Source organism: Pezoporus flaviventris, unplaced genomic scaffold (assembly GCF_033815535.1).
Source record: "Pezoporus flaviventris isolate CSIRO_AGI_PZ_B2104156 unplaced genomic scaffold, CSIRO_AGI_Pfla_v1 ptg000036l, whole genome shotgun sequence".
Taxonomy (NCBI): Eukaryota; Metazoa; Chordata; class Aves; order Psittaciformes; family Psittacidae; genus Pezoporus; species Pezoporus flaviventris.
The window spans coordinates 39,345,792-39,417,880 of record NW_026892584.1 but is presented as its reverse complement, the minus strand read 5'-3'; the positions used below and the strand labels follow the sequence as shown (position 1 = coordinate 39,417,880).

At 40.0% G+C, this 72,089-nt stretch overlaps 1 protein-coding gene across 1 annotated transcript; it reads right to left on the bottom strand.

The window, feature by feature from the left end:
- Positions 1-57,324: 57,324 nt before the first annotated feature.
- DLK1 (delta like non-canonical Notch ligand 1) lies at positions 57,325-69,558 on the bottom strand. Its single transcript, XM_061464019.1, has 5 exons — positions 69,284-69,558; positions 68,377-68,440; positions 67,803-67,933; positions 62,774-62,915; positions 57,325-58,808 (listed from the first exon to the last, which is right to left on the bottom strand). Exons 1-5 carry the CDS (start codon positions 69,354-69,356, stop codon positions 58,070-58,072), a joined length of 1,149 nt encoding a protein of 382 aa, XP_061320003.1. The 5' UTR covers positions 69,357-69,558; the 3' UTR covers positions 57,325-58,069.
- Between the last annotated feature and the right edge of the window lie 2,531 nt (positions 69,559-72,089).

Sequence of the window (72,089 nt, the reverse complement as noted above, 5' to 3'; positions counted from 1 at the left end):
AAACCACTCAAAGGGCATCGGGCAAATGGAATAACGAAGCAAATGCAACAATTAGCAACAGATTTACAGACGTTACATAAATGGACATAAATGCCACAAAAAAACCAAAATCTCCAATAAGTGCAGGACATTTAAAGTGTTGGAAACATTTTCCTGGAAAGATGACAAATGGTTGTTGCAGGCCTTGTTGTTGGTGGGCATACCCTACTTGTGTTGATCATGAGATTCAGGAGTAATTTTCTTATGGCTCTGTGTTTGTGCTGCTTGCTGGCCCAGTGTTAACTCTCCACTGTATCACTAACTACACCTGTCAGGGGATCATGGGGGTTTGTCATCCCTGAGCTTTACATCCTAGCCTATCTAAATTTTGTTTCATTTTCAGTTTCCTTGTATCAGCAGTCCCTCAAATAAAGAAAGTAAAATAGTGTCAGTGCCATTAAAGTAGTTGTAATAGTTATCATTGGGTCTTTGTTAGCTTCATCTAACACCAGTGACAACAGGAAGAAAATCTTCGGGACAGCACAGATAGTTTTAGAGATTCACAAAGGTGGAAAATGAGACATATGTAAGATATGAAAATGAAGTAAGATATGAAATGAAAATTAAGGTGAATGTAGATCTGGTTAACAGAATCCCCCCAGTTTTTCAGTGATCTATATTAGAGCATGTGATAAAATACAGAAGCAAACTAGGGATAGCATGGAACATCCTTCCTTGTGAATTTTTAAGAACAGCTTAGACAAATAGCTGAGAAATAACCAGGTATAACAAACTGGTCTTGCTTCAGTACTGTAGAAATGACCTCATTGTCCTGGGACAGACCATCCTCCCTTGCATGCTAGCACGAAATATAACATCTAACCAGTACAGTACTACAAGATTCAAAACATTTGGAATAATCACCTAAATTAGCAATCCTAAACTTTTGGTATTTTCCATCATTAATTTTTGGTTTTCTTCAGTTCCAGAGCCTCCCAGTTTCTTACCATGAATCAAAGGATCTCCTCTAAGGCAAAATTGCTCAACTATGACTCATTCTAATGAGATTGCACACTAATAAAACCTCCACACATTTTTGGTCTTTTCTCTTTAACTAATATCTACTCTTTCGTGCTCTCACCTCATGTACAAATTTGATATTGTTGCTCTTCACTTTCTTAACATTCTCCACTTTCTCTAATTTTCCTTATAAAGAGGTTTTTCTCTGTAACAGATTTATGCAACTTTTAAGAGCTATTGCCTGTTTCAGTTGTGATTCCCAGGATAAAAGAAAATCTAAAGGACTTGACATTTTGCTTTACTCTTTTCGTTAAAAAACACTCATATGTTTGAAAACAATGTCAAAGATGAGTAATTGTTTCAAATGATGTGGTATGGACAAGGGCTGTTTGCCAACCATGCTTCTTTTAAGTCTCTCCATGGACCTTAATGGGTGATGGTTTATTCACTACCCCATTTTTATCAAATAAAGCAAAGTTGCACCTGTCTTATCAAAACCAGAAAAGGCTTCAAGAAGAACATTCAGATGTCTGAAGGTGAGATGGTATATTGATATTTGCAAGCAGATCTACATTAGCACAACAAGAGGAGGCTTTTCAAGAGCTCATTATCTTTCCAGCTGTAGTTGGTGCTTCCCAGTTGAGTTTGGCTCTGTTTAGCATCTTGGTCGGTGACATGGTCAGTGGGAATAAGTACACCCTCAGGAAGACTGCTGATGACACCGAGCTAGTGATGTGGTTGACACACTGAAGGGAAGGGGTGCCATCCAGAGGAACTTGGATATGCTTGAGAGGTGCACTCATGCAAACCTCTTGAAGTTCAACAAGGCCAAGGGCAAGGTCCTGGACATGAGTCAGGGCAATCCCAAGCACAGATAGAGACTGGTCAGAGAATGGATTGAAAGGAGCCCTGAGAAGACAGACTTGAGGATGTTGATTGATGAGAAGCTCAACATGACCTGGCAATGTGCGCTTGCAGCTGAGAAAGACAGCTGTATCCTGGACTGCATCAAAAGCAGCATGACCAGAAAGTCAAGGGAGATGATTTTCTCCCTCTACTACATTCTCCTGAGACCCCACCTGGGGTACTGCATAGAGCTCTGGAGCCTCCAACATAAGAAGGATGTGAACCTGCTAGAGTGAATCCAGAGGAGGGCCACAAAGGTGATCAGAGGGCTGAAGCACCTCTTCTGTGATGACAGACTGAGAGATTTGGAATTGTTCAGCCTGGAGAAGGCTCCAGGGAGACTTTCTAGCAGCCATCCAGTACCTAAAAGGGGCCTACAAGAATGGTACTTTTTACAAGAGCATGTAGGGATAGAACAAGGGGTAATTGCTTTAAACTGGAAGAAGCTAGATCTATATTGGACATTAGAAAGGAGTTCTTTACAGTAGAGAATTTCTGTCACAGTGAAGAACTGTGGTGTTGAGATACTGGAACAGGTTGCCCAGGGAAGCTGTGGATGCCCCATTCCTGAAAACATTCAAAGTCGGGTTAGATGGAGCTTTGAGGGTCTAGTGGGTCTATTGGAAGGTGTCTCTGCCCGTGGCATGTGGATTGGAACTAGATATTCCTTAGGTCCCTTCAAACCCCAAACATTCCATGAGTCGATGTTTCTGTGATTCTATGATTGAAAACCAGATCTACTCATGTTTTATAAAATGCATTTTTTCCTACATCTCTGAATTCTCAGTGTTCACATTCCTGTCATGCAGTAAGGGAACATCGTTCCAATAGCCAGCTTTTCCCCTTTCTCCCTGTGGTGGCAAGCCAAGAAACCCATCCCTTCTGGGACCTTGATATTTTGCAGAAAAGCATAAGCTTACTCTGCCTGTGGCTTAAGTCACTACCAGTGCTAATACATATGACATTTGGATCAGAGCTCTGATCCAAAAGCTGTAAAATCAGAGTAGCGTGGTACTGAGACCAAGTTAATTTGTGCTGCTGGGATGATGTTGCATTTTGAAAGGTACCCTTGTCTTCAAAAGTTGTACCTAGAAATAAAACCATTATTTACTGAGAATCTTTCACAGGCTCCATAGCCTGTCTGAAGAGTCCTATCAAAATACGAAGTTACCACCTTCTCAGAAGTTTTGATAAAACATAGTGGATAAAGGTGGAAATTCTTGACAATGTTGCATAACTGTTGCCAGTAGCTATTAGCGAATAAAACTCTGAGTTGATTAAGCCTGAAGTTAGCTTCAGAGTAAGGACAAGGAGAAAAAAAAAAGTGGAAATGTCTTTCAAATGCTTTTAAAATTTATGTTCAGGGTCAATTTATTTTTGCAAAACAAGTGTGTGTTAGAAAATTGCAAAAGTTCACAAAAAGATCAAGTTGTCCATTGCCCTTCAGTCTGTTTTTGGGGTTTCAAACCGTGTGAAATCTAAACATATTGTCTGCAGGCATTAATGGAATTTCTCAGAATTTGCGGTGTGCAACAAGGCCTTTTCTTTCATGACAGTGGAATATTTGATTTGACTTCCAGGTCACTCTTAGTTTACTGAGATTTAGGCATTTAGTAGGACACAAATTTTTAACGGACTGGAGAAGAAGCAATGTGAGGTTAAGGCTTCAAACTGAGTGGGATGGGGTTCATAATTTGCTTCTGAATTACCCAATTACTCATTATTAACATTATTGGTTCTTTGTGTGTTATCTGTTTAGCATGTGTCAGTGATGACTGGTCTAGTAGATGCCCTTTCTTACTAATGTTTTCTAAATAGCAAAGACAAAAAGTAACTGTCAGTGGAGGTCATGTTTCTTCTATATGGCCTGGTGACCTGTTGTATATAGAGATTTACAGATGAAACTGCTCTTAGTTTATGTCTCTGCTACCCTCTGTATGTATATCATCTGGTGTGGAAACAGCAAAATAAGCACTATATAAAGCAAAATAAAAATATATCCAATGGTGTAAGCCTTGAGCCTTCGTAGTTTTGGAGCTTTGACAAACTGAGAGCAGAAGACACATAAGATAGTATGACATGATTTTTCACGTTTCAGTCATTACACAGCTTGCAGGAGTCAGTTCTTGTCTGTCAGTAATGTCTATATATTGAAGTGAGACATGAAGGAGCATTCAGTGACATAACTCTTGTTTATACTGATCCTTACAGAAAAAGTAACTCAACAAGCAGCAGGAAGTTTGGCCTTGTATACATTTGTGTCTCATGGATGGAGGGCAGAGGGAAGAGAAACCCTGCACATTTCCTGATGTCTAGTATTTGGTGTGCTGTTATTACCATGGTTAATGCTTTCCTTTTAATGGCACCTTTTCCTCAGAGAACATACCAGACATTTGGCATTTCAGAGCTCTTCACCCTTCTGGCATATTTGGTTGAGACTGATAAACAGAGTGAAAAACTACCAGGAAGGATGAGGGGCTACCAGAGACATGTACAGTGGCTCTCCTCTGCACAAACACGGTCACATGGAGGACATGATCTGACAATTCTCATATTATTAGGAAATCAGGCTAAAAGTACCACACTTTTCCACATAAATGGCAAGTTTTGCCCAGGACACAGATGCCACTGAGATGAGAAGGGAGGACAACAAGGAAGACGTGGTGGTAACACAGCATGAAACTTACCCTGGGCTTGTATAGATCAGCACAACATGCCGTCCAGTTGCACTGGAATAACAGATGTTTCCTAAAACAAATAGGCTCTAATAGAGTGATGAAGATTTTTGATGGGATCAAAGCATTTTGGGTCTAACCATGAGTGTGGCTTTGGGTCAGGCTCTGTGTCTGGCTTTGTGCCTGCATTAGAGCCAGGTACTTCTCACTCAGCTTGCATCTACCACAGTCTGCTACGACACCTATCCAGCCTGTGTGAGAGACCCTTCTGTGCATGAGAGAACAAAACAGCTGATGTGATCATGTGCTGAACAGATGTTTTGTGACTGCCTCACTAGAACAGAGACATCACATTCATGCCATACATGTTCTGAGGGTGAAATGGTGCTACAATTCTGTGAGCCAGGGCAAATGAGCCACCTTCACTACTCTGTTGAGCCTACCCATAACCTTGGGTTGCAGAAAGGCAAGAAACTGCAATCAGCAGAAGTCTTTGCCTTGCTTTTCTGGGAAAGTAAGAAGAAACTAAGAAGGTAAGGATTGCCTATCTTTCTCATGAGCTTCCTAGAAGGTGTCTGTGTTTGATACAGAGCAGGTCGCAAAAGAAACCTGGGAAGCATCCTCTCTCAGTGGTGGTAGTTTGCACAGTGACATCACAGAGCTAAATATCTCATAGAAGCAAAAGTCATTCACAAAGGGAAAATACCTGCTTCTATAGGGGAGTCACAGAGAGCTAAACTCAATGCAAGAGACAGGATTAATGTGTTGCACATTAGATTCATTTGAAGTATGAAAAGATGACTTCCTCATTAGGGTCTTACTGAGCAAAAAATGACATTGTTTAATAATGAAGGCAAGAAACAAGAACACCAGAAAGAGTTAGCTAGGAAATTTGTCTAGAAAAATGTCAGCTGTGTGTCTCCACCATGAAATCCATCTCCAGTGTGCATCTGAACATAAACTTTGTCAAAATGATAGTTACAGCTCTTGGGAAAGCTGATGAATCTCTTGTGGAGGAGAACCTTTGCAATTTGGAGACATGTTTCAAATATTAAGACAGTTAAGTAGCTGGTGGTGAAACCAGCATTCAGTGATGAAAAAAATCCTGGTTATAATATAATTCAAAAATTAAGAATGAAACAGACTTTTCACTTTAAACCGAATTAAGGTTCAGATGGGCTGTCTTTTTAATCTAGGTCCCATACCTATTGGTTTTTGACGCATACTAATTAGCTTGGAGCTGTTGCTCTATTTTCCTCCACAAAGGCAACAGTTCACCAACACGATCTGTCACACTTTGTGTGCTCCAGCATTTTGGACATCATGACTGTCCTTCAAGCCACAAAGGTATCACTCTTCTGCTTGGGGGCAACTATAAGCAATGAGTGACTTTTTGCTCAGAATACAAAGCAGTACATGACAAAAAGACAGCCTGTGGTGATGATGAGTTAATAGCAGTTCATGAAGACAGAAACAATGCAACCAGTACGTAATAGTGACACAAAGCTGCGTAGAAAGACCCAATGCATCTGGCTTTTGTCTCCTGAAGGAGAACAGTGGGCTCCAAATGTACTTTTTATGTAGTAAAATTCTTGGCTTCAGCCTCTAAGATCCTTCATGAGCAGGCATGTTCCCGTGTCTCTGATTTCCTTCCCCTTTCCATTCTCTGGTATCAGCACTCACAGGCTGTCATCTCTTTAATTACAATCCCTCACAACCACCTTATTGCTGTAATACCTTTCTGAAATAATTTTGTCTTCTCCTTTCTACAGACATAGCAACACCAAACCACATTTAAACCATCATGGCAGGCACACGCACTCACTAACGTCACAACTTGCCTTCTTTTTCTTTTTTTTTTTCTCCTGTACTCCCTTGGTGGCTGAACTCTCTGCTGCTCTGCAGATGGCTGTCTGGGTTTTGGGAAATGTGAAGGGTGCGGAAAGCCACAGCTCTTGTAGAAGTGCAATGGAAACAATGGGCTAAGGCCTCAAAGGAGCTATCAAGCTACCCTGTCTCTGTATCACTCAGTATTCATGTTGCCTAATATCTTACTACTAAATTCCCAAGTTAAAAGGTTTCCTTGGCTCCTCTTAAAATCACTAGAGACAAAAGTGCCTTTGCAAATAATGGCTCATAACACATCTTGCTTTGAATTCTTAAAGAATTCATTTTCTTTATGTGTGGAGGGCATGCTAGGGACATCAGCCTCTTCATGCAGGCCTGTACACTCTGGGCTTCAGGTCAGCTGATGCAAATAACCTCCTTGGCAGTTGTCCTGGGTTCAGCAGTAGCAGTCATGTTTTTTCCTTTGTGTTAACTGGTGCAGTGCTGTGTTTTGACTTCTAGTTTGAGAACAGTGTTGGTGAAGCCGATGTTTTCGGTTGTTGCTAAGTGATGTTTACCCTGACCAAGGACTTTGTGAGGCTCATGCTCTGCCAGGGAGGAGGGAAGCTGTGAGGAAGCAGGGACGGGGCGCCTGACCCGGGCTAGCCAGGGAGGTATTCCATACCACAGCACGTCATGCCCGGGGTGGGGGGTAACTGGGAGTTACCCGGAAGGACAGGGGCTTCCGGGTGGAACTCGTTTTCTTGGCCGGTGGTATCGTATTCTCTTCTCTTGTTATTTTCCCTTATCATTGTTTTAGCTGATAGTAGCGGTGGTGATTTGTTGCTGGACTGTTCTTGTCTCAACCCGTAGGAGTTGCACTCTCTCGATCCTCCTCCCCGTTCCTCCGGGAGCGGGGAAGGGGAGAGCCCTGGTGCAGGGGGGGGGGAGACAGACACGGACCTTGATTGTTGTCAGCTCGGCACCACTCACTGGGAGTGAGTGAACAAGTTACCTGACTGGGTCTAAACCACGACAGCAGTCAAACAATTCTGAGATCTTAGGGGGCTAGTTGCTTTGGTGCCTGCAGAGTTAGCTAGTCAAGAGAAGAAAGCATATTCATCCTACCAACAACAAAGGGACTGAAGTGGTAGGACAAGGGGTAATGGGTTCAAACTTAAACAGGGAAAGTTTAGATTGGATATAAGGAGGAAGTTCTTTACTGTGAGGGTGGTGAGGCACTGGAATGGGTTGCCCAGGGAAGCTGTGAATGCTCCATCCCTGGCGGTGTTCAAGGCCAGGTTGGACAGAGCCTTGGGTGGCATGGTTTAGTGTGAGGTGTCCCTGCCCATGGCAGGGGGGATTGGAACTAGATGATCTTAAGGTCCTTTCCAACCCTAAACTATTCTATGATTCTATGATTCTATGTCTGTGCTCTTGAAGTCACTCTTCTGCTTTGTGTTGCACTTCCTCCAGGTGCAACTGGTGCAACCTCTCCCCTTAAATCGTAAATACTCTGGGTGCACAAAATCACAGGTAACTTCTTTTTTTTTTTGAACATTATGTAAGGTACACAGTACATAAGACATAACAAAACTATCACTAATAATAGTAGCAACAGCAGCATACTAGAATATTAGATGCCATGATTATATAAAAAAAAAAGATCTAATTGCTTCTTGCTAAGAACATTTAACTTAAAATGAAGTGAACAATTGATGGGGTACAAAAAATATAAGTGCAATAGCAATTCTTTGTGATGCGTTGATGTCTTTGGGGATGTAAGAAGTGTTGTGTAAACTGAGAATTTTTTGTACTACAAGGCGGTGGGTCAGAAAAAAACATGGAACAGTATCTCTGAAATTCAGAGAAAGTTGTAAAATTTTGAATTCCATGATGCTTTGATCTAAGTTAACTCAGCTTCAATAATTGTGTATCTATATCACCTGAGCCATATGGCAGGACCCAAGAAGGTGAGAGGAAATAAAATAATAATAATGCTTTCATCATGCTAAATGAAGAGTGGAAGTAGACCGAAATCTTTTCATTTTTAATTGCCTTTTGATATTTAATTTGATTATTTGATCAAAAGATTCTGGCTTGACCCTAATAGTGCCGTAATTATCACAGATAAGAGTGCATACAATATAAGAAGCTAGCTTTAGTACAGAGGTAGGGATGATTACCACAAAATAAATTTCTATATGAATTTACAGTGCTTGAACTTGACTGTTTTATTACCACTGACTTTAAGAAATGCCTTCATTGCGAAAGTTCATTTGGACAAATGCTTCTGGTTGGGCTTGTTGTTTGGTGTCATCATGTCTCTCAGTCCCAGGGATAGAATTTTGTGTTTACTGAACTGACTGCAGTAGTCTTTATATAAATGTAAAATTGATGTGGCTGCAAAAGCAGGTTCTTTATTATCAAGTCAACTTCATCTGCAGGAGCAATGGGATTGAAAGGTCTATCTCCCATTAAAAAAGAAAAAAAAGAAAAAAAAAGGGGGGGAAAACCTCAGAAGTATTTTTGTGAGGTACATCCACCTACATCTGGTCAGTGTTTTGAGATGGCTGCTTCCTCTTTGGAAAGTTCTGCTTTCAGTTTGGTTTCCCTGGGAACAATATGTAAGAAAGAGTGTCTGTTGTGCTGTCCAGAGGCTTGACTTTTTCATTAAAATACTCCTAATATTCCCTTGAGACACAAACACATTCATGTCCAGAGATAGCTGATATCCATTGGCTTAGCTCATAGAAAGGCTGAATTTAGCAAAAAACACCTGATCATTTTGCTCCACCAGTCAGATTATTTTGTTTTTCTACATGGTTTTTAATATAAAGTCATAACAGAAGGGTCCCAAGATTCTGTTTTCAGCATTAACCACTTCAGGAAGTGTGTCTTTTCCTCCCAAACCCAGAAGACACTTTTTCATGTTTATTTTAGTTTCTTTTGCCAAATGAAAAACATCAACAACCCCCAACATCATTGCTGATAGACTAAACTTTTCTATTCTAGCTTGATTAAGTATGTTTGATGTAAAAATAAACAGGGAATTAATTGCCTGTCATTGAAAATTTGTAAGAGCACCTATGGAAAGTGTTACTTCCACGGGTCTAGAGAAAACTGTTCTATTAAAAAATACATTAAGTTCTGATGCCTTTTCTCTTTCAAGTTACTATTATCCTTATAATGACTGACTATTCACATTCATCAGGTTGATGTAGCACCATTTATTCCCAGCCCTTATTTGTACTGGTGCACAGTAGGCTCTAATCAGGAAATGCTACAAGCAAAGCAAGATTCTGTTGCATCCTTGAACTTACTATAGTTCAAAGTTCTCCAAGAAAAGATGCCAACAGAATTGCTGACATGATGAACAATGTTCGTGCTCACTAAATCTGTCACCAAAATGGATTTTTTTCGGAACAGGAATGCTAATTTTAGCGTGAAAGGGATGACTGAACTGAAATGGCAAAAACTAGTACTTCTAGATATCGAGCATCCTAAGGCTCACTGAAGACCCTAGAAGTTTTGAGTGGTAAATACTTCATGCAAGGCATTGAAAAAAGATTATTGAAAAACCTACTGAAGTAGAAAGACTATCACTGATTCCAGCAGGCATCAGATCAAGCCCAGTGTGAATGAGTATTAGAATATGTCTACATAGTCTTTTGCAGGCAGAATACAAGTTTCTCTGCCCAAGACTTGAGCCAGTTGGATGTATGACAGCCCTGAACTGGAAACCATGTTACTGCTTTTACAGTGCAGAGCTCAGACTAAAGCCCCTGCTGAAAGACAGAAAATATCAATTTGTGCTCAGCAGTGTGCTCCATCCAAGGATGCGTAGAGTGAATGCACACAGTCTCAGAGCTCAGACAGAATGATTTCATGCTTGCCTGCAAAAGACCACGTAGAAAAATGTTCTGAAAGGGGAAGAGCATCTAAGCTCTGACATGAATACTTAAATATTCACTACCTTGGACTCAAGGAAACTGAGGAAATCAGATGGATGGGCTCTTTCCTAAGTGTGTTTTTCCTAGTTTGCTTCTTTTCAGATGAAGAGACAAGAGATAGTAAGAGAGGCCTGCATATGAAGAGAAAAAAATATTAATTGAGCCAAATTCCAAAGCCACAAAATGATCGACTTTCACTGGCATGAGCTTTGCAAGCCCCAAAACAATACTTTAAAGAGTTTAATTTTTTCACATCAATTTTAATTAAGCTCTCATTAGGCTCTTGTGCCCCTAGAATTTGGCAAACAAAAGAAACTGGCTTGTCTAGTGAGTTTCCCAAGCTTGCACAGCTCTATTCTTAAGGGGATTTATCACATTTTTTTCCTCCTCTTGAAAGAACCTTACATGAACCAATTCAAATGAAAAACACATGGACTAAAAAAGCCTTCATCATGCCAGATACCTTTTTATATCCAAAGCAGTGAACTTGTAGTCAGTTTGTCCTTTCATGTGTTGTTTTTTCTGGCTTTGGAAATTAAGAATGATTTTTTACTACGTGCAGTAGTAAAACAACATATTATGCAATTCTATTTTTCAGGGAGAACACGATGTAATTCATAGGCTTTTCAATGCCACATTTTCTGCTCAACAAATGCATAAAGTGACTTCTCTTTCCCTTGTGGGCAGACATCTAGAAATTTATGTTCAGCAAATGGTATTCCAGCTTACCTAAGTTGGGGTTTTTGGGTTTTAACTATTTCAAAAGTGACTACATAATGTAACAATAAGCAGCTTCCAAACCATATTTTTATCCCTGTCATTCAAGAACTTGGCACATAAGAGGGATAATATATTTTATCCTGAGGCTTCCAGTCAAAGAATGGGGGTGAAGACACAACATACCATGACTAGCTTGGAGCCCAACAAATATGATAAAAGAGGAAGGTCTTTCCAATAAAATGTACATGATGGATTAACAGCTCTGTTAAAATAACTTGTTGGAAATGTACTCAGTGGGATGATTTTGGAGATTATGCCATCTTCCGAAGAGCACTTTCATAACTCTTCCATGTTTCTTAATGCCAATTGCCAATTTCCAGAAGACAGGTTAGTTCAATTATTGAGAGCATTTTTAAAATTGATGCTTTCATTTTTTAGCTTGAAACAATCATAAATTGAAAGGACTAGCCCTTTAACCCTCCTATGGGCTTATTTGGTGCCTCGAATCTCTTCTGCATGCAAGGGTCATTAACTTGCTAGATGTGTGTTCACATGATGGATACTTGCCTATTGATTTTCCCCAATCAAAGCTCACAGATCAAAAAAGATCTTTAATGTGTAACTGGGAAAACTTCCCAAAGAATTAACCCATCTAGAACTTAGACATGTGATGACAAGGAGGATGTTATCATGTTTAAGTATGTCTTCTTCTTATGTTTACCAGTGGTGCTAAGAAAATGCAAAGTATAGGTGAGCCTTTCTGAATTCATGAATATGCGTCTGCAAACCTTCTAGACACATTCATGGGAGAATAATCTGTTTATTGCTGTACAGTGATGCTACGTCAGGATCATCATCAGGAAGGTCCTGGGCGGCGCCTTGATGAAGGCTGGGAGAGTATTCTTGATAGTATTGCTGAATGCATGTCCTACATCACAATCTTCCTTACAGATCTACTTTTAGGTACTATTGGCTTTTCTGTTTAAGGTCTGGGTGGCTTTCAAAGGAGGTTAAAGACCCTGAAAGAGGCAGTGTAGCCCTAACCAGAAAAAGTCCAGAACTTCTGCAGACTGGTCAGCATTAAGAGATAACAAACAGTGGGTTTTGAAGTGTTCACACAAGGTATGCCCTTGCATTCCCCTGGAAACTAAAATACCACAGGAGTCCTTCCCTCCAGCTCTGCATCTGGATACCCTAGTTCATTCCAGTTGATCCCTCCCCCAATTCATCCCAGCTAGCAGGCAGGAAAGTTATCAGTGGCAGGAAGGTAGCTACACAGATAATATAGCAGGCTGGATTATAAAGCCTGCAAAGAAGATGCCACCCATGATGAACTGCCACCCTCAGCCACCAAGTCAGTGCCCCAGACACAGCTGACCTGAGCTGCTGAGAAATCAGTGATTGTTTGAATCAAGATTTTACTAGATCCCTCAGGGAGGAGTGTTCTATGATCTCCTTGTATGTGCTTGTTGGGACCAGAATATCTTCCCCAAATGTGATTCTGGAGCTCTTGATGGTGCTAAAAAGAACCAGTCAGTAACAGGTTAATGTAAGAAAAATAGAAGTATCACAATTCCTGTAAAGTGCCAGCCATCTACTGAAAGCAGGAAGGTTGTACATCTCTAGTGAAAACTGCTGAGAATACTGAATCACTAAGATACAGACATGCATCTTAGTTCTGAGGCTTTGCAGTCATCCTGGCACAGCAAATAACTGAAGGGAAAATGAAGTGTCAAATGATGGGAGCAGAGGAGCCCATTCTTATGTGCTGTTACTAATACTCATACACACAGTTTATCTCAGCTTGGATCTGCACACACTGAGGGCATGTATTATTTGACGGTGCTGAATGTTATAGGAGAAATCCGCAATAACGCAGATTAGTAAGAAGTCCATCTTACCACAAAACACCCTTGAAATCTTTAGGCTGTAATGCTGGAGAGGCTATGTCTTCATCCTCTATGCTGTCATGCAAATCTCATGGTTCTCTAACCCCAGCGATGCTCAAGGAATAAATACACTCTAGCCTGAATCTGCTGGATCTCGTAGCAATCTGTACCTTCTAAGCAGACCCATCACAGAGCTATTGAGAAAGCTGCAACAGGGCTGTGCTCAGCCACAAGGAGGAGGGAGTGCTAAGTGCACTTCACCATGTAACACAGAAATCATAGGATCATAGAATAGGTAGGGTTGGAAAGGACCTTAAGATCATCTAGTTCCAACCCCCCTGCCATGGGCAGGGACACCTCACACTAAACCATGCCACCCAAGGCCTTGTTCAACCTGGCCTTGAACACTGCCAGAGATGGAGCATTCACAACCTCCCTGGGGCAACCCATTCTAGTGCCTCACCACCCTAATAGTAAAGACTTTCTTCGTTATATCCAATCTGAACTTCCCCTGTTGAATGAACCCCTAGGCTGTATTGTGCCTCCTTCTTTGCTTTAAATAATGCTTTTATAAAACATAAGAAAAATAAAGCATAAGGAAAGGTATTGTATGAGATGGAAAAGATGCATTTAGAATCATAGAATCAGAATAATTAGGGTTGGAAAGGACCTTAAGATCATCGACTTCCAATCCCCCCTGCGGTGGGCAGGGACACCTTATGCTAAATCATATCACCCAAGGCTTCCTCCAACCTGGTCTTGAGCACTGCCAGGGATGGAGAATTCACAGCCTCCCTGGGCAACCCATTCCAGTGCCTCACCACCCTAACAGGAAAGAATTTCTTCCTTATATCCAATCTAAACTTCCCCTGTTTAAGTTTTAACCCATTACCCCTTGTCCTGTCACTACAGTCTCTAATGAAGAGTCCCTCTCCAGCATTCCTATAGCCCCCCTTCAGATACTGGAAGGCTGCTATGAGGTCTCCACGCAGCCTTCTCTTCTCCAGGCTCAACAGCCCCAACTTTCTCAGCCTATCTTCATACGGGAGGTGACGGGAGGTGCTCCAGTCCCCTGATCATCCTCGTGGCCCTCCTCTGCACTTGTTCCAACAGCTCCAGGTCCTTTTTATGTTGAGGACACCAGAACTGCACACAATACTCCAGGTGAGGTCTCACAAGAGCAGAGTAGAGGGGCAGGATCACCTCCTTCACCTGCTGGTCACACTCCTTTTGATGCAGCCCAGGATACAGTTGGCTTTCTGGGCTACAAGCACACACTGAAGCAGGCTCATTTTCATTTTCTCATCAACCAACACCCCCAATTCCTTCTCCGCAGGCCTGCTCTGAATCTCTTCTCTGCCCAACCTGTAGCTGTGCCTGGGATTGCTCCGACCCAGGTGTAGGACCTTGGACTTGTCATGGTTAAACTTCATGAGGTTGGCATCAGCCCACCTCACAAGTGTGTCAAGGTCCCTCTGGATGGCATTCCTTCCCTCCAGCGTATCAACCGAACCACACAGCTTGGTGTCATCGGCAAACTTGCTGAGGGCGCAACCAATCCCACTGTCCATGTCACCAGCAAAGATGTTGAACAAGACCGGTCCCAACACTGATCCCTGAAGGACACCACTCGTTACTGGTCTCCAGCCGGACATTGAGCCATTGACCACAACTCTTTGCATGCGGCCATCCAGCCAGTTCTTTATCCACTGAGTGGTCCATCCATCAAATTGATGTCGCTCCAATTTAGAGACAAGGGTGTCATGAGGGACAGTGTCGAACGCTTTGCACAAGTCCAGGTAGATGACATCAACTTCTCTACCCCTGTCCATCAGTTCTGTAGCCCTATCATAGAAGGCCACCAAATTGGTCAGGCAGGATTTGCCCTCACTGAAGCCATGCTGGCTGTCACCAAGCACCTTGTTGTTTTTCATGTGCCTTAGCATGCCTTCCAGGAGAATCTGCTCCAAGATTTTGGCAGGCACAGAGGTGAGACTGACTGGTCTGTAATTCCCCGGGTAATCAATTCTCCCCTTCTTGAAAATGGGGGTTATATTTCCCTTTTTCCAGTTGTCGGAAACTTCACCTGACTGCCATGAGTTTTCAAATACGATGGCCAGTGGCTTCGCAACTTCATTCACCAGCTCCTTCAGGACCTGCGGATGGATCTCATCAGGACCCATGGACTTGTGCACATTCAGATTTTTAAGATGGTCTCGAACCAGTTCCTCTCCTACAGTGGGCCCAAGGTCTTCATTCTCACAGTCCCTGCATCTGCCTTCCAAGACTTGGGTGGTGTGGTCAGAGCCTTTGCCAGTGAAGACCGAGGCAAAGAAGTCATTCAGAACCTCAGCCTTCTCCAAATCCTGTGTAGCCAGTTCTCCCAAGAGCTTCCTGAGGGGCCTACATTCTCCCTAGTCTGTTTTTTATTTGCTATGTACTTGTACAATCCCTTCCTGTTATCTTTAATACCTCTAGCTAAGTTTAATTCTAACTGAGCCTTAGCTTTCCTAACCTGGTCCCTAGCTTCCTGGACAACATCCCTGTACTCTTCCCATGCCACCTGTCCTTGCTTCCACTTATTATAAGCCTCTTTTTTTCATTTGAATTTTCCTCCGCAGCTCCTTATCCATCCAAGGAGGTTTCCTGGCCCTCCTGCTGCACTTCTTTCTAAATGGCATGCAACACTCCTGAGCTTGTGGCAGGTCATCCTTGAATATCAACCAACAGTCTTGGGCCCCTCTGCCCTCTAGGGCTGTATCCCATGGAACCTTACTAAGCAGGTTCCTGAAGAGGCCACAGTCTGCTCTTTTGAAGTCCAGGGCAGTGAACTTGCTGCACGCTCTTCTCACTGTCCTGAGGATCTCAAATTCGAGCATCTCGTGATCACTTCACTTTGTATTATCCTTAGTCCTTCTTGTTACTGGACAAATCTGACTGGACACAGTGCCAGCAAGAGCAAGGGGTATGAAATATTTTCATTGAAAGTTGGTTGCCTGCCCCTACTTCACCATAAGATATGTATTGTATTACTGGAAGATGCTCAGTAAGTCAGTTAACTTTCTAACTTTAACATTACACTGTGGGTTAAACACCTTTCTTTTTTTTCGTCTATTTTTGTTGTTTTCTGGAACCTCATCAACACAAAATTTCTAAATTCATCCTAAAGAAATCAAAAAGAATAGAATGTTCCTTTTTGTAACCGTTTGCTTGAGCCTCAGTGGAAAAATAATGGAGATGGGAAAGTACATTAGAGAAATTATATGATCTGGACAGTTCAGGATTTCTCACTTCAGAACCTATTTCACCTTTGCCAGGGAATTCACAATATCTCTTACTATAAATTTGAAAGCTGTTCCAAGACAGTTCCTTATATAATAATCTCTTCCATGTACACTCAAGCAGAGAATGGCAGAGATGCTCTGTTCACTGGCAAGATTAGGAAATATTAATGCTCTTCATTAGGCACATCATCTTCCAGAACAGCCCTCTGAGGAGGGATACGCATGTCAGTGTTCCCCAACACCTGGGAAAGCCCTTCTTGGTACAGCTTAAAGACTTGATTTTAAGCTGGTCCACACGTCTTTAGGAAGCTGGAAGAAACAAAGGCAAGAAAAGTCATTGCCTGGACTGCCAGCTTCACTGAAGGATAGATCATAGAATCATAGAATAGTTAGGGTTGGAAAGGACCTTAAGATCATCTAGTTCCAACCCCCCTGCCATGGGCAGGGACACCTCACACTAAACCATATCACCCAAGGCTCTGTCCAACCCGGCCTTGAACACTGCCAGGGATAGAGCATTCACAACTTCCCTGGGCAACCCATTCCAGTGCCTTACTACCCTTACAGCAAAGAACTTCTTCCTTATATTCAATCTAAACTTCCCCTGTTTAAGTTTTAACCCGTTACCCCTTGTCCTATCACAAGAGATCCTACCCTGAGAGATAGGCTCCTATCCTGAGGGATAGGTCCTATCCTGAGTGATCCCAGCTGCATCTCTCAGGGTGACTTGGCACAGCAGGTCACCTCACCAATGCCCTCAGCCTAAAACGTGTGGATGTTTTTCATAGCTGTTGTGCAGTAGTCACACCAAGGGAGTGGCTGAGTAATTCCACACTTGGATATTTCATGGGATACCATACAAAGGAGAGAGGAACTGCAGGTTCAGACCCCTGGTGCGTGCGCTTGGCTAAGGAGCCACTGGCGCGAGGCTACCATCTGCGGGCTTATGACTGAACACCTCTAAGTATCCCGCCTAGGTCCTTGTTGCGCTATTGTGTCATCGATCACTTGTGATTGACCCAGGAGATGACAGTCTTGTTCATAATGTGTGGGTGAGGTCTTCCTGAATCTTTGTTTGTGAAGACAGGCCTTCCTCTTAGGAGAAGGAAAACTCCTATCTTCAAACAAGGGCTGATGGTTCTCACCCAGCCGTGTATGGTCTTCCATCGTAGAGAAGGACACTCTTACAAAGCCTTGCTGTCACCGTCCTAGCTAGCCAGGCCGTGGCAGTTAAACCTCAGGTTTAAAGGGTGGGGCCAGTTCTGCACAAGCTGTGCTTCACCTATAAAATCCACTGCGCAGGCTGGAAGGGCTTACTCTCACTTGTCTGTATGGACAGGCGAGGGTAGAAACGGTAGGTGACAAGGTGCATGAGAAGCTGCAGATCCAACCTTGCATGCGGGTGGACCAGCACATGGGTAGCTCGAGATGGCTCAGGAGATGACAGTCCTGGTCAGACACTTCCTGATTGCCTAAGCACCCTTTTTTCCAACCAGATTTGCGCAACCCACATGCCCTTGGTCATAGTACTTGTAGTAAGCGTGGTTAAAGCCTTTCCCAAATCTTTGCTCCCGAAGCCAAGCCATCAGTCATATAAAGGAGATGACAAACTTTTTACACCAACAGATACAGAAAAACTTGCATGTAAAACAGATGAGTTTTATTTGCCCAAACATACCATGTGGAAGCTTCATTCATTCTGAACCAGCTGACTGCTTCAGGTGACTAGTGGGAATAATTTCATTGTGCAAATTCCTTGTTAAAGCTCTGCAGTTATATTTTGTGTGTGAAATGAAAGTACATCTGTGTTTAATTTTACAACTTTGTCATACATCATAACCTTAGAAGAACCCCCCAACATCATGCAAATTAAAAGCAAGTATTCACATGATTTGCATAGATGTTTTTCTGAGTTAGACATTACATTGGAATGCATTGGCAGTGAGTGGCTGTGACTAATGTAACAGGGGCTTACATTTAACATGCTTCATTATACAGTTTTTGTGCACAGTAATGTAATCATTAGTTCGTCAAGATATCACACTCAGCTCAAATTTAAATAGTGTTGCTCTCTGCTGGTTAGTCTTGTGAACTACACATTTGTTTAATGTGAAAATTGCTGATTGAGATGAAACTTCAGGTCCCATTCCACCAGCTGCTATCCAAGCAGGGAAACGAGGATGTACTTGCAACAAATAATCACTGTGATCACATTCACACTTTTCTCTGGCAGATGTTCTCCAAAACCACTCTTAACTCTTATTCTACAGAATTATTACCTGCCTTCTCATTAACACACCCTATATTTGCACATTTGATCATTCTTAATATTATTTCATATTCTCTCTTCCTCCTAGCTTTCCCACCTCCTGAATAAATGTTCTGAAGAGTAATACTGAAGGCCACTTGTCTCAATCTTAGAAGAAAGTAGCACCCAGAACTGCATTTTCTGAAGAAACTGAACTAATCCCGTTACACATGTTCTGATTATGCCATTTGGACTGAATTTTTTGGAGGACTATTTCTCTGGTTTCTCTAATGAAACATGACTTAGAATTAGAAAGCTGTATTCACAGGTGCAATCCTATATGCTGGGTGAATTGTAAAGCTAGGCAAACATCAGTTTTTTAGTAGCAAAGAGGGGTTTTGGTTTTCACTTAGACATCTAAGTTCTCTTTAATCACTAGCTGACCAAGTTTTTGGAATCGTATCTTGTCTTATAAGCAGGTGAAAAGGAGCCTGGAGAGAAGACAGTACTATGTGACCATTCAAAGCATTCTGTAGTACAGTGCAAACAGTGGTTGTCTTTTTCTCTGATCCTCCTCTTGTGCCGCTGCACACCAGAATAAGTCATGAAAGTTGAAGTTTGCCAGGAATTGTCTATGTTATTCACACAGCTCATAATTTGGTAATTTATTTTGTAAGTTTTGCTGATACTGATTCTTTCTTAGGTATACACTCTGAGTGGTATTAACTTTAAACTTTTTACATTCTACTTAGCTAGGGTTATATCATAGAATCATAGAATAGTTAGGGTTGGAAAGGACCTTAAGATCATCTACTTCCAACCCCTCTGCTGTAGACATAACTGACTTAAGCATACATAACATTTTTCTGTTGACTGTATGAAATCAATACCTTAATATTAAAATTAAATATTGTTATTAAATTATATTAAATATTAAAATTAAATATTAAAAATAAAATTAATACCTTGTTATCATTAAAAGCTCTTATCTAACCATAGATGAAGCAATGTTTTTAGTGTAATTATTGGATAACATACATAAGTAAGGGGGATTAAAAAAAATAATTTAAATTTCCAATGAATTCTATAATTTGCTTCAATTCTATATTTTAAGTAGCCTTAAAATTGTAAGAACTATAGACTAAGTCTTTCCCCTGCTTATTTTTCCAAGTACAAAGGACACTACAAGATCTAGATTCTTCATATCTGTTCCTATTTAGGTCACTAGCAAAAGCTCCTTGCTGCGTTTACTTCATCACAGATGGATTTGCAGAGATCTTCAAATATCTCTTGGTCTATTTTTCCTTCCAAACAGACATTCCCTACAAGCCTTCTGATTTTAATTTTAATTATATGCTTCAGTTGCTGCCATAAAACAAGTTAGTCTTGGCTCTCATGTCATAGATTGTCAGGAAACATTTTATATGGAGAAACAATGTACAACGAATATATGATATAACTTGTGGAAAAGTTGTGATCCTGCAGTTTTCGTTCAGGCATTATTTCTACTTATTATGGACTTTATTGCCAGTGGTTTCCAATATGACAAAATCAGGACTATGGAAGAAAATATGAGTGGTGCACAATACGCACTCAATAGCAGACTGAGGTTTTTTTCCCCGGCTGTAAAAAAAGTAAGAACTTGGCAAAATTCAGTACATAACTTGATGTGACAATTCTCAAATCAGGACATGTATGACACATAATTTTATTTTATTACTATTGAACTGTAAATTAAAAGGAATTTTGGAAGACAAAGGATTGTGGAGAAAAGATTGCAAGGATGTGAGATACCTAGTTTTTCTTCTTTACAGAAATCGAATAGTAAGTACAGGTGTTTTTCTTTAGGTGGACATAACTAAGTCTTCTGTTCCAAATCTAAAAAATTACATTTAGCTATTTCAGTCATTTCAACTGAGTTAACTTAGTTAGATCATTGCACCTGAACACTGTTGCACTGTGGCTCTTCCTGCTCCTTAGCTACTGTCAAGGGGCAACAGTGGTTCTCTGCAGCCATCATCTGACTTTCAATCTTCCATGCATCAATTTGCTTTTCTAAGGCAGCTGGAGCTAGGTGGAGTTTTTTTTTTGGTTGGTTGTTTGTTTTTGTTTTGTTGGTTTTGCTTTTTTTTTGTTTGTTTGTTTGTTTTTCCTTAAGGTTAGCCTAATATGGAAGAATGAGAGCACTGAGCAGCAACTGTATCTTTACGTCCCATAGTGAAAAACTTACCTACTTATTATACAAAGTTCTGCTTAGTCTTTACCCAGATAAGAGTTTCTTTCTGGAAAAAAAAAAAAAAAAAAAAGTGTTCTTCTTTAAGTTCTTTTTCTATCTACTTAGTTTTTATCTGCATTAAAAAAAAAATAAATCTATGGAAGAGACATTGCAAAATGACCGTGACGTGCTGTCTTATAAATAGGTTGAACTGGATTATTGGAAAGGAAAATACAGCACAATAGCATTTTCTTTTTTAAAATATAACTACATTACCATGAGAAAACTAGTTAAAAGGAAGCTAAAAAGGAGCAGCTAGAAGGACAAATCTTTTGTAGCTTGCACAGACAATGTTTAAAACCACCACATCAGAGGATTGCAGTTAATTAACAGTGCTAATTGAACTGAACCATTCAATGAAAACCTAACTACAAAAAGAAAAGGATCCAGCTTCGTGAAACAGCCAAATGAAAGAGTAAAATAGCTCTAAAAAGACACCCTCCCAAAAAAGGTGAATGTCATATCCAGTTGGAGGAAATAGAAAAGGGAATAAACTCTACCAAAGAAAGAACAAAGAATAGTAAAGGTAGGCAAAAAAAAAAAAAAAAAATTGGAAGTTGTGAAGAGGGAATTTTGCATTTGTTTGGTTTACAAATGTTCAAGATGCAACACAAACTCTTAAGTAGGATGGAGGCATAGGAAGAAAAGTAATCTGAAATCTTTGCATTAGCTTCCATGATAGAGGAACTGATAGGAGAATTGCTGAGAGCAGACAAGATATCAACACGCTGCTTTGAATGCTGCATATCTTGAATACAGTGTGTAGATTGAGTGATTCCATACAGTAGAACTAGAACTAACATAGATAAAGTAGACCCAGAAAACGTATAGAGAAGAACAAGAATAACCAGGTGTTTGAGACAACTTTCATGAGAAGAACAAAAAAAGAAAAGGAATTTGCAGCTTGGAAACGGAAAAACCATAAAACCGCGAAGTAGTAAGTAGGAAAACTGCTGAGCCTTTCCCTCCATATAGGAGACAGAATTTTCAAAGTACTCATTTTCATTCATTCAATTAGTTGTTTTTGAAAGTACCTTCTACAAACTGAAAAATTTACATTATAAAACTCATTAGGCAGATATTGTAGAGGCAAAAAAATTACATTTAACTTCCATAACAAACAAACAAAATTAGTAAAGAAATAAACAGATTTGTAGGGCATACACTAATAAAACCTGTCAGTATGGATTAAATCATTGGTTAAGGAAGTCCATGAACTTAAGAAGGATAAGTATAGGAGGGAAAATAAAGTAACCAAACTATGCTAATAACTGAAACACTCTATAAAAATTTTTCTTCATACTTTTATTTATCAATTAAACTATTTCTTTATCATTAACAGCAGCAGGATCTACATGGCTGTTCTCCTGTTCATTTTTTTTCATTGGTTCTTTAATATACACACTGGTAAATTTTTTGATGGCTATATAGAATTTTTGGCCTTTTGGATGTTGATGAGTTTAGTGTATTAGATAGTGGATTAAGTATTGATGACATTCCTGTCCTTCACTCCCTTTTTTAGCTTGTCTTCCTCCATATTTTGCCATAAAGACAAAGATTTCATTTAGTGAATGCCAAAGATGCTCCTGTAACTCCAAGGATTTGACTTGTTCTTTGCTTTCTTCTATAATCCTTGATTCAAGTGGGTGTTTTACGTTAAATTTCTGTTTGCTGCCTAAGTCAGTTTGTTTGCCCATCTAGAAAGCCTCCTCTGGTATCTAGCTGAGGTAGACTGTAAAAATCTCTTCCAGCAGGCACATATATTATGGTCAATATTAATAGTACCACCTCAGCTCAGACCTTGCACACTGGCCTATTTCCCACAGTTAAGCTACAAGCAGATGGCATCTGAAAGACGTGCCCTTGTGCTCATAAAATAATAGATATTAACTGTTAGTTCTTTGGAGTGTCCACTGCCTAACAGACTTTGCCTTGGACTTCACATCCCTGACAATTCACACAGAGAAACAGCCCTCCACCTGGTAGGGGATTTGCCAGTGTCATAGATATAAACTTGTTGCTGCAGCTCATGTATCACAATCTATTTTAAAGAGTCCTCACTCATAGTGTCTAAACACTGGGTTTTATTTTTTTCTGTGTTAGAACACGCACCTTCCTCTTAGGATTAAACCTTTTCCCCCTCTTCTGATTTGCCTCCTTGTCCTCTGCTTTGACAGAATTTGTACCCTTGGTTTAACACTGTGCACCATTGCATTTTCTGGCCTAGCATTGTATCTTCAGTCTCATGACACTGGGCCGTTTTATGCTGACAACCTAATATAAAATGAGCTCCTCCACATGGAAACAACTCTCAGGAGAGCTAGTTTATTCCAACTGGCTTCATATTTTGTTTACTGGAGCAGTTTGACTGTCGCTGTGTTATACTCACATATCTTGTAATTTTTCAGTACTGCTTCTATTACTTTTGTTAGTATCAAAGTTTTGGGCCAGGTTAAGTTCCCTTCTGCCAAAACTCATCCTTTGAATTCTCTCCTTATTAATACCATAAACTAATTTATATTATAACATGCCCTCTAGAAATGAACAACAATCACTTAGCATTCATTCTATCACACATTTCAGTTTCTTCTTGCCTCTCATTACAAAATTTAACACATTCTACATAAACACTTAGCTTTCCTGAGTGAACTTTCAAGATCTATTGCAAGTCCTCTGAATTATTACTACAAAAAACAGGGCTGGAATAAAGCTTGTCCTGGGGCATTTTTCTGCCCCAAAACAAGAGGAGTTCTACCTGATTGAGCTGTTGTTTTTCTGCGACTGTAACAAACTGAGCAGGAGGAATGCTGCCATTGATTAAAAGCTTTTCTTTATTTGTAGATGTGGTCTGCAAGAACAGGGAGATCACAGCTTGTGTAAATTGCTGACAGCCTTTATTTGCTTCATTGCCTGTATTCAGTCTTCCTAAAAAAGAATAGCTGTTCTTATGATTATTACTTCCCCACCCCCACTCCCAGCCCGGCATTGGTTTTGAAATGGAATCGATTGCCTATAGTCCAGAATCTAGTTCTTCCTGCAACTGAGCTGGTGTACAAAAGCTGGCTGCTCCTTTTGCTTATGTTTAGAAACATTGGCTGCTCTGAATCCCTACTGAATAATGATGTTTACTGCAGAATCCCAATTCTGGTGTCTTTCAGGCACAGCTATGAGCCTAGTGCTGCAGAGTGACTGTCTCTTAGTAACTCCCCTCTCATTTTCCAGGAAAGTTCACTTCAGTCATAAAGGAGGCAGATACAGCTGGGACAGAAGCTCTGACACCCCAATGAGCCAAGCACCTAACTTTCTCAAGTCATTGCCCAAGTTGGGTGCCTATAACAGTTGGAATAAACAGCCTTAAGGCTTTCAGCACTTTTAGTCTCTCTGCTATTGCAAGCAGACTGTATATTTGGCTGGATAATTTTTGTAACTTGTTTGGCCTTGGATTTTTCAGCTTGCCTCTTAGTTACTCAGAGAGGCTTTACCAAGGTTTTTGTATCTGGTTTCACAGATGTAACACAGAGCTCAGGGGAGATGACATATTTTGGATCTGGTTTAGACTTGGCTTCTCAGGGAAAAGCTTACTGTTACAATTTTACTTTGTAACTTTATACCATTTTTATATTCATCTCTGAACTCTACAAATGTTAAGGAGCAAAGCTTTCTGTCTTCCCCAAGAGGTGCAGCATTACCAATATTTTATGTACCGTGGAGTTAAAGTAGTGAAAAGAATTTGGTGACAAAGGCCATCCTAATCTGGATTCTGCTGATTTACGCACTAGGCAAAGACCATCTTCTGCACCCTGTAAGTACCTTCCAGTTGTCTGAAAAAACTTCAGGTCCTGGAAATGGCGATGTTAACAACTAATTCAGACTGTGTGAGGGAGGGAGGCAGAGGTACTGCAAAATCTCTGTGGTCTGGATGGATGAGCCTTTGCCTTCTTAGCAGTGGTAACAAAGATCTTCTGTATTGTACTACTCACTGCTGCACATAGAGTATATATGTTGGATTCAATAATAATTAAATAAAATGCCCATATTGTGATCTAGCTGCATTAGAGTTGCCCATGAGACATGCCACTTCATAGGTCTTATTTTTAATGCTTATCATTATTGAAGAAAAACAGGTCCCTAAAGGACTGGTACTATTTTTATAAAACATCTTCATCAACTACCTTGGAAAGGAAATAGGGAAATTGGCAAGTTTTCACCTGATATTAAGCTTTTTTCACATCATCAGATGACCCATTCATAGTGAAGAACCCCAGAAAGACCTCACTAAACTGAGTGAGTGGTCAAGCAGAAGATGGTAGTTTTCAACTTGGTGTTGAAAACATCAGGTGAGGCATCAAAGGAACAACAGTCTAACATGTTTATGTTATGCCAAGCTCTGAAAAGGCAGCTATAACTCTGGAGAGAGTCCTTAGAGTCATCACTGAAAATCTCCTGCTGCCACCAGCTGGAGATGAAGTCTGAAAAAAGCAGAGAAAATGTTAAGTGTCATCAGGAAGGAGAGCTGAGAACAAGGCAGAGTGTCATTTTGCATCTTTTGAGTATTGTGTGCAGTTCTGGATTCTCCATCTCATTAAGAGCATTGTGGAGTTATAGAAGGTATATAGAAGGTACAGAGAAGAGCAAATAAAATTACTATAAGGATAGAGTAGCTGCTGCATGGAGGGAGGCTTTTCAATGTGCAGAGGAGAAAGATGAAGAGAGAAACATGATGTAGAAAATGCTCTGAATGGTTTCCTTCAGAGGAACCAGGTGTCCAGGGTGTCCAGGGACCATGCTAGATTTCCTGTTGTTACTGCTCCGTGAGGGATTTTCAAGCCTTTATTTTCAGTTTGTCCTAAAGCTGATTCCTTCCTTCATGGTTTTTCTTGTTCCTTCCTGGTGCTATATCAGCTCTGCTGATCTGGGTGATGGAGGGACAAATTATCCTGGCCGTTTATCAGTTGCTGAGCAGCATTGTGGGATACCATGACAGTTGATCCTCTAATGTGACCCTGTCCAGGCATTCTTCCTGGGATGCTGCAGTATGAGAGATAGAAGTCCAGTCCACAAAATGCTTAATGTGTCCTTTCCTCATATGTTCTGCCATGCTCATGCTGTGCAGTGTTACCATTAGCACTCAGTGCTGTAGAAGAATCGACAGGTGTTCTATATACTGGCTTAATTCATCTTCCCTTACAAATATTGTTGAAGAGTCCCAGACACAGTCAAGTGTCTATGTAGTGTACAACGCATGAAAAAGCTCCAAAAAAGACTAAATTACAGAATACTTACAGTTTCAAACTGCGTGGAGAATGCCAGAGAAAAAAAACGAGATGTGCTGTATGAGCAGAAACAGATAGACTAAAAATACATGGTTACCATTTTTGACAGACAGGCAGCAGTAAAATTACCATCAGACAGACTGTCAATAGCTACTGTTATTCATAATAATGACAGCGATCTTATTTTCTGCTATTGACTTGGCCATAGAAAGTTCTAATACATTTTTCCTTGAGTATAAATTCAAATGAGTTGACAGATGATGTCAATAGGCTGTTTGATGTCTCTAGCATGTTATTCTTTTATCTTGTAAATAATGTGCTCTTTTTTCCATGGCACCTATATGAGATCAACTAAGTGCAATTTGCTTAGCTATTTCCTTGGATGGCTAATAGCAATCAGCCAATTTGAACAATCTATGTAGGTCATTGCAAAGTTAATTAATCCTGCTTTTTAGGCTGAAAATTATTTTCAAGGAAACATGTTCTAAAACTGTCCCATGAATTTTAAATAGGTTCTAATAATATACACATTTAGTGCATTACCAGTATTTCTAGAAAATAAAATTGATTAATATTCATTGACAAGACTCTAAAGGCAATGCTGAGGATGACGATTACAGGTATCTATTTCTAAAGCAAGTGAAGGGAAATTGTAAACCTAATCAGTTTCTGAATGAGTTCTGAACCACGACAACAGTGTAAAAGAAAAACAATATTGCAAGAGAGCCGTGGAAGATGTCTAAGTTGGTATTTACTACCAAGAGGGTAGCATATGAATCTTAGAACCTTAAGGAGGAGTTATTATGTCAGCACAATATCTTTGCCAGACTTAACATAGGAGTTTCTTCACCTGTCAAATTCTTTTCTAGGTATATTGTCATTTGACTTTAAATTTTAAAGGTCTGTGGATTCAGAAAGGTATAGAGTATGTGTTGGGTTCTTGGTTTTACTTTATCACCATTTCTTAATTTCAGTTTTTCAATGAAGAGCTTTTTTTCCTCAGAGCATTGGGCAAGGTGGCAAGAGAGAAATAAATCTGTGCACTGCCTAACAAGGTTCCTATAAAACCATCTCCTTTTGTCCTCCAAGCTGGCAATGTCATTCTTGCCAGACTTCAGAATTTAAGCAGTTTTGACTGCATTTGTCTGTTGAGCTACAAGACAGCTAATAGCCAGATTTCTTGTATGCAACAACAACAAGCTTCATATGTGGTACAATCACCTCTGCTCACTTTTTAGCAGATGCTTCAGGGGGAGCAGTCAAATGATAAAGCCTGGACATTTCCAATATATTAATACATTAGACATCTATCTTAGGAACCAAGATATGCAATCTGCATCCAATACAGTATCTTCAATAGCCCTTTTGGGTTGTGTTTCTCAAACTCTGCTGCATGCATCACTGGCAGAGTTTAATACATTGGTCTGTGAAATTAGAAAGAAACCACACATACTCTCCATACTTCCAAGCAAATAGACTTTCTTTCATTTTGTAATAAATGAATATTCAAAGTTAGCCTAATTTAGCCTAATTTTTACTTTTCTTTTAAATGAAGACAATTGTGAGAACACTGTAGAGATGTTCTGTGGGTTATTTTCCCTAAAAAACATTCTTACAGTCATTCAATTAAATGAAATTAAGAAACACTGGCCTAAAGAGGGGATGTTTAGAATCAGGCTGTCAACCAGAATTACAGCCACTGGCACTAATAAGATATATCTTTTCACTTCCTAAGTAAAAAACAAAAACAAAATCAAAACCAACAAAGACTTTCTAAGGTGTTAGGTTTATAGACTAAAAATTAGTCTAAATTGATTTTTACAGAAAAAAAAATTAGATCTTTCTCATTGTCTGACAGTTACTATATTGGCTCCCCAGAATTGTCCTTGGGATTATATTCCAGGCTTATAAGTAAATATGAAACCAATTCTGAATCCAGTCCCCCTGTTTTGCCTGTAGCACCTCTCCTACAGCATTATTTTGAACCCACCAATTCCTTCCTTCTGTCTCACCAATATTGTTGGAGGGAGAAGAAGAGAGGAAAGATTCAGGTCTATTTCAAGCATCTAGCATTACAATAAAACTCAGGTTTGATCATATTATCCTTGAACTTTAATTTTCACAATGTGAAGTAAGTTTGATTTGACTAGATGGTTTTAGAAAGTAAATGTGCTGCTCAAAGTGTATCATGTCTGAACAGATGTCCCAAACTCGAATGAAGAAACCACAATGTGGGCTGTCCTATAAGAGGGTACTAGACCCTGGCTCTTGCTCCACAATCTCTGATTCTGAGTCTCCAGTCCTCCTTTTCCAGACAATGCCCCTGATGGACATGTCCTTGCTGGGGATCCCTCCTAGTAGCTGTTAGTGCCAGTCCACCTCCACACTCAGCTCTGATGACAGCAGGGTACCTGATGATGATGGAACCAATTAATGTAGCTCCTTTATGTTCACAGCTCTCCTCAGCCTAAATCTCTGCATACCTGTCTACATTCCTAAAAACCTGAGGTTTGTGAATCCAGGTTTCATGGTGTCAACCAGTTTATGTTTACAGTTAGAGGCTTAAATCCACGAGACAGGCAGGATTTGAGACATGACTGCAGAACGCTTTACCTTTTACACAGTCTGCCAGATCATACACTGGCATTGCACATCTCTCATTCACTCACTGTTCTGGGTGTTTCAAAGCCTCAGAATTGAAGTGGTGCAAATGTCTGCATCATCATCATGTCTAAGTTTCTTCTTAGACTTGGGTCCAGGTGACAAAGGCTGTGTGAACATTTGTTCTACAGTTTATAAGAGACTTCACTAAATGCGAAAAGTGTTAATCAAGGGGGAAAAAATCTCTAATAAACATTTCAGCATTGCTTATTTGCACAGATGGTTGAACTGGAGGGAATATGCAAAAAGAAAAGATACATCCTGAACATGCTTTGGAAACAATTTTTCACCCAAATAGAAATAAATTTGTGAAGCAGCCTAATATGAAAGATTGCTGAGGCAGCAGTGTAGATGCCAGGTTTAGGCAGTAAACAATTGAGTGCCATAACAAAGGAAACACATTACTAAGAAAGACAATGACAGAGTTTTGAAGAAACAAACAAAAAAAGCAGTTTTTTAACTCCTGTCTCTACCTTCTAATGTGCTCCTCACTCAGCATGACCTTGGATGCAATATCTAATGCACTAGTTTTCAAACAGATGCTGATGGTGAGCACACAGTACTCTCCTAGTCAGGACAGAGATAACATAAATCACCCATCAATCTAAAATGTTTATGGTCCCTGAAAAAATATGGACTGTTTGAAGGGATACAAATCTGCTTCTTTAATTTATATTATAACTAGATCATTCTTGATTCTTTCATCTCCCATGAGACTTGTGAAATCAATTTGATAAGATACATATCTGTAAAACCATTCTCAAAAGATTTCTTGTCAATTGTAAACACATATTCACTAACTGCAATTAGAAATTGAAGACTGAAAAGGACTTCCTAGTCTCAAATGCCTTTCCTATTCTAGCCCAAGCAGACATGTCTTAAGTCTTCCCAAAAGCTATTCTGTCTATGTCTAGAAACTAGTTTGGGATTTCTTCTACTTTTTAAAACCCTGGAAGCATTAGAACATACCTATCAGTTATACAAAACCAATTTCCCTTCTAATTAAAAGTCAATTTAGGTTGCCTAGGTGGTTATTCATTTAGAAGTTTTATTGTCATTTTTAAAGAAGGCATGGACTGATTTCTGCAGAAGCCTGACAAATAGCGTAAGTAGACTTTGTAATAAGGATACAGACTTCTCAAACTGCAATCACAAAGTGAGTGCAGTTTTGGTTTTGTTGTTTTGGTAGGAGATCACCACAAATTTGTATAGCTTTAAGGTTAATATATGTCTTACTTAATATTCCAGCTTCAGTATGCTTGGTTATACATCAATATATGTGCAGAAACATAAACTCTTCCAACAGCACAGTAAATAATCTGATTGATGTGTTGAGCTTTTAAATCATATAAACTACTGATAATTACAAGCATTATAAAGCGCATGACAGATTAAATCCATTGTAATTGTAGTGAGGAAAGTCTTGGCTTTTGCAGAGGCAGTAGCAAAACTCCCATTGCCCTCCCTAAGTTAGGGTTTCCCTTACTATAAGACATTATTAGCAACATCGTGTTCATTGTTTACTATCATCTATTGAGAGGGACTGTTTTCTATAGCAGGACACACAGCAAGGTTTTTAGCTCAGATTCATAGGTCGTTTCTTTCAGGGTTTTCAGTGTATTCCTGGAACACAGACCTGTAAGGCCTGTGGTACCACGCTGTGTAAAGGTAAATGAGCTCGCAGTTTGGTACAGGAGAGACATTTTGTTTTTCTTCAGTATGACACTTGGAACATGCTTTAAAGGGCTACTGAAATCAAAAATAGGATTTTTTTTTGAGTAAGTGGGGAAAACAGGAGAATTGCAAATGTGCTGAATGAAAAAGGAGATGGTGGTGGAGGTAGAGGCCAGGCAATTTCTCTGTCTACTTCTGTTTTTCCCATTCTTTCTTACCTCCTGACAATCTGGACCATATCTCAGTATAGACCATCTCTTGTCTCAGTCAAAGTGATATAAAATGTTTGCAGGTTATGGAAATACTTGTAGTTATACATTTAATATACTTTTAAGTTAAGGTGATACTATTAGCAGATAGAAGAAAGAATGAAAAGCCACAAATCATGACCAGGCATCCCATGAGCAATTCTAGTATCCCTGTTGCAATATAATTTCAACAACTGAATTCTTTTCAGAAACATTACTTTTTAAGTAGATATTATAGAATGTCCATGGAAAATGAGTCAGAAGAGTCATTATTTTGACCACAGAACCCCCTTACAAAATTAGTTTCAGATTTCTGGGCAGAAAAAGGCCATATGACCTAGTCATGCCACAAAAATTACTGGAGAATTTAGATTTTAAATACTATTATCACATACTGAACTGCTAGTGAGCAATCTAAAAAAACAAAACAGGTCTGGGAATGCTTGCAGGCACTGTAATTCAACACACAATCTTCATTCTCTCCATCTCTTTTATTCCTTTATTGCATTATATTAGTTGAAAGGAAAACTTAAGCAATTAAAAGGCAAAATAATTTTCCTGGCCTAAGAAATTACGAAGGTTTCATTAGACTTGGTAAGGTTTCCATCAAAATTCAGCATTTTAATATTGGTGTAATATAGAAAGGGTTACGTGGATTAGGAAGGCTAACATAAAATCTCCAAATGATTAAAATATTTGCTACTTGACAAAGGCATACATAATGAAGCTGGCATCCCCATACCACGAATGCATGTTTGAAAGTTTAGATTTGGAAAGGTTTTAAAGGATTACTTTTATTAAAATATCTCAGGTTGCTAGAAATAGACCTCATGATAGACAAATAGTAAACAAGGTCACATACTTCCTACCTGTTGAATACAGAAAAGCATGCCAGACTTCTTTGCCAAAAATCCCCTTTTGTACCTCCCTTCAGCTTAAGATTCCATTTCTAGAAGCAACAGATAATTGGGGATCTTTTGAAATCAAGTACTTGAGCTTTCTATTTTTAGCCACATTAATAATGATGAACTGAAATTCTTTCCAGAATTTCACCTCTTCAGCTTAGGAATGAGTAGTCAAAATTTGTACTAACTCCTTGGTTTCTGTTTTATGTTAATGGCTGAAGTGCCTAAACAGCCTTGGGAAAGGAACAGCTTGCTAGTCTAATTGAAGCTGGCAATATTTCCACGTCTTATTCAGCTGGTAGGTACTGTAACAACCAAGGTCATGTAAGAAAATTTCAGCATATGGCAACAGCTGTGTCTGTGATTGCAGTATTTTCTGCAGATGGTTTATTCATCATTAGATAACAGTCATGATTATTAACGGACTAATTGGACTTTCAAACGTTTCATCTTAGAGGATGGAGAAATTACAAGAAAAAGGTTTTGTATAACTTAAGGGGGTCTCTATATACATCTCCTTGCCAACTCTCAAATTTTTATTTAGTGTAAGAAAAGATTTCTTTTCTTTACTTGCCTTCTGCCAAACCATTTCGTCTCGTGCTAGAAATGCAGTCTGCCTCTTTCAGGTCTTCTAAATACTAATGTCATCTTTCTGCCATGTATACTGCTACCAAAAAAATCTATGTTTTGATTATACTATTTAAATACCTGGTATGCTGTACAGTTCAGTATATCATAGTGAGCTTACTCAGGACAGCCTTATGCATGTTAGTACAAGGTCAAGGAGACCAGACATAGCCAGTTATTGAGTCAGAGTACCTAGACAATTGAGCATTGTTACTGGATTTTAATCAATAGGGCACTTCCTGCTGCTCCAAATCATAGTGCTAAACATGTTCCTTTCTCAAGGAACTGGAGAAAAAAACAAAACATTATGAGACCAATGCAGATTGAGAGTATTTCAGAGTTACTACCACAGTACTCCAGTACATGCCTTACTCTGAGGGGTGTGTTACGATGCTATGAGAGGTCAGGCACAGAGGTAACACAGAATTATGATCACGTAACCAGAAGTCTTAGCTGGAAGATGGTAAACCAAACCAGCTAGTTCAAACTGCTTTTTCGTTTTGTCAAGTCTGGGACATATGACTGTTCCATTGATTTTAGAAGGAATATTTAGAGACAGAAGTACTACACAGGAGTGTAGGTGACAGAATACATTTCTTAGGGGACAGGCCTTAGGATGTTAATTAATGATAATTTTTTTTCTATTTTCCCTTAGGCTTTTGGAGTATTTTGTCTAATAACAACAACAACAACTGTAGGATCAGGCTCTTAGTGTTTCTGTAAAGGTCTGGACTACTCAGTAACACCTTACATTTAACAATCCATCAACACTTAGGCATACAATCTTGAAGTATTCAGCCTATGATAGTTCTTGGATGTAGGGTATTATCTACAAAAAGTAATGTACAACTCTTCAGCAACTAAAAAAAGACCAACAAAAAAAACCCAAACAAAAACCCAGGGGCATTTAGTCCTGCTGGATTTCTAAATTACAATCTGCTTTTTACTTCCTTTCTCTGGAAATATGTATTCTTTTGTTTTAGCTCAGCCACAAAAAAAAAGGCTAGACTGAAAGAATACTGATGTCTTACATAATAGAAATTTTTTCACTATCTGATCTTCTTTCTAGGCTGGTTTTGCAAGTTATTTAAGGACACATTAAAGATGCAGTACTCTAGAATGCTAATACAGTGGCCACAGCTCCAATGTTATGCTTGGGATATCTGTGTAATTTTAGCAAATGACATGTGACATGGCTATTGCATGACTTCTGAATATGTTACAACCAATATATTCTGTCTCTTCTAGTCATATACATAAGGATTTTCTCTGGTAATATACTGAATGGTGATTGTGCGATGGTGAGTCTAAAGACATGCTGGGCTGAGATCCACTGCGGGAAGACAAGGTGATATTCCATCCTCTGATCCCCTTTTAATGATAGCCGGGCTTTAATCTTCTTGAGCCTCTCTCCTCAGATATGGAAAAGAGTGAGGGACATGGAAATGGAATAAAATTGTATTAAGAATAACTGTCTGAGAGAGACAGGAGAAGAATAAATTAATAACTAAACAAGTGGAGAAAAGTACAGTAAAAGGACCAACTGAAATGTCAGGTAAGGGTCTACAAGAGAGCTTCAAACAGTTCTGAACACCACCTGAAGGGACACCCTGCTGTAGGCTGGGGAAAAGAGAGCACTTCTCAGTACTGCACTGTTCAGATGTGGTACTGTTGAACTCAATGCCAAAGACAAGTCCAGTTGGTTATTAATATGAGAACTGTGGCTGCATCGAAAGGAGCGTGACAAGCAGGTCGAAGGAGGTGATCCTGCCCCTCTACTCTGCTCTTGTGAGACCTCACCTGGAGTATTGTGTGCAGTTCTGGTGTCCTCAACATAAAAAGGGCATGGAACTGTTGGAACAAGTCCAGAGGAGGCCACGAGGATGATCAGGGGGCTGGAGCACCTCCTGTATGAAGACAGGCTGAGGAAGTTGGGGCTTCAGCCTGGAGAAGAGAAGGCTGTGTGGAAACCTCATAGCAGCCTTCCAGTATCTGAAGGGGGCCTATAGGGATGCTGGGGATGGACTCTTCATTAGGGACTGTAGTGATAGGACAAGGGGTAATGGGTTCAAACTTAAACGGGGGAAGTTTAGATTGGATAGGAGGAAATTCTTTACTGTAAGTGTGGTAAGGCACTGGAATGGGTTGCCCAGAGAAGTTGTGAATTCTCCATCCCTGGCAGTGTTCTAGGCCAGGTTGGACAGAGCCTTGGGTGGCATGGTTTAATGTGAGGTGTCCCTGCCCATGGCAGGGGGGTTGGAACTAGATGATCTTAAGGTCCTTTCCAACCCTAACTATTCCATGATTCTATGATTCTATGATTTAGGAGATGTCCAGGCATCATTTGCCTTTGGAAACCTTTTTTTAGGGAACATAAATGAGAATATGAAAAGAAATTATTAGAATAAGAGCTAAAATTAAGAGCTGAGAGTTGTACTCCACCTTAAGAGGATTATTGAAACCTTGTTTCTTAATTTACTGATCTCTACAATGAGGATAATCTTTATCCACAGGGTTTTGTGAATGGAATTTGTAAATTGCTTTGAGGGCTTCTCCATGAAAGTCCTATAATTGTGAATTGCAAGGCTTTATTAAGAGGTATTAGTGTGTCTAAGAAGCAGGTAAAACAAACATAAAAGCTGCTAAGTGAGGATTTAAAAAAAAAACTATGCTCACTCACTAATACACTGAAGCAGTAATTATAATGCACTAGTGTACATGGATGTCTTTAAGACTTCTAGAAAGGCCTAACCAGCACTAGCACTCAACAGCATAGAACATTCTGTTTTTTTAATACGTACATCAGAAAGTATACCAAGATACAATGCACTCTAGAGTGTATATTGAATCTATTTTCTGCTATTTTATTTCTACTGTTGTTCTCGTACAGTATTACCTTACTAAGCACTGTCAAACTTTAAATCTTGAAAGACAGAAAAACCTAGGTGACTTAAAAGAAATTTATTTAAAAAAATCCATCTTATCTAATTTATAACATTCTAAACTTACACAATAAGGTACCACAATCATAACAGGTCATTATTTCATGTTTCTATTTTAGAATATAAGTCATTGTCATGGAGGATTCTTTGTACACTATGTGTATTATAATAAGTATGCATTATATGATGATAAGGGGGCTAGAGCACCTCCCATATGAAGACAGGCTGAGAAAACTGGGGCTCTTCAGCCTGGAGAAGAGAAGGCTGCATGGAGACCTCATAGCAGTCTTCCAGTATTTGAAGGGGGCTGACAAGAATGCCGGAGAGGTACTCTTCATCAGGGGCTGTAGCAATAGGACAAACTTAAAGAGGGGAAGTTCAGGTCAGATATAAGGAAAAAGTTCTTTACTGGAGGGTGGTGAGGTACTGGAACAGGTTGCCCAAAGAGGTTGTAAATGCTCCATTCCTGTAAGTGTTCAAGGCCAGGTTGGACAGAGCCTTGGGCAACATGGTCTAGTATGAGGTGTCCCTGCCCTTGGGAGGGAGATTAGAACTAGATGATCTTAAAATCCTTTCTAACTCTAACTATTCTATAGTGTCCTATAGTGTTCTATTCTATGTTAGTTGTGTGTGTTAGGTGGCTGAAAAGTCAAAATGATCCGTTCTTTGCACCATCCCCTCTCTCAGTCTTAATATAAGCATATATTATGACAAGTAAACAAGCTACAGTCTCCTTGGATATCTAGCTTTTGTGTGAATAATTAAAGGGATACAAAATACATTGCAAAAGTGGAACATTGTTTCAGACATTACTTGCTTCATTTACAAAAAAAGGAAAATAGATTCCTGTCTGTTCAGCTGGCTTCATCTTCTAACTTCTGAATAGCTATGACTTTTCTTTCAGCTTAAAGCTTTGTCTACTGCAAATCACCTCATGAAAGTACTTGTACCAAGCATGACTGTGCCGCTAAATCTTCGGAGATATCCCCGTCTTTCAGAAGTTCAAGTCACCATATGTCTACCCTGCCTACCCTGGGTTCAGCAGTAGCAGTCATATTTCTCTTTCTTAGTAGCTCTTGCAGTGCTTTTTTTTTTACTTTCAGCCTGGGAACAGCACTGATAACACCAATGTCTTTAGTTGTTGCTCAGTAATGTTTACTCTGACCAAAGACTTTCTGAGTGTCATGCTCTGCCAGGGAGAAGGAGAAGCCGGGAGGAAGCAGAGACAGGACACCTGACCCAAACTAGGCAAAGAGGTATTCCATACCACAGCAGAATATATTCACATGGATTCAGCATGTTACTAACTTAGTTACCCATCACCAAGTGTGAATCAACTTCTATGTCTGGTGAAAAACAATTAAAGGCATCCTTGTTCTGGGTATACATATTCTACTTCTGTAGGACATCTCCAGTTAAGGCCAGGGACTTTTTGTGAAATTTAGGGGGGAGCAGAATTGATTCAGAAAAATGTTTCATCCTATCTGCAAGAAGGGCAAGAAAGAGGTCCCAGGAAACTACAGAAGGTGATGGAGCAGCTAATCCTGGAAACCATTTCCAGGCACATGACTGGCAGGAAAATCATCAGTAGTCAGCATGGACTCACCAAAGGAAAGGATGAAATGACTGACCTGGTAGGCAAGGGGAGAGCGGTAGATATTGTATCCCTGGACTTCAGTAGGGTGTTTGACACTGTCTTCCAAAAGATACTCATAGGTAATATGTTGACATAAGAGCTACATGAACAGATGGTGAGGAGGTTTCAAAACTGGCTGGACACAAAGTCTAGTTGGAGACTGAAAACTAGCAGTGTACCCCAGGGGTCAATAGTGGGCCTGATCCCTTATTAGATATTTTGTTAATGTTTTGGATAATGGGACAGAGGGCACCCTAAGAAAATCTTCAGGTCACACAAAACTGGGAGGAATGGCTGATACACCAGAGGCAGTTATGATGCCACCCAGAGGGACCTCAAAAGGATGGAGAAATCAGCTGACATGAAATTGAACAAGGAAGTGTGAAGACCTGTGCCTTAAGGAGGAACAAAACCATACACCGGTTTATGCTGGGGCCCACCCAGCTGGAAAACAGCTTTGCAGAAAAGGACCTGGACCTGGTGGCCATGAAGTTGAACATGAACCAGCAATGTGTGCCCTTGTTGCTAAGAAGGCAAAAGGTAACCAAGGCTGCATTTAAATTTTTGCCAGCAAGTCAATGGAGGTGATCTTTCCCCTCTGCTCAGCACTGGTGTGGCCACACCTTGGCCACTGTATGCACCTGGGGTCCTCAGTACAAGAGAAGTATGGATGTACTGGGGCGTCCAACAAAGGGCCACAAAGATGATTAAAAGTTTAGAGGATTTTTCTCATGAGAAAAGGCTGAGAGAGCTGGGACTTTTTAGCCTTGTCAATGTATGTAAATACCTGAAAGGAGGTTGTAAAGAAAGCAGAGCCAGGCTCTTTTCAGTGGTGCTCAGTGACAGCATAATAAACAATGGCCGCAAGCTGAAGCACAGAAGGTTCTTCCAAAACATCAGGAAACACTTTTTTACTGTAAGGATGACTGAACACTGGTACACATTGCCCAGGGAAGTTATGGATTCTCCCACCTTGGAGGTACTGAAAATCTGCCTGGACATGGTCCTAGGAAACTGACTTTAGGTGGTCCTGCATAAGCAGCAGGGTTGGATGACCAAATGAGCTCCAGAGGTTCCTTACAACCTTAGCTATTCTCTGATCTGTGATTTTATCGCAGGTTTTCTGGCACAGACAAGAATTTGGCTATGAGTTTTTGAAGAACTCCAGAGATGGTGTGTGAAGGTCTATATGTGTGTTGTTGTTGTATATAATCAGTAGTGTAGCTAAGAACTCTTTGAGAGCTATACACACTCAAGCTATGAATTGGCCTAAATTGCAGCTGGAGAAAGAAAGAAATTTCATGAACAACGAATTCCCCCTGTGTTAATAAGGGAAATGCAGACTTATCAAAGCTCAGCTGAGTATTTTGGTGACCTCCTTCAATACCCTCTTCTACTGCTATTAAATCAGATTTAAATTAAACAAGGAATAAAAATTCCTTTTTAATACTCCTTCTAAAATTAGAAACAAGGCTTAAGAACATTTCCACATCTAGTACACAGCCAGAATATTTCATTAAAGCAATCACAAAACATTTGAAGAGAGATTCATTTAGACCAGTGTTGAGCTGGTAGAAGGGGAATGCAGGACTTAGGAAATGCTTGCTATTCCTGCTGTTAAAAATAGAAGAGATTGGCATGTTTTCAGGTCATAGACCAGTTTGTGTCTTTGTTAGGTGTCCAAGTGCCTAAAGTTGTACTAATATAGACGCAGCAAGAGTGAAAGAAGAATCCAACATTAAAAGGAGAGATGGACCAAAGACAAAGTATTGAAATCATTATCAAAGCTTTTCAGAGCAAGTCTCTTGAGCTTAGTTTCAGAAAAGAGACAGGTGAAACAATCTTCTGTCAAAGTGAGCTGAATTTTAGTAAGACACATGATTCTGTGAGAAAAATTAATGTTGTCTCTAAATATCAATGATTAAATACTTCTTTTACCCAAACTAATTTATTTTTTCACTCCTTAATCTGGTCTACAATATTTAATTCCAATAAGGTGCTATATTTTGTTTCCCTCTTGGCCAATGCCCCCGTAAGGGCTTCAGTCCTGTTTCCCTTTCTTTTATATTAACTGAGCACTTTGCTACAATATAATTATCTTTGCAGAAGTGCAGTTGGGTCTACTGTCCAGGCTTCTCCTCGTCAATGCTTTTTCAAGTTAGAGCAAATCCTGTTTCAAGGTAGGGAATTTTTTCTGTTAGCAAAATCATGATTTACTTCTGAACCATGTGGCACAATGAGCATCCATCCTGGGGTATATGGGCACTGGGTCCCAGACTACTGAGACAACAAAGTCATTCATAAAACACAGCTTGATGTTTAAACGCATGTAAATAAACAAGACCCTGAAGAAAATGAAAATTAACATTTCCAAATTTAGTATTTTTTTCATTTCAGCTTTTCCAGTAGAGTCTGAAACAGTTTCCTCTGGAGCAGGACTTCCCACTCTTTCTCAATTCCAATTTCAATATATGTGTCCTTGGAAAAATAAATGAAAATACTATAGGTTTTACCTGCTTCAGGACTAGGGCATACAGAGCTCTCACAGGAGTGTGTCAGTTGATGGGAACATGGTGAAATGTCCTTTTGGTCAGCTCATGATGACATATAATATGGTATATTTTCACTGAGCCACAGAATATTGCAGGTCTATGGCAATACTCAGATTTCTTTGCATTTCTGGTGCACAGCAGGGCATAAGCAATCTAGATGTTCCTGGAATGCACTGATGATAACTTCATTCTCCAAATGATACAGGAGCCAACAAGGAGAGGTGCTGTGCTGGACCTTGTTCTCAACAACAAGAAGGTGCTGATGGGAAATGTGAAGCCTTGGCTGCTAAGTAGCCATGAAATGGTGTAGTAGGAGATCCTTAGGGCAGCAAAGAGAGTGCGTAGCAAACTCAGTACACTGGACTTCAGGAGAGAAGACTTTTGCCTCTTCAGGGATCTGCTTGGTAGAGTTAGGATAAAGCTCTGGAAGGAAGAGGGGTCCAAGAAAGCTGGATAATATTCAAGGATCACTTCCTCCAAGTTCAGGAGCAATGCATCCTGACAAAGAAGAAGTCACACAAAAACAACAGGAGGCCCACATAGATGAATGAGGAGCTCTTGGACAAATTTAAATACAAAAAAAAAGAAACTTACAGAGGGTGGAAACAAGGACAGGTAACCTGGGAGAGATACAGAGAAATCCTTTGACAAGCCAGGGATGTCAAGGGCAGCAAGCAAAGCTTCTATAGGTACATTGGTGATAAAAGAAAGTCTAGGTAAAAGACTTGTCAGGCTTGAGAGGTGGACCTGTGCAAAACTCATTAAGTTCAACAGGGCCAAGTGCAAAGTCCTGCACATGGGTTGGGACAATCCCAAGCACAAATACAGGCTGGTCAGAGAATGGATTGAGAGCAGCCCTGAAGAGGACTTGGGATGTTGGTTGACGAGAATCTCAACACAAGCCATCAGTGTGTGCTTCCAGCCCAGAAAGCCAATTGTGTGCTGGGCTGCATCAAAAACAACGTGGCCAGGAGGTTGAGGGAGGTGATTCTCCCCCTCTGCTCTGCTCTTGTGAGACCCCACCTGGAGTACTGTATCCAGCTCTGCGGTCCCTAACATAAGAAGGACATGAATCTGTGGGGAAAATCCAGAGGAGGGCCATGAAAATGGTCAGAGGGCTGAAGCAACTCTCCTATGAAGACAGGCTGAGAGAGAGTTGGAGTTGTTCAGCCTCCTGGAGAAGGCTCCAGGAAGACCTTCTAGCAGCCATCCAGTACCTAAAAGGGGCCTACAAGGAATCTGGAAAGGGACTTTTTGCAAGGACATGTAGTGATAGGACAAGGGGTAATTGCTTTAAACTGAGAAAGGCTAGATTTAGATTAGATATTAGGAAAAGGTTCTTTATTGTGCAGGTGGTGAGACACAAAGAAGTTGTGATAGTCCCATCCCTGGAAGTGTTCAAGGCCAGATTGGATGGGGCTTTGAGCAACCTGGTCTAGTGGGAGGTGTCCATGCCCATGCAAGGGAACTGGAGCTAGATGATCTTTAAAGTCCATTCCAACCCAAATCATTCTATCATTTTATAATGCTAGGGGTGGCTCAGTCCGCACCCTCAAAACGGGCCTACATAAGAGAAGGTCTCTTGTAGAATAGCAGCTCTGAGGCCATTCATCTACCTTTGCTGCAGTTATTCCCTTTGAATGAAAAGTTTTCATGAGGTAAGAAGTAGTAGTGCAAGGAAAAGTAACAGCAAGCTATACCCCAAGACAAAAAGGAAAAGTCTGTGTGCCAGTCCTGTGGTTTTTCAACAGGAGGGGAAAATAATCTCCCACAGACCACCCCAAATCATCAAACCAGTAGGAACTGTACTTGCTATGCCAAGAACCAGGCATCAAAGCTCAAGTGCTTACATATTCTATTAAGTGGTTTAATATTAGAGCAGGGAGACAGGAAAACTGCAACTTTTTGGCTCCCCCTGAGGTCTCCTAAAGAAGGCCATGAGGGACAAAACACTGTATTTTTTCTGTTCTTCTCTACAATATTAAACTACTTAATAGAAAATGTAAGCTCTTGAACTTTGATGCCTGGTTCTTGGCATGCCAGAGGCTTTGTTACATGTTTTTACAGTAATTGAAAGAAATACCCATCTGTAGCAATTTCATTTTTTAGCAAGCTGAACAGATTCTTGGGAGGTATGAGCTGCTCACATATGGAATGGAATAAAATAGTTTCTATCAGGCTGAATTCTTTTAGTTCTGCTTTTGAGGAAACAATCACAGAGAAGTGCTGTAGAGAAGTTCTGGAATCAGAACTGGCATATTCACAGTCTTAGTTCAAATAATGCTGCGTGGAGCCAATCCTTGGGGACCTTATAAGCCTACCACACCATGTTAGCAGATAAGGCTGGAATTATGCTACTAGACTCTGGGTGTAAGACAGCAGCCGTTATTATCCAGTTCAAACTTGTTTCCTGAGTCACAGTTGTCTGTTAACCAAATCTCATCCACCTTGTAGAACTCTTCCCACTTTCTCACTCTTCATTCTGTTATGGCATGTTTATATGCTTTTGGGACAATGATTTTTCTCCTTCTTTGTTTCTGTACAGTGTGTTGCAATGCAACCCTGGTCTTGGTTGAGTAGTACAGATAATGCTATGTTGCAATTAAGCAGCAATATTTAGAGAACAGCTATTTAGAAATCAGGTAACAATGTAAAAATAGGAAACACTGTAAGCAGAGATGACCTGGTGTCTTGAAGTAGTAGGATAAAAGTAAAATGGAACCAAGAAAGAACCTATAGAAATTTGTAAAGCCAGAACCTTGTACACATCTGGCAAGATGCTGAACAGGGAAAATTTCTGTGAATACGGGAGAATCAAGTTTCCGCAGTAAGGTTTGTTATGGCCTTTGAGAGCTCAGAATTTTTACAGCTTCAGCAGATGGACTTCGCCCAGGTAATATGTTATTTTTTTGGAACGTAAGATGTGTGGTTAGCAGCACCCCACCAACATCTTTCATTTCTGAAACTGGCACTGTTGTCAGGATTGGCAACCAATTGGCTACAATGCATGCTCACAGCACTGTGACATCCTGATGCAGAAAATCTCACCACCCTGCAGTGCTCCACGAATGCTAGTTCCAGTCTAAAGGCACAAAACTCCAAAAAAGTAAGGTTCATGCGCCATCTTACCTTTCTTCTGAAAAACAGCAGGGATTTATTTGCTGCTGTTTGCCCTACACTATTCCTGTCTGAAACATATAGCAGCAGAGAAAAAATATAATGAGATTTCTCTTTTTCTGACAGATATTAGAGCAAGCTCAGTTGTGCACTGAGCTGGGCCCTCCAGGTAGCTGAGTACCTCAGGGCAAAAAGAAGTGCTGTAAGGTCACCGTGTTTGTGAAATACATGAGACTTTAATTCACATAATGAACATCAAAAGCCTTTGACTTCAGAGCTGCCTCCAGAGAGCAGAACCAGCACACCTTTGATAGGCAGGGATGATCCCAGGAATGAAATGTCAATTCAGAGCATGTTGTTCTGTGCAGCTCCTCATGCTTTATTTTTTATCGCTATATTGAAAACACAGAATCACAGAATACTTTGAATTGGAAGGGACCTTAAAGTTCGTCTAGCTCCAGCTCCCCTGCCATGGGCACAGATACCTTCCATTAGAGCAGGTTGCTTGAGGCTCCATCCAACCTGGTCTTGAGCACTTCCAGGGATGGGGCAGCCACAACTTCTTTGGGCAACCTGTTCCAGTGCCTCATCACCACTCTCATGGCACATTTCATACTGACATCCAACCTGCAGAAGTCAATGTTACCATAGAAATCATTCCTTTTCTTATTCTTGCACTGCAAAGCAGGACCATGACCACAACAATCAGAGCTTTAAGACAAGTGTATATTGAGTTTTTCCCTATATGTATGCACCCTCGCAATGACAAAACATACAAATAATAAAGGAAAATACCCTTAATCTGAAAAAGCTAGGTTTCTAATGTTCCACTTTTAGACATATCAAAATCTAGTTACTCCACAATTGAATAAAGGGATTTATAAACCATGCTGCATTTGCTCACCGTCTCTTTATGGGAGCAACCTTTTTTCTTGGCTTAGTTTCCACCAACTCAGATTCTGCAGAGACCATTTTGCTCTCAGTGAGTGTGTCTTTCCCTCACCATGAAGATTCATTTGCAGTTTGCTCACTGCCTTCTCAGCAGTCTGTTTGCAGGGGAAGTTCCTGGCTACTGCTACAGCTATCTCTGCCTGCTGCCTTGACTTGTCCTCTTGCTACCAAGCCTCTGCCCCTGCTCTGTCCTCCAGGAAAAGCACCTGTCTCCATGACCACCTGCAGGTCTTACCTGACCCAAGTGCCTGTCCTCACAGGACACAAGAACACAACACAAATTAATCACTTCATGTTACAAGTGGCTTGTAGCAAAGTGTCAGAACCGATTAAGACAGATTTGAGAATAGCTGTAAGTGTTCTGGAAAAAAAAGAAAAAATCTTCCATAAACATTATGGAGGTCAGTAAACTGCAGCTAAAAATGGAGATATAGCTATGAGATAAACACCAGCTGTTTTTCAAATTCTTCTGAAGCAGTGTACGAGGTGAATTTCAGGTATCTTCAGTGCAATGTTCTTGGAAGAAAAGCTGCCATAAACGAATATTAGAGAAAGGAGGAACATATGTTTGTTGCTGACCAGGGTAAGTCACTACTAATGTTTGTAATGCGTGCCCAGATAGCAGGTATCAGAACAGTGCAATGTTTGGCCTTAAAAAGCCTCTAGACACTAACCTTTTTCATGTAGCAAGATGTAAAAGGTCCAGTTTTTGTGTTTTGCATTAGTAGGGGGGAAGTGAATAGAGAAAGCTGACAGCTGCCAGATGGCACAAATAGTTCTACATTCCCAAGTACATTTCTAGTCTAAGTTTATGACAGAAGATTTGCAGTTTTGCAAGAGCTCAGCCTTCAGAAGTTACACCTAGAATTTCTTATTTTACAAACTGGGGTGACTGAACAAGGTTTCCTGACTTCTTCTGTAATATTCCTTATCTTTGAGATTTCTGGCCATCAGCTTCAGTCCCTTGCTTCAATGAATTCTAAATGCCACATTATTATTTTTCAGTCCCTTCTCACAGCTCCTGCATTCCATCCCACAGAACCTCTTCAGAAAGTGTTGGTATTGCTTAGGGTTTAACTTGGCTGCTGTTTCTGCACCTATCCTCTACTGACTGGGATGAATTCCTGAAATCACCTGGAGCAGCCCTGGCAAGACGGATACTGGCCTGCAGATGCTGTGGAAGAGAATTGGGTAGGGTCACCGGCGAGAACACAGGTTGTGGGTTTTTTAATCTTGCTATCAGTTTAGGGGGTTTCTAGCCTCAGAAAGATTCAAGAGATAAATAGGAATATTTAAACTGGGACCTTGACAAACATATATTGAGCTAGTCTTAAATTAAGGCCAAGAAAGCCATTCTGTGGTTCTATATACTGGTTGGTAGTCAGATAGAACCATAAAAATTTTCTTCATATATAAAATTAATATGTGTACTTTCTTGAAATAAGGTCTATAGTCTGTAAACTCGTATAATACTTCCTCTTTTCTATGGCTAAGTTTGTCCCATTTGTTCACCAGATATGTACCAACAGGAGGAGGCTCAGCTCTGAGTGGTTTTGAAGTTTCAGCAACATAAACAGGAAAATCTGTTCTGTGTCATCAGTATTAGGCACTGAATTCATATGTCTGCAGTAACTGCCAAAAGAGTTCTCACCCGAGCTTTGTTGTGACTCTGATGTTCAGTAAATGTCAGTGAAATCAGATAACTACCCCTTCCCTAAATAATCTGTCCTTTCCTTATGTCCAGGGTATGAACATATCACCAGGGAGTTTAAAATAGAATGAGAAATGGGGAGTGCTGAAACAGCCACGTGTACTTCAAATTCTTCTTAAAAGAGCTGTTGTCATTAGCACAGATTAATTTTGTTCATTGCATATGTACACTTTCTAAATACAATTCCCAGTATGCTAGTGTCCATTTCTAAAAAAAAAAATCAACAAAAACCCCAAACCAAACCCACCAGGCACTCAAGCCCAAAGTCATAGCAAAAGAAAAAGTTTAGCTCTTTTGCAGGCAAAATAAATAATCCTGTGTGAGCACAGCCAAACTGAGATTTATTGCAAATGAAAAAAAGGTGACAAGAAATCACTTTCGAAAACACCTGTTTTCAGGTAGACTCAGTGTAACTGGTATATATGCAGACATACAGATGATCTTTCTATTTATGGGATGGTGCACAATCCATTAGAAACCATCTTGTAAAAGAGAGGACTTTAAAACCTTTGAAGATGCTTTTAGGAAGCTTCCAGATGCTTGGATAGTCAGCCAAATCTCTGGTTCACAAAAGCAGAATGGAGATATAAAAAAAATCGGGTTGTGTTTTTAATTTTTGTCTGCAATAACTCTTGCACTTGGCACCAAAACAAAACATAATAACCCAAGAAAACCAAATCAGTCTGAGTTCAAAGGAAAGGTTCAGTTCAGTTTATGAACTGAACTGGGTGCTCAAACTGGAATCCTCTCCCTACAGGTGGTAAATACAACTGGTGTCTCTCAGGACCTTTTCTGTAACACCTACAGGTGGTAAATACAACTGGTGTCTCTCAGGAACTTTTCTGTAACACCAGCAGAAAGGTTTGTAAGTTCACCTCCAAGAAGAATGAGGGTAGTTGATATTCCACTCTCATGTGAATGAATGGGACGTCATTACTGATCTTCCTTTCTTTTTAGCATTGTTAAAAACTTTTACCTGTTAGTAAAAGAAATTTATTTTTATGTGTAATCTTAAAGATTTATTCTAGAAGAAAGCAAACACTAACATAGGGTTTGAGGCTATATAAGGAACTGAAATGAATGAGTGGACTAAAGAAGGGTGAAAAAATGAGTTCTGATTGTGCAGTGTTCATGTGAATATCCAGACATACAGTAGTATTTCTATACTAATTTCATCCATTTACTATTCAGTACCATGACATGCTTTCATATAGATGCTGTATCTGAGTTCACCTTCCCTTTTCTTCCTCCAAAGACCTCTGCAAACCTCTTAAGCAATGGAGAGTTCTTTTTCTTCATGAGTGCTCTGTTCCAACAACATTTGCTGCTTTCACACAACGAGAAATACACTTTCCTCCCAGCTTGCACAATTTAAGTCTTGTCACGTAGGTAAAGGCAGTCTACTGGCAGTCAAAACAGACATGTCTTACTTTGCATTTTTTATGATACCAGTACCTGTGAAAAGAATCTTCACAGATTTTCAGATTTAATTACTACTGGCTAAGTTTACTTTAAATGCCAAAGTTGGGAAAAAGAGGGCAATTGAATGTGAGTATGAGAAAGAACCGAGTTGTTTTTTTTTGCCAGACTTTCAATGTTTCTCCCTTAGATTCACTAAGGCAGTTTTAAAAGTACACGATTTTCAAGGAAGCCAAATAACTCAGGAGCCGTAGGTCAGCCAGTCTGGGTAAACCTGCAGTACCTGTTGGAGAAGAGGAAAGTTAGTGCTGACTGTGCAGGGTCTGGAAGCAGAATTAGCACAGCTCCATCAGTGCATTGCTGCCCTGACCAAAAACCCAGCTGGAGAATGAGTTCATAGCACTGGGCTGATACAATGGTGCTCTCCCAATCCAGCTGAATGCCTGCTCCATGTTCTGTGAGTGTGCAGGTCAACACTCAGCCTGGCACTGCGTGATGGGTTTTATTTTTTTACTGTACTCTGAAACTGCAGAGCTTCAGCACTACGTAGGATTTAACACATACAGCAAGGCACTGGAACAAAGGGCCATGCCCAGAAAAGTAATGAACACATGCCGTCATAACATGACAGTTAAAATAACCTCCCTGCCCCTGTGAAACCTTCTGTTTCTTCATCCTCCTCAGCGCATATGCTTTACCAGCTCAAACTCATTCCTGCACTGGTAAATACGTATCATCAACTAACCTTTGACTATTTTATGCTAACAGAGTCTGTATGCCTGCAGGAAAACATAATGCCATTTCGTTTAGTTTATTAAGTTTGAAGATGGTTTACTCAGCTGCGAGCAACACCACTGGTTGTTGCGCAGTGTATTTTACCATCTGACCACAGGCACAAAACTAGTACACAAAGGGAAAAAACAGGAATTGAACTTCTGAAGTTTCTTTCCAAATCTTCGCTCTGAAACACATCTTTCAACAGCTCAAGAAGCAGCTTTAAGGTAGTAGACAGAGAGTGATCAACTTTTTCCCCCACAAAGGACAGTTAGCAGTTCCGTTACAACTGCTGTATCATTCATGGAGCAAAGCAAGCACATGGAAAAGATGTGTCCCAAAGCTGAGGACATATAAGTCTAAGGGGCTGATAGCAGAAATTTGACCCAGAACTGAAAAACCCTGGCAAGGCATCAGTTTTTCAATTTGGAGGAAAACAAAAATATTTAACTGTCACAGGAGAGCCAAAAGAATGAAGTTTCATTTGTTAATTGAAGCACTTATTCTAAAAGTATTTCAGTGTTACTGATTAAAAAAAGGAACTCAGACTAGAGTTCAGAATGAGAATCAAAAACAGTGCACACTGATGTGTGGTTTATATAAGTCAATCTCATGCTTTGATTGGACATGTTTCTGTTTGGACATGTTTCTATTTGATACCAACAAAAACAGTATTTACACCTGTGTTTGTCACGGGAAAAAAAAGAGTTCAAAACCTAAACTCATCCTACTATTCATCTTTCATGTTGAGTTTGGTTATAAATCCTTCTGTAATACTTGTACCCAAGGAAACACTTCAGCCCTCCTCCACCACTGTCAAGTCCCAATGGCTTAGTTGTCTTGGAGAGGATCCAAAATGATAAAACACAGGAACACTAACCTTTCAGCAGCACTGTTTCAAGGAAAAGATGGTACTTCTTTTTTTTTTTTTTAAATCAATTCAGTTACACTTTTCAGCATGAACAAAAGAGTGTAATTCACAGTTCCTTTTTTGTTCCTTCATGTCAAAATGTTATCTTACAAGTAGAAATTGATTCTTTAGATTACACTTGTTGAAAAAAAATTGACCATTTGGACAGAATGAAACCTTTCAAGCAGTACCAGCAGCTGTATGCCAAGGCAAAACAAGTTTGCTGTATCTATGATGTACACTGTTTTGTTAAAGTACTAAACTTACATATCCCCACACAGTATTCTCACTGAACTTTGAGAAGAATACAGTCATGTCAAATGAGAATGTAACCCTAAGACCCTCTTGTGGTTTCAGTTCCAGTTTCAGAATAAGAGCTTTGTCCTAAAATCTTTATTCAGACACACACATAAAAAAATTGAATCAAACTGCAAGTGTATTTTCTTCCTATTTGCCCTTTTCATGAGCAAGGATCTCAGACAAGCTTTGAATAAACATTATGAAGTTTTCAGTCTGACAGTCTTAAAATGTTGATCTCTGCCACTGGAAAGAATTCAGAGTAAGGATCTCAGGTCTATCACACTCCAGACACAGATACCTACACACTTGGAGATCACCAGGGGCAGCTGCACCCTGTGACCTCACAGCAAACACAAGGCATCAGGAGTTCACTGAAACTGAAAGACAAACCAACACAAATTACTTTTTTATTTGCTCCAGGATGGTCAACTTCACACAGCCTGTAACCAGGCACAATAACTTGTTATATGTGAGAGAATACATTTCAGTCAGAAGCTTTAAGGTTTTGGGAGGGTTGATTGCTGACCTGCAGGAGATGTACTTCTACTTTTAAGACTTGACATTAATGTGGATTGGTTGTTTCCAATAAATGTGGTGTTTGCTTCCCTCACAATTACTGTTTTAACTATTCCATTAATAACTAGAAATTCATGACAACCTAATGAAACTTACAGTCAATGGACATGAAGTTTGTATGAGCAGCCTTCAGAATACTGCTGTTATACTTCAACATGACTGTCAGATTAATATTTTTAAATAACAGGTAGAAGAGACAATCTCTTTTCAGCCTTGGAAACCAAGCTGTTTTCTTGATGAGACCTAAAACATTAGCCTGAGCCAGGCATTAAGCGTGGGAAACCTGAATGTGGATGACTTGTATAAGGCATTGACATTGCAGCCCCAGCACAGGCTCCTAGAAAGAGGATTGTCAGACAAGTGAATACAGTTGATGGATGATTAGACAGAAATACTGTGGTGTGTCATGGTGGGGTTTGTTCACTTTTTTTTTTTTTTTTTGCCTTTTTCTGGTTTGTTTTTCTTTGGAGTTTGCACTTACTGCACTGAATATATGTTCTTAATGGCTTCAGAGCTCAAACCCAAGAGTTCCTACTTATTCCATGGTTGAAATTATCATTCCCCAGAAATGAAGACAGCACACAGTAAGCACTATCAGAGCCTTCACAAATACCTGCATAAGCAGCTGTCACCACTCTATTTGCAGTCTTTATATACCATATGGCAAGTGCACCACCTAGTCACAGCACTGCTCGCTGCCACAGCCATGCCCTGCTAAAGCACCTTGCAAACTTTCAAGCACATATTGACTACATTCAAACTACTCCCTTTCCTTTTTCTTTTTCCTTTTTTTTTTTTAAACAAAATTTGGAGATTTGGAGGTAGTAGGAGACAGGTATTATACACAATCATTTGGATTCACTGGAGCTTTATGGCAAATGTAGTTCTGTAGGAGAACATGAATATTAAGCAGAGTTTTGCAGACAGCTTAGCTGGAATATTTTCAATGGAAACTCACTTATTTGCAGACTTAGCACTGCCCACAACAGATAGAACATATGTAAATGCTTATTACGTGAATACATCTGAAGACCTGTTTAGACTGATAGTTTAATGATCCAACATTTGTACCACTGACTTTATTCACATTTTCACTCCTCTACATGAAGGTCTTCCAAAGACTGTAGGGGAGAAATGAACAGCAAGGAATCCTTTTAAGCTATAATTGTTTTTTTTAACAAATTGAATTATGATTCTACCCAATCGAACAACATTATTTTTGCCTAGCTATAGGCATCATCAGTCTACAGCCAGCCAATCAACACCTCAGGCACTTAGATTAGTCTTTGCTGAATAAACATGAGCTACCATCAGTCCCATTTCAGCTTCCTCACTTCCTACCTCTCTTTAAGTTGTGAAATGAATGATAGACAGTAATCCATAACAGGATGGCCATTTCCCCATCATCTTGCAGCGGTCACACATACTGTGCTGCTTTTAAGGGCTTGGGTAAAGTATCACAGATCTAATCAGCACCTCTTGGGGGGAGCAGAAGAAAAGAAAAAGGCCTAAATTCTCTCCTTCTTCAAGCTATGCCACCTACTTAGATTTCCTCCCCTGCCTCAAGCTAGTCTCGCCTGCTAGACTGACAAGGACGTTGAGGTTCATTGTTTCCAGGTTAACTGGGTGGCCTTCATTCCTCTTCTGTCTTGGGGCTTTGTGGAGACCATCCCACCACACTGTTTTACTTCTCATCCTCAAAGCAACTGCTCTTGAAACTAGGCTCTTTCTCCCTTTTCCTATTCTTTTTTGTGTGCCTCCACAAAATAGGACACATGAAGCCCTTTCCTAAAGTTGTTACTGAATTGTGGCTGTGCTGATTTGGCCATGATCTTCCATTCCTAAGTGCTCTACCATCACTCTATTTGTTTGCTTCTATTCATGTTTAATACACGTTGGCATGTAGTTAGTTTCAAAGATAGATGGATTTGAGATACTAATATGTATAGAGTAAAACCCTTCTGCAAGTGGTATCAGTGGACACGATGAACCTGGATCTACCTACTTAGGAACTAGAGGGAGTTACTGAAAAGCCATTTGCATTTCACAATTTTGTAACTTGGTCAACAGAGCTAATAATCTCTAACCTTTCTTGTTGGCTTCTCTGGATAAGAAAGGCTTGAAGCTGGTGACACCCTGATTTTTTTTGCACCCTATTTCACTGATCAGTACTTTTTGTTGGTGAAGACCATGATGGTAGGATAAAAAAAATAAAATCTTCAGGCACGATCAATGCAGAATCTGGGCAGTAATGCACAAAATATCAAAAGGACTGATACTCTAAAGGAAGATAACACCCCTCCCCTCTGTAATGGCAGCAGTCTCACTGAATGTATTGGGCAATTCCAGCTTTCTGGACGGAAGAACAGGACTGGACCAGCAGACAGCTGTGGAGAGCAAAAGTGGTAATGCTACAGTTTCTCCCTCTTAGGTCACTCAACCTCACACATGCTTTATAAAGCACAAACTTAAGATCTCCCCTTATGAGCTCATCTGTTAGCAGTATAACAGCCCTGCAGTTGTGTAAAGAAAAACTCCCTCAGACAGGGCTCCACAATAGAGTTGATCCCTTTATGGCTCTCTCCCATCATGAAGCCCACACGCGATTTCTCACACTTCATCTCTGGCTTCCACGCAATCTTTGTTCTCCCTCAGCAAGGAGACATCACTAACTCTTTCTTGGGCTTAAAACTACATGGACTGGTCCAACAGTCCCTGAAACCAGGCTGCCCCTCATATCTCTCAGCAATCCAGGCTCCCAGCCATCAAATCAGTCAGTCTCTTTAGTCCTCCAAGTCCCATTATTTAAGAAGAAAACCAGGCACAGGTGAGAGTTAAAAGCATATGCTTGCCCCATGATAAAATGCAGGTCTCTTGAAATGCTTCCAGTAATTTAAACACTGGAAGGTAGAATGGAATTACTCCAATGAACTCCATATTTATTTAGCCTGTTGAAATATTAACTATTCCTTGCTGGAAATGTTGTAGATGCAAAATTCCCAGTAAGTAATGAGATACCTGTTCTAGAGAACGGAGTGAAATTCTGGCCTTGAATTTAGCACAAAAATCATTTTAAAATATCAAACATGTATTTTTCCCCTTCCCATTTGTACACCTTTGAAAGCCAGTAAGATAGAGGCAGGCAAATAAAAATTTCACCACATGGTGTGGGGACCATGAGAATGAATATGGATTACTGACAAATTGCTGTGCATGCCCTTTTGGGTTGAAAAAAATACACAAGTAAAGTGGGACAGGCTAGGAGTATATTAGTGTACCAAAACTTTTGAATTTACCTGAATGTCTAGAAAATATTTTCTTGGTTTTCCCTTCATTGTTCTTCATTTCATCTCAGTGATTGTTCATTTAAAAACCAGTATTACTTACAAATATGTATGCATGCATATGTTCATGTGTGATGGCAGAAGATCTAAAGCATGTATTCTGAGTGCAGTAACCTTTTCAGAAGTATCACCAATACTATAGGTCTGTAGATGTCAGGTCTCTACTCTCCAGTTTAATTCCAAAGCAGACCGGTAATTCTGCTGAGAAAACACTTCTGCTTTCTCTACTGATGCTGGTATGGTTTGATTTTGCTGCAGCTCAGCAGGTCATGAGTAGCTGTTACCTTCAGGTTAAGAACCATGGGCATGTTCTTATTCTCTTTTTTTGCCCTTTTTCCATAACTAGTCACTAAGGATGGGTTATAAACTGCCCGAAATAAAAGCGTGAAGGGGATAAAGAGATTCAAACTGTTCTGTGTTCTAATACTGCCATCAAGTGGATATACATAGTCTAAGGTTGCAATTAATAGCAAGGATGTAATTTCAAAAGTGGATGGGGAGAGGAAGAATGAAATAGCATTTTTGTTCCAAGTTTCATGTGGCAAAACATTATAAAAAACATTTTTGGTCTAATCAAAACTTCTAGTTAAGCCTGGCTTAGTCCCTGTTCTTTGTATTAGACCACCTCCATATTTTAGCACATTCAAAGTTGCTCAAGCTTGCCTTTGAGAAACCATGAATACAATAATGTTGCTCTGTGCCTGAAAAATTTGTCTGTATTGCTAAGGATAAGGACTAGACTCTGCACTGTGCTCCCACGAACTTGTCTGAGACCCTGACTCAGGTATGAGCTTCCGCAAAGGTCCTACATCTTGAAGAGTATATATATATAGGGGAGTAAAATGGAAGAAAAAGTTCCTGGTTTTGAGCTTTAGAGCCAATGACCAAAATTAACTAATTCAGTGGTTTTCTTCAAGTCCCAGAGCAACAGTCAGTTTGTATTTCATACTAAAATACTCTTCTTTATATAGTGTTTTTCCCCTTCTTGCAAAGTTTTAAAAGGAACATGCCCTCATTTCCCTCAAGGAATTTAGGAAGAAATTTCAAAATATTACTTTATGTTTTAAGAACAAAATCTAATACACAGTATGTTTTATTATGGCTTGATCTCATGTAATGACCAAAGAGATGCAACAAAGCTGGCCCGTCTTTGTGGGCCTCAAGAACTGGCTCCAACACGGGTTGAGCAACCAGAGTCTTCTCTCAAGACTCTTCTTTCACCTAAGCCAGGCAGAAATTAATATTTTCCTAGGCTGTGTGACATCCAGGAATGGAGGATTTGTCTCATTCACAAGAAACTCATAGTAAATGTGATGTGTTTTGGAAAATCAACAGTGCATGCATAGTACATGTGCAATAATTTAGTGTGTTCTGGATGCATATGCACATAGTTCTGCCAGGAAATTCCTGGACTAAAAATAAATAAATAGATAGATAGATAGATAAATTAATCCTATATCTGTAGCAAATTGTTTTGCCTTAAGGCTTTGATGATAAATAAATTTTGCCAAGGCACAGACAAATTTGAGAACTTGGAAAGGGAGGGACATAGTTATGAAAAGTACTGTACTCAAGCAGTGGAATATGGACCACTGTTTTCAGTGACGGTCTGTGTATACTCCTGCAGCCAGCCTTAACGCTGCTTTACCCTCCAAAGCTAAAAGCCTGTTTCAAGCAGGAATACCACAGTCCATCTGGACCTAAATATTTCTTTGAAAACAGAACTCAAGTTATTAACCCAGAAGAGCTGATTAGCTGGGCTGTTAGGGATATGTCTACAGCAGATGCTTTAGTACTTGCAAGTAGAATCCTTATTAATCAAAAGCGATGTATACATTATTGATGTATGGACAGATATTAAGAATGGCAGTAAAAAGAAAAGCTGTGCACATATTCTCTATTCAGACATCCTTGTCCAAAATTTCATAATTTCTACTTCTTTATATGTTCTACTTTTCCACTACAGACCTCTCCCCCACCATGGCCATGAAAGAAACCCAAACAAAAAAGAAACCCAGAAAAACACACCCTGTCTCTAAAAACTTGACCTTTGTGGAACATCTGTGGGTTTTATTGTTGTTTTGTTGTTTTGGTTTTGGTTTGTTGTTTTTGTTTTTTTTTTGTTAGTGCAACAAGGACAGAGGCTAAGAAGGCTCAGAGGGAAATTTTTAAAATAAAAATATTGTCCTGGGTTCAGCAGTAGCAGTCATGTTTCTCCTCCTTGGTAGCTGGTGCAGTGCAGTGTTTTGACTTTCGGCTCGGGAGCAGAGCTGATAGCGATGTTTTGGTTTGGCCAAGGACTTTGTGAGCCTCATGCTGTGCCAGGGAGGAGGGGAAGCTGGGAGGAAGCAGAGACAGGACACCTGACCCAAACTGACCAAAGAGCTATTCCATACCACAGCACGTCATGCCCAGGATGTAACTGGGAGTTAGCCGGAAGGGCTGGGAGACTGCAGGGTTGGAGGAGGTATCGGTCGGAGCTTGGTCGGGCTTGGGGGGCGAGTTATCGGTCAGCGGGTGGTGAGGTGTTGTATTCTGTTCCCTTGTTATTTCCTTTATCATTATTATCATTGGTGGTAGCAGTAGTGATTTGTGTTATACCTTAGTTACTAAACTGTTCTTATCTCAACCCATGGGAGTTGCATTCTTTTCAATTCTCCTCTCCATCCCTCCGAGAGCAGGGGGAGGGCAAGAAAGGGGGGGTAAGTGAGCGAACGAGTTACCTGACTGGGTTTAAACCACGACAAATATCTTTTCATATATTCTCCCATAACCTGGGGACAAGTGAGAGGGAGCTACTGTCCTTAATGAACTATACCATTGTCCAAACCCATCCCTCAGCCTATTTGTTCTTCTGAGGGAGCACCTGCTCATAGGGAGAGGGTAGGTGCACAGCTGAGCCTAGAATTTAATTGCTGATTACTAGCATATATCTACTGTGGCAGCTTGTTTTGTATCACAGTTGCAAGCTACCCAATTGAGTTATTCAGTTTCTTATCATCTCCAAATTTAGCCTAACATACGTCTAATCACAGAATAGATCACATTAAAATATACGATACTGAGCTACATGTTTCAAATATATAAGAAATGTGGAAAACTCCTGTGGCTCATGTTTCATGGCTGCAAATTCAACACTGCTTGCCTGGTTTTACCTTCATCTGGATTTCTATATTAGTCATCTTCAGTATGACTGGTTGAAAAGTTGCTGGATTTGATGAATATTTATCTTCTCAACAAGAGTTTTGAGAGAGAGCATCTGCTTCCTTTAAGATTTTAATCCTGTTAGCTAGATGTCAACACTTTCTACAGTAGTATCTCAACAGCATTTTTCCTGTTAGCTCTAACCTTTGCACTTGATTGTAATGCTATGATATGTGTGAATATTATCAGCAATAAAGCAAACTTGCTATATACTTACAGCAATTAAAAGAGATGTCAAGAGAAAAAATCCTAGGGTAATGACCTGTATGTGCTTTAAGGCTTTTTTATTTTCAAATTTGAGCAGCTGTTAATGGATTTGGGAGTAGCATAGTTATCAGCAGCTTAGGAGCTGCTAAATATTCCTATTTGGGGTGGCTGGTGAAGTAAATTATTATTTGGGAGGTTAATTATTTATTTATTTATTCTTTAAGGGAGCAGCGAGCATCAGGTTGCCCAGTAGGGAAGCTGGGAGACCCTGGAGGGTCATGCTCAAGGGTGGGACGTGCCCCACCAACAGCACAGTCTCAGAACACATCGCCAGAGCTGGTGCTGGTAATGGGGTCCATCAGCTATCCCAGACGCAAGTGATGAACCAGGTCCAGGGTCCATCCATGGCTTACAATCAGAAGTGAAAGGAGACAGGGCCAGAGCATAGGTCCAAAAGGTCCATCCAGCAGAAAGCTTGCCTATAGTTCAGGTCTAAATTCTACCCACCATGCAGAAGTGGAGAACAGCATTCCCACAGCATAGTTCAGATCTGGACCTCTAGCCTTGGACGGCCCTGAAATGGACCTGTGGGTAGTGGTGGATAAGCGCCCCAGGTAAGGCTCCTCAGGGATGATAAGACCGATTAATGCTCTCAGAGCCCTAACATTTTTGTTGGCTTTGATGAGAAAATGCACGAGCCGGCTTCACTGTGTGCTTGCAGCCCAGAAAGCCAGCTGTATCCTGGACTGCATCAAAAAAAGCGTGACCAGCAGGTCAAAGGAGGTGATCCTGCCCCTCTACTCTGCTCTCGTGAGACCTCACCTGGAGTATTGTGTGCAGTTCTGGTGTCCTCAACATAAAAAGGACATGGAACTGTTGGAACAAGTCCAGAGGAGGGCCACGAGGATGATCAGGGGACTGGAGCACCTCCCGTATGAAGATAGGTTGAGAAAGTTGGAGCTGTTCAGCCTGGAGAAGAGAAGGCTGTGTGGAGACCTCATAGCAGCCTTCCAGTACCTGAAGGGGGTCTATAGGGATGCTGGGGATGGACTCTTCATTAGGGACTGTAGTGACAGGACAAGAGGTTAATGGGTTAAAACTTAAACAGGGGAAGTTTAGATTGGATATAAGGAGGAAGTTCTTTACTGTAAGTGTGGTGAGGCACTGGAATGGGTTGCCCAGGGAAGTTGTGAATGCTCCATCCCTGGCAGTGTTCAAGGCCAGGTTGGACAGAGCCTTGGGTGGCATGGTTTATTGTGAGGTGCCCCTGCCCATGGCAGGGGTTTGGAACTAGATGATCTTAAGGTCCTTTTCGAACCCTAACTATTCTATGATTCTGTGACCCTTTGCCTCTCTGCCAGTGCTGCTTTTGATTCTTGAAGATTTTCTCTCCTTGTAATATGACACAGAAAAAGCAGAAATGAAGAACTAAAAGCAGCTGTCCTATTTCAGGTGGCACATGTTATCTTTTCATTTCTTCCTATGACACAGGCATGAAGGATACTTCTCTCAGCAGAGTTCTTTGAGGAGTATTTATAGAAAAGTCAGGATCAGATCCTTTACATCTCTACTAGGTCTCTAAACAGAAAGTATGACCAATGACATTAAACACCTTTTAAACATTTTAAAATAGACAAATAGAACAATTTATGGAGGCAGCATGGCAAGCAACAGAGACCTTTAACCTGAAATTAGTATCACAAAGACCCGTAAGATTCTATCAAAGGAGCATGTAAAAATAGCAAAACTGCCTGGATAGCTGAGACATTGGTGTGAATTTGCTCCTGTTGATTGCAGTCTCTAAAGTCTTTGTCACATATAGCAGAAGAATTAAGCAGGGACACTCACTGCGGTCTTTGCTGTGGCATAACATTTACAAATAAATAAATAAACCAGTGTAGTCCTTAACTGCTGTTTATTTTAAAAAAAAGCAAAATTTACAGGTACCGTATTTGCCAACAAACTTTGCACAAGACAAGAAAGATGCAATACAGCTCTAGTGGTAGATTTTACTTTATATTTTACAAACTATAGCTGTCTTGAAAAGAATCAATTCCCTGCTCTTTAATATTTTAAAAAATTTATTTTACCTTTTATTTTCGGGAATGAAAACATAGTTAGCAATACAGATACATTATATTTTTTCATTATCACTCAGCACAAGCTACAGCACAAATACTGAGGCCAATCATGTGCAATAAATTCAATCTATTTTACATATTGCTATAAAAAGTTGCAAGTTGCTGCTTGGCTTTCAAGGGCCTAAATGGCAGTGTAGTTCTTAGTATAATTAGTCAATTTGATCTTTTCTGGGAAGATAATATTAACTGAGAGATTTTCCCCATTGTTAGATTTCAGAAAAAAGTTCTTTTTCTTGCGTAGGAGATGACTGTATTTGGCATTAGCAAGCCACATTTCGCATTTTGAAAAAAACACAATCCCAGTTGTACCCAAGACAACAAGACATGTAAGCAAGCCCAGTACAACAAAACATATCACCTGGCTTCTACTCAGCAAGGGATCTGCATTTTGGATAGTTTCTTTCATTGTTATTTTCAAGATTTCTTGTTGATGCACTGATCTGTGATGAGCTTTTGAGGTCGGCTTGTAATTCTGCATGTGCCTTGTCTCCATATTTGCTTGAGAAAGACTTGTGTTTTTGATGGGATGTTTGCAGGTCACACCAATGAATTCTGATTTACAGATGCATTTGAATCCTCCTTGGGGATGTTCACTGCATGTCCCTCCATTCTCACATGGGCCACTTGCACAGAACATGACACGGCTGCTGCAGAGCTTTCCTGTATAGCCAGGGGGACACAAACAGCTGAAACCCACACCAGTATCTGTACATGTTCCTTCATTTTCACACGGGTTGGATTCACAGTCATCTCTATCTATTTCACAGAAGTTGCCAGCAAAACCAGAAGGGCACAGACAGGAAGCATGGGGTGCAAAACCATCGTCATCAATGCACGTTCCTCCATTCTGGCAGGGAGAACTAGAATAGATAACAACCACACAGACAAAACTGAATTTAAAGTCCAATGAAAGAAGCTATTATGAAACATTTTATGCAATAAAAGGGGCTGTTTTTCTTTAGAAGAGCCAATTCCAAATGCAAATCCACTGAAGTCAATGAAGTTGAATCAAGAATGAGTTTGTTCAACAGTTTTCTCAAAACAGATTATAATTTCTTCTGCCGACCGTTCGGGCAGGATTAGTAGACTAATATATAAATTCAATCTGAAGAGCTGTGAAGGGATTTAAAATTATTTCAAACACCTATTCAAATTAAGCTTCCCACTGTTTTCGTATGCTTAGAGCCATTTAGCTGAGCTACTATTCAGACAAAACTGAAAAAAGACACTAGCACCATGGCTTTGTTTTCCACCTGATTATTCAAAAAATAATCCATGTGTTGTATTGGCAAAGAAAAATACTCTGCCATAGCTGCTAGATGTAAAGCTGATCAATTTTTTTCTGCTTCTCCAGTGCTCTATGACACAAAAAATTTAGAAGCAAACATAGTTTCCTGCAAACTGTTGTTCAGCCAAAAATTCTGATAAATGTAATAAAATATGTAAGTGGGATAGTTTCAGCCTTGCCAAAGGCAGCTGTAATGTGAGGACAGAACCACAGGAAACCAAGTATTTCAGCAAACCATTTAGGAACTTAATAATTAGTAGCCTGGTACTATGTGTTAAGTGATGTAAATTCACTGAGACATCTTTTTTTATCTTTGCAATGTACCTTACTGAGTGACAGGTCAAAAGATAGGGCCACCCATTGACAGAAAGGTACAAACATCAATTCAGTGGAGCAATGTGGACTTGGTCCTTTAGCTGGCCCTGTTGGGAGAAAAGGGACCCTGGGTCACAGGTTTACAAATAAATCTCAAAACCCACTTTCATGGCAGCTCATCATATATGAGAAAAGCTTTTAAAACTTAATAATAAAACCTAAAGATGAGTAACACTTGGCAAAGCTTATGACAAGCCTCTCTGACAGCACCACTTTTCCTAATACTCTGGTGGTAGCTACAATAGAGAGCACCCCAAGTAACTCTGGCTTTACTGGGGACTGAAATACTTGGTGGCCACCCATCATGAGAGCCTTAATATTGTGGTAGGTGACTCATCTGCCTGTTTTTTGCTGCTTTCATATAAACTGCTGATAAACCTCTTTGTATTTTCCTTCATTGTAGATGTTGGCTGGGAAAAAAAACCTACTGAAAGAACAAACTGGAAGTCTGGAAGCAGTATTAGGAAAGCAAAAGGTGTGGGTTTCACTAGATTTTGACATAGCAGTTGCTGGTGACAGCTTGAGGTGATCATGCAAACAAGGAATTTGAGCACAATCACTAGCCACTGTGTCTGCTTTCAGCAAAATATGGAAATTGTAGTTGTACAGTCCTTGAGTAAATGAGCAGTTCTGCCCTTCTTGGAGAGTCAAGCACCCTCTCTTTGCTTTACAGGTCCCATGGAAAATCTGACAAGCTGCTTTGCATATGGCAAAGTGTAGAAGTTTGAACCCTTATGGGTGGGTTGAATTACAGTACTTTCTAGGCAAACAGGAGGAAATTGCTGGAGAATGCAAGTGTAAAATTTTTTTCCAAACCTTTCAGAAGAGTAAATAATTAAAATAAAAACACTTAAGGGCCACTATGTAGAATTTCGATACTATGTTTATTATTAAAACTGAGATGCATTTGCCTGATTTTCATATATTTAAATAAATAAAATAGTAATATTCATCTCCTTGAATAGATTGTGCAAAAATGCATTTTTGGCATTTAACACATGTTCAACAAGGTGTGGTATATGAAATGCCAGTCGTGGAAACATGGGTGCACCACTTCTTTTCTTTCCGAATACTCTGATTTCATTTTAGAAAGTACCACTTGCTGCTCTTCTTCAGAGCAAAACTTCATCAGAAACGTCAGTAATGCGGATCACGTGCCTGACTTTGTAAACAGACTAGAACAAACACTTTGATTTGTGAATTGTCTTTGTACCATCTGTAAATGTGCACTGAGGAACCAGGGACAATGCTTAGTAATATCAACTGTTACCATTTGAGGTAGAGAGAAACAGATGAAGATGTGAATGAACTGGTGTCATTATATATAATGAGGTCTCTTTCCAGGATATGAGGTGCGCTCTCTGGTGGACTGTGAAGTATTACAAGACACAGAGTGCTTATACTGAGAACAGTTGTCTTTTTGCATTAAAAGCAGATTGGCAGAGCCTGCTGCTCGTTTTCCTGAAAAGGAGACAGCATCCTAGAGAAAATTAACTGCTGTTTCAAGTATGTTGTTTCCTTAAGAAAAATTGTTCATTGTTTCCAGACTAGATCATAAGCAGTCAGTTTGAATGCAGAGTACCATCACAAAAATGTAGTTTCAGCAATTTAAAACAATAAGGATTTTAAGGAATTACATGGAATTAACCTGTGTTATTTCATTGATGCTGTACCCCACCTGTTATCTTGGATAGTTAAAATATGCCTGGGTTCAATTACTGAAATATTTGCTTTACAGATGAAAAGTAGAGAAAGCAACACATCCCCTGTGTTAGGCAGGTAGCTTGGATCCGATTCAACGCACGTGTGAGAAGCTTAAATGTCCTCATTGTCAATGAAGAGAAACAGGCAAACCAGAGCAGTTATCTTAGAGGCTGAATGTAAACCTAAACAGAACTATGTGAGAATTAAAAGAAATGGCAAAAATATTACACTGACATAAAGTTGCAAGAATGGCAATCCTTGCCAGAGAGAGGTGTTAATGTTCCTTAAACAAGAATGTACAAGTCTTCAGGAAGATTTTGTCACAAGGTGATCTGAATATTCATCATTTTCTATCGCTGAGCAAAAGCAGAACCAGAGGTTACCAATATGGAACTAAAGAGAAAGAAGGCAATCTCCAAAAAGAAAACTGTGATTTTAAGGTGATAGTTTTACCAAGCTTGTAACCACCAGAAAGGCATTCTGTATGCTTATGAGATCAGATCCTTGATGAGCTAGAAGACAGCAGACACTTCTAGACTTCAATAAAAACACTAGCTCACATTTTCTTTAACTTTGAAAGGTCACCCTTTTTCCAAGCATTTCTACCAGCAATACTGCTGAAAAGTTTTCAGTCTGTGTCTGTTGCCTCTTGTCCTTCCACTGAACACCTCTAAAAAGAGTTTGGCTTCATCTTCTTGGCTTCTCTGCATCCAGTATTTATACATACGAGTAAGTTCCCAGTACTCTTCTCCAGGCTAAATAATCCAACTCACAGTCTCACCTCATATGAGAGATGTTCCCATTCCTTAATCATCTTCGTGGCCCTTCACTGGACTCACTCCAGTACGTCCATGTCCTTTTCATACTGGGGAAACCAGAACTGGGCCCAGCAATACAGATGTCTGACCAGGACTGAGAAGAGGGGAAGCATCACTTCCTTCAACCTGCTGGCAATACTGTCCCTAACGTCCCACTCAGAGAATGGAGAGCAATGGCCTCCCACACTCCCTGGTCTGGTAGAAGTAAGATTATCTCCTTCAATAAACTATGGACATACCGTTACATGTCAGTTAAGAAAAATGGCAGACTGGAAGACTAGATGTTTTTGTGCAGACAGTTTGTGTATTGGTTACTGTTCTTATTACTGTATATGGCTTGTAGGTACAGTTATCTTTCATTAGAGGTGAGAACACAGGATGGGAGGTTACTTCAAGTTTGTTTACAAAACTCTTGGGAAGGTATAAATTCACCACAATAAAATGTACAAATACTTTGAGTACTAAAATTATGCTGATAATCTTTACATCTTTACAATATGAGCAGATCAGATCTGTAAAGTTTGATAAAAATATCATTATTATATATTTTAGCACAAAGACACTTCTACTTACCAAAGAATTTTGAATAATAGTCATAAGGAGTGCATATTTTAAATTCATGACAGAAATCAATATTTACCCATTAATAATGCAAGGTCCTTTTTTGAGATGGCAGTTTTTTCCTGTAAATCCCTGGCCACACAGACAAATATATCCTCCATCACCAGTCTCTATGCATGTTGAGTTATTGGTGCAGGGTTTTGCAGAACATGGGTGAACATCTGTTTGAAAAAGCAACAGGTCTCAATTAATCTAATGAGAAAGAGTCAGTAAATAGTTAATAATACTTCAAACACAGTATAGCTTTAACAGTCCTTCATCCTGCGTTTTATAAATTCTGATTTATTCCTCCCTCTGTTAAAATAGAATTCAGATTGTTCAACTATTATTGCAAGCACTTTCAGTTTCTCTCTTCATAGCTCCCACTTGCAAATTGTTCCAGTCTATAAATAAGTAATATTATCAATAAAATATTAGTATGGGAGAAAGAAATAACTATGTACTCTAGGCATCCTTTCATAACCTTGGCTTCTCCATGAGCAGAATTGTGATAAAGCAATCAGAACTGGGAATTCTCCCCACTCCCTGCCCAGAGCCTATCATTATGTGCTTATGAACAGTCATTTAATAATAACAGAGATCAGCAAGTTCCAGAAAAAAAATTTCCTCTTTTGGCTGGGCTGCATCAAGCCCTGATATAACTGTACCGTAAGAGAAAGCTGTTTGACACCTGGACCCAAAGTCACACATCTCATTTTCTTTACAATTTCCCTGCTGAGCCACTTCCCACTCAAATGATTACTGAATTTTTAAAATAATTAAAAATAAATAAACGAACAAGAGCATATTTTAGCCAGTTAATGGAGCAGCTGCAGAGAAGATCTTACTGAAAGTTATCTCAAGCCTCACACAAACATGTGCACACATACACTTTCTAAGAAGATGAAAAGGGATTTAAGGGCATTTGTATTTTACTTCCCACAACATAACATGAAATTTAGATGATATCAAGAGGTACTGCAAAATTTTAACCATAGCAAAACATTTCAACATCCCTAGCTATTAAATATAATTTTCCCTGGATAAGAGGCTCTATTTTCTCCTGTATTAGCCTGTTTTCATTCCAAAACAACCACTTTCCATGCACTTTGAGTGTAAGCTCCAATTTTCACAAGGACCAAAGTAACCTTGAATACTTTTTGGAGCAGTGTTATTTTCACAGGCTTTAAAAGGCAGGTAATAAAGCATGAATTCTGATGCAGGAGCAAGGAAGCTCTTTGAAATATATGGATAGTGTGTATATATGCACACAAAAACACATACATTACTGTCACTAATTTATGTCAGGGATTTAATTTTAAAACACCACTTAGATACTTGTTGGAACATAATTCTTTAAAACATACTACATAAATAACCTCAAATAGCCTGGTTTATATATTTTTATCAAATTTACATCTCAAAAGGCCAACAGCCAAGTGATTTACCTGCTTCAAGTGGTAACTGAGTCTGAGATGAGAATTTTAAAAAAAGGATGACACATTTACACGTTTATGAATAGCCACAACCACACTACCAATAAATTAAGTAATATTTGTGTAAAACTAGATTATGATGCTGCAGTAAATAAAGCAATCACTGAGTGCTTTTTGGAAGGAAGGCAGACTCAGTAGTAGTTTATGTCACAGCAGTTTCTAGATCCTGTCTCATGCATGCCTAGTACGGGCATTAGAGGCTCCACCTATACTCTCTTTGTGACAGTCATCAAAGTCAAAAGTCATTAAAGTCTTGGGCAAAGAAGTCAAGTGACATATAACACAGTATACTCCAAGCTCACATCACATGTGTTTTTAGCCAGATGGAGGATGTGATTCATGCAGGAAGACAGAGGCCCAGTAATATGACTGTGCAGACACAGAGATGGCAAGATGACAGATGACTGATCTGATTTAGCAAGGTGGATCATATGCTCAAACTGGGCTGTTGTTTTATCCTGGAAATAAATTGACTAAATTGGTCTTACATTCAATGTTTGATGTGGTTCCTTGTACTGTATAGCATATGTCAGCTGCAGAGAGAAACTGTTGTGCAGCCTGGTTCCAGGTGTTTATATACCCAATTTCAAGGCTGTGTTTCCATAGGATGAGAAGATGCACTGTTAGGCAGGCTGTGGTGCACTCCACTGCAAGGAGGTTAACCAGCAGTGTTAACACTAATACCAACTCATAGATTTCTTTCTTTAAGTGCAAAGTCTGTCCACGTAATTGCAATAATAGTCATAAATGATACCACTGATCCTGCCCTACGTGTTTACCGTGGATCAAGCTCAACCTACAATCTGTGGGCCTCTAAATTACTGGGAAAGTCATTCTTGACCTGAACTGAGAACCAGAGTGTCCATAGCAAAACCAACAGCTACACAGTCGGAGGCATTAGCAAAACTACTTCATGATTCAAAACTACTCCAGAAAGGAAATTCCACAATCCAAGCCAAGGAGACCATACACTAACTTTTCTAGAAAACAGAAAAAGATATAACACCACTGGTCCAAAATTATCTTTTTTCCTCCTATGCTTAGCAAGCAAATAAGCTGCTTGAACTGTATCTGTAGTTTACAAATATTTCAGGTATTTACAGTAGTAGACAATGAACTTCAGACCTTCCCAGAGTTTTCCTTCTGGGTTTTGCCATCCTTGTGAGTTGGCATTTGCTTATAGTTGGCAACATTAAACCATATATATATGTATATGGTTATACTGGAAACTTCCTGCAAATATTAAGCTTTCTATAGCAGGAAAAAAAAAATAAATTAAAGAGAGTACCAAAACTGCATTACTCACAACTCTTCATCAGTCTCCACAGAAACAACACAAATGTAGCTTTTTAACACACCTTATCTCATTACATACCTGAAGCTAAAAATGGTCTCCAGTAGTTAAAAAATGGCACTTAATATCATAGGCATGTGAAAAATATAATAGCTGTGGCTTGCCCTCATTGTACACAAAAAGTCAGTATTGGAAGAGAGAGACACAGTACTTTGTGATAAGAAATTAATGGATTTGTATTTCCATATTTAAAAAAAACAGCATGTGTGATGCCAGTGATCCCCAAAAGGGGAGCTGCCTTCAAAACTCTTCCTTCTTCCTAACCCAAGTTTCATTTAATAGTACCTGTTAATGTGCAACAGCAAATCTGTAATAATTTAACACAGGAAACTGACATCAACTTTTTGGCAGGCACCAGTGGCTGAGCAATTAACCCATTTGAGGTTTCAGTACTTTACTTGATCAGGATAACAACATGTAGCAACCCTTCAGTAGCAAAAAAAAGAGGGCCCATCTCTTGATCCCTTGTGGCAAAATAATGCATTTAGAGTAGGTAAATCTACTGAGATAACAGACTGTCAACATAACACGTGCCTGCAGATGAAAAGAAGGTTATTTCTTTTGTCTGAATGTTCTTGGCAGCTCTTCATGGGGATCTAGATTCAAACTATCAAAGACTGAGATCACTCTGAGCACTGAGAGAAATAACAGTTTCTGAAATACCTGGCTTGTATAATATAACTGTCTTAATGAATATGTATTAGAATAATATTTTTCCATGAAGATACGGCTACAATTTCCAAAGCATTGCTTTGCATCTTACATACCAGTCGCGAGACTCAGAATTGCAAAGATACATTAGTACTTAAAAATTCAGCTAGAAACTCATGGGTTTTAAAAGTATGCCCAGCTTGAAAACCTTAATTCATTAATATACATTCATATTTAGATGTGAAGACAGTACCTTTAAAAACCTGGTCCTTTGGAGTTATTGTCAAGCAATAGAACCAAGCCTCCTAAGGTGGCAGTGGAGGGATTTTCAGTCTAGTTTTAGGAATCTATGATTGTAGATCACAGAAAGACCCATTCTTCCTCACTGGCTGTAAAAAGAATCTAGGTGGCTGTCGTGAGTACAAACACATTCGTGGGAGGTGCACAGAGCAACATCTCTTGAGAAGTTTTAGTCACATCTGCATCACTGCTACTGCAGCTCCTGCAAATGTACCAGGACTAGCTTTAAATAAGAGGCCTGTCTATGCTTATGTGTGCAGCCAGTGAGTACTGGCTACAAAGCCTGATGAGTATCTAAATGAGTACCTGAGTACCTTGCACCAAGGTCCATGTCACTGCAACATGTGAACTACCTGAAAACTTTTTATTAATTTTGAAAATTTTATCCAGTTCAAACTGCATTATCCTTAATTACTGCTTTGGGTATGCACTGGCAGAACACAGACATGCTCCATAAATTACATGCTGTATTACGACAAAAGCCTGACATGAAAAGAAAATGAGGCCCGGGTTACCTGTCCTCTTCTAGCTGCAGCTATGTGGGCTGAAGAGGCACATGCTCATGGATGCTCATGTGGCTTTGGCCCCCTCAAATCCATTTGGCTGAGAATTTGTATGTGCCAGTCAAAATAAGCCAGCTCACCAGAGGCCAATTCTACAGCTTGCTTCTGCTAAGCTGGCCCATTCTGACTGGCAAGGGGTGAGAGAGTGCACACAAGAGCTGTGCTTATGCCTCACAAGGAGGGTGCCACAAGGAAGTGGCAGCCTGTTCTGGCAGATCTTTTTCTCAGTTATATTAATACTACTCCACAGAATCATCACTGGGTTAAGTAAAGGAAGAAATAAGCACAATGCTTGCCTTTTCAAGAAGTATTAAGAAAGTAGCAGATGGATGGATAGATAGATGATAGACAGATAGATAGATAGATGTGCTAGGTAAGTATTTCAAATTATTTGATGTATTACAACTTGTATTTTTATAGAAATGGCTTATATGACATGGGAGCAGTTATTTGTTGGCCTTGTCCACAATAATCATTGTTTAAAATGGAATGAGGAGTTTACACTTTGCTCGCATGTATGACCAGTTACAAAAGATACTGCATGCTTCTGCCTAAATTATTATCAAAGTTCTGGCTTTATCTGCCACTGCCCAGAATCCCCCTATTATCTAGTACCAACAGTTATTCAGAAGGACTTTAGCGTCTCTAGCACCAGATGGGGCTCTTTCACCTCACTTGCTCAAGGACAGGAAAGGATGTGCAAACCTATGTCACAGAGGCTGCCAACCCAGCCCTCCTCACAGATGCACTGCCAGGGCTTGGCACAGCTGCCGTGCAAACACCCGGGGAAAGGAACACACTGATTACAAAGAGCACCTTGCCAACCAGGCTGACACCTGAAAGAGATAAAAGATAAAGTAGAGGCATAGTTTATTTTTAATAAACATAATTGCAAAGATGCTCCCCTTTCTGAGGCACAATAAATAAACTTTTGGATACAAAATTGGACTGTGCAGCACATTTGAACAAGATACCATCAATGCTTCTGGGTACTAGCAACAGTTTATGTGAAGAAAACCGTTTCATTCAGTAAGAAAATAAATAAATAAATGCTAATCAATGTAAAGACTTCCCTTACTGGAAAAAAGTAGACTAAAAAAACACCTAGATGTCTATACTGTATGGTTCCAATTACTGCAGCCTAATAGAGTGCTGTTTCATTACACTTCCATGTTTTCAGATGACAAATCATTTCAACTTCTGTCTATTTTACCAGGACTATAAATTATTGAAGCCATTCATTCCTGTGCTAATAGTCCTGTCTGACAGATATTTTTACCTGCATTCACTGGGAAATTCACAAAATCCATTTTCTGGGTGGCAGCCAGTTTTACAGTTCACGCCTGGAAGAAAGATTTCTCACATCAAACCAGTAAAATCAGCACTCCGCAAAAAAACTGTATCACATTTCTATACACATCACTGCTGTTTTAAAAGAATCCAGAATTAATGATGCTCTGATTTCTTTCTTCAAACACATATTTTGCAAAATAAAATTTTAAATGAACTTAAAGTATGTTGCAGAGTGTTCCTATAGGATAAGTGAAATGACATAAAGAATTAACCGTGAAAGAATGAAAAGTCACTTTAGCATATGCAAACTGCATGAAAAATCACTATACACGCCTTTAAAAGGGGAATTTCGGAACAGAATCATGTATGTAATTTCATAACATGCCACTCAAAATGCACTGTTTCAAACCTACTTGAAACACAAAAGTACCTTTAGTTAAAAGGAAATTTCATTTAATGCAATGTACAATGAAAGCTTTGAATCTATTTCAACTGTACATGGGATGAAAAAGATTTACGAAAATTACCCTTTTCATTAACTCACGCATGAATAACGTGAGTTAAAGAGGTCTCAGGTACATTTTTTTGTTTGTTTCAAGTCTTTGAATCAAGCAATGTTCATCTGGAGTATCACCGTCAGCCCCTGACGTCCCGCGCAAACGGCAGGAAAGACGCACTCAGCGGGATGCAGAGGAAAAGCGTCCGAAAGCCCACCAACACGTCCACCCGGAGCGAGCCCTGGAGAAGGCTCTGCCCCCGGGGTCTGCAGGAGGACTCCTAACTCCCAGCCCCGGCAAACTCCCAAAACTTTCCCAACTCTCCACCCCTGGCTGCGCCGCTTCCCGGGGCAATCGCCGGGGTGTCCGCCGCTCTCCGCCCTCCCCCGGCGTTACCTGGGGCTGCGGGGAGGACGAGGCGCAGCAGGCAGCAGCAGCAGCCGATGAGCCCCGCGGCGCGCAGCACCATGGCCGGGGCCGCTCCGTGCACTCCGCTCCTCTACGCGCCGCGGGGAGCTCACCGGAGAGCGGTTGCGACCTGTAAGGCGGCACCCCCGCCAGCAGCGTAACGGGGAGGGAAGGGAGGGTGGAGAGAGGAAGGAAGGGAGGGGAGAGGAGGGCTGCCTACCTCCCCCCGGCCCCCGTGCCCCCCACCCGCTAGCGGGGGACCTGCCCACGGGGCGAGGCAGCCCCTTCCCAGCTCTGCTGCTTCGCTCCCCCTCCCCTGTGAGGGGTCGGGGTGAGGAGCCCGGCGACGTGCGCAACGGGGCGCGTGCGGCCGCGGGGAGAGGGAGGAAACCTGGAAGGGCTTAGAATGGAGATCCGGTGGAGGTGTGAACTTAGTCCGGCTGCCCACAAACATCTAATCTGGGTCCTGTCTTCAGAAATCTGAAGACTTTCCTGCTTAGTGATTTACATTGGAATTTCAACTGTTTTTAGGAAAGACCCCAGAAAAAGCATGGAAGGTAAAAGACACCCCCCGCCTCCCCAAAATACACCAAAACCAACCAAAAAAAAAAAAGCCAACAAAAAGCAGTACAAAACCTCCCCAATTGCTTCCTTTAACAGTCTGTTACACATGCAACAGATCAAGAAGAAATATTTCTTCCACCACAAGGCCGTTTAAATTCTGCATTTCATTCTGTGATTATTCCTTCTGCCTATCTTTTTATTCTTCCTTTGAGCTCTCTTATGGAAACAGACTGGCTATATTATTCTTTGTATTCTTTCTTGTGTTTTTTTTTGTTTGTTTTTTAAGCAGTTATGTCTGGGTTTTGGGATTCTTGAGGGACCTGGTTTCTGCTTGTTGATTTAGTGCTTTCTTCCACCAAACCTCTTTTAGCAATTTGTCTGCATTTATGTGAAGCAACTAGAGATCCCTATAGTATGGTAAGAAAACTATTGAAGCAACTAGAGATCCCTATAGTATGGTAAGAAAACTATACAGCAGTCTGCATTTTCTCTAGAATTAATTCAAGGTTACCTGCCTGAAAATACACACACTGAAAAGAACGGATTAGCTTCAGATAGACCATTTACAGGTACCTGAAGACAATGATGTCACTCAGGTTGAATAAGTTTGCTTCTACTATGTTAGCTTTTAGTTTTAACCAAGAATAGGGGAAGTGAAAGAAAAAGGAAGAGCAGAGAATGAGGGGTGGGTTAAGAGACAACACTTCAAAGTGAGCTGTGACAGGCAGACACTGCTTCTTCAAAGCTCTCCAAAGGTTTTGTTGTCTGAGATAAACTGTGCCTACCTGACTATAGGCACAGATTGCTTCCACACCTTCTCTGCTTGTCTTGCTTTCCTTTTTACAACTGAAACATTAACTGTTTTGAAAAGGTTACTTTGCCATCATGGCTTTTGCTGTAGCTCACCAGACCAAGCCTTGCTGGGCTACGGTGAATGACATTCCAGAGAAATGGAAATATGGAATGTAATGATGGCTGCTTCATCCATCATTCATTCTTTTTACTTCAGACCTTCAGAGTAGAGAGTTTGTAGAATTCATAGGTTTTGTCTGTACACTCATTGCCGTCAAATTATCTGCTCTAATTTGCATTGTATATATCCTCTGACATACAATGACATGTTTCTTCTATTTTCTGAGTTAACTACTGAATATCAGCTCTATTGTCCAAAACCTGACATCTGATGAAAAAAATCATTAGTAAATCTTGCTCTCACTCTCTTAATACATGATCCTCACAACCCCATATAGATGATCTTTAAGGTCCCTTCCAACCCAAACCATCCACTGATTCTATGATTCTATGGTATGTTATAATCACCATTTCAAACTTCAATTTTTGTATTGTCTTTTTCTTGATTGTTTTTCAGGGTTTTTTTTGTTTTTTTTTTTTTTGCATTGATACACTGTTAGGCAAAAAGTAATCCATTTTTTAGAACAACTCTACTTTTTATTCTTCTGTGTCTCAGGGGTGCTTCCTCAGTTGCTGAAATTAGGACAAATCTCCATTTTCCCATCTCTTCTACTTACTCCAGGACTCATCTAAATAAAACCTGCTAATTTTATTTCCAGGAGGTCAGAATCCTTTATATTAGAGTGGAGTCTATTCAACATAAACAGAATTCACTGGAAAAGTGCCTGCCCAGATACTAATCCAAAAATAACATCAAAACAGAAACACCAATATTTTGTAAATACAGACTAATGCTCTTCACTCTCCTCCTTCCACCTGAGGAAACCAAACTGCAAATCATTTTTACTTAGCTTGTTTGCTGCCAGAACCACTCTACCCCAAATCTCCATACTCTTCACAACAGTCATTGAAAATTACAGTAACTCTGTTCTGGCAGATTTTAGTGATTTCTACTTAGGATAACTTTTATTTTTTTGAATAATTTCTTTTTCTTTTTGACTTAGAAATTGGAAGGTAAAGAACCTCATGTAATCATTGTGTGTATAAGGAGATCATCTGAGTCTTAAAGATTATATTCATTTCTTCACCACAAAATACCTGAGTGGTGAGTACAGACTGAGGAGTGATGGTCTAGTGAGGCACCAACATTCACTCCTAGGAAACAGATCTGTTTCATGGAAACTTTGGGACCTTGGGAGGTTTCCTTTAGAGCTTGTTACAGGAGTCAAAGGGATCCGGTCATCAAAGACATTGACTGCAACAGCTGAATCCAGAGAAAAGTCTTCACAGATCCTTGTCCAGAAACTGAGATACTGTT

Coding starts and splice junctions, on each gene's coding strand:
- DLK1 (XM_061464019.1), bottom strand. CDS start 69,356: ATGGTGCTGCGCGCCGCGGGGCTCATCGGCTGCTGCTGCTGCCTGCTG. Junction 68,441..69,283: donor CGTCCTCCCCGCAGCCCCAG/GTAACGCCGGGG, acceptor TCTTTCTTCCAG/GCGTGAACTGTAAAACTGGC. Junction 67,934..68,376: donor GAATTTCCCAGTGAATGCAG/GTAAAAATATCT, acceptor TATCTCTTTCAG/GTGTCAGCCTGGTTGGCAAG.